The 61,840-nt window shown below is 37.4% G+C and overlaps 9 protein-coding genes across 14 annotated transcripts in view; 6 read left to right on the plus strand and 3 right to left on the minus strand.

The window, feature by feature from the left end:
• Positions 1-1,746, plus strand: part of LOC21390966 (ATP-dependent DNA helicase At3g02060, chloroplastic) — a 5,692-nt gene extending 3,946 nt beyond the window's left edge. Inside the window, 5 exon segments of the mRNA XM_024162042.1 lie at positions 1-154; positions 377-421; positions 532-888; positions 967-1,300; positions 1,398-1,746. The exon segment at positions 1-154 is cut by the window's left edge and continues 26 nt beyond it. Coding sequence (XP_024017810.1) covers positions 1-154; positions 377-421; positions 532-888; positions 967-1,068 — 658 coding nt within the window. The 3' untranslated portion in view covers positions 1,069-1,300; positions 1,398-1,746.
• A 4,343-nt stretch (positions 1,747-6,089) lies between these two features.
• Positions 6,090-10,450, plus strand: LOC21390967 (probable magnesium transporter NIPA8). Its single transcript, XM_010092635.2, has 14 exons — positions 6,090-6,548; positions 7,063-7,269; positions 7,391-7,481; positions 7,642-7,703; positions 7,809-7,894; positions 8,009-8,082; positions 8,447-8,549; positions 8,667-8,795; positions 8,891-8,990; positions 9,114-9,233; positions 9,521-9,611; positions 9,693-9,762; positions 9,862-9,958; positions 10,069-10,450. The coding sequence occupies exons 2-14, from the start codon at positions 7,165-7,167 to the stop codon at positions 10,300-10,302; spliced, it is 1,362 nt and encodes a 453-aa protein (XP_010090937.1). The 5' UTR covers positions 6,090-6,548; positions 7,063-7,164; the 3' UTR covers positions 10,303-10,450.
• Positions 10,451-11,803: 1,353 nt separating this feature from the next.
• LOC21390968 (transportin MOS14) lies at positions 11,804-21,343 on the plus strand. Of its 3 annotated transcripts, none has more exons than XM_024162037.1 (25): positions 11,804-12,209; positions 12,339-12,437; positions 12,581-12,820; positions 12,938-13,033; positions 13,251-13,334; positions 13,413-13,472; positions 13,691-13,819; positions 13,960-14,021; positions 14,507-14,563; positions 15,071-15,194; positions 15,623-15,757; positions 16,160-16,240; positions 16,707-16,820; positions 16,986-17,065; positions 17,207-17,342; positions 17,526-17,675; positions 18,174-18,256; positions 18,595-18,782; positions 18,940-19,032; positions 19,238-19,425; positions 19,551-19,662; positions 19,764-19,921; positions 20,534-20,650; positions 20,793-21,246; positions 21,327-21,343. In XM_024162037.1, exons 1-24 carry the CDS (start codon positions 12,006-12,008, stop codon positions 21,015-21,017), a joined length of 3,015 nt encoding a protein of 1,004 aa, XP_024017805.1. In that variant the 5' UTR covers positions 11,804-12,005; the 3' UTR covers positions 21,018-21,246; positions 21,327-21,343. The 3 variants fall into 3 exon arrangements, with proteins under 3 accessions (XP_024017805.1, XP_010090938.1, XP_024017806.1); XM_010092636.2 differs by having other exon boundaries at positions 20,793-21,242; positions 21,327-21,340; XM_024162038.1 differs by lacking the exon at positions 21,327-21,343 and having other exon boundaries at positions 19,764-19,774; positions 19,911-19,921; positions 20,793-20,873.
• A 4,043-nt stretch (positions 21,344-25,386) lies between these two features.
• LOC21390969 (eukaryotic peptide chain release factor subunit 1-3) lies at positions 25,387-28,078 on the plus strand. 2 transcript variants are annotated; one of them, XM_024162035.1, is made up of 2 exons: positions 25,387-25,556; positions 26,382-28,078. In XM_024162035.1, exon 2 carries the CDS (start codon positions 26,419-26,421, stop codon positions 27,730-27,732), a length of 1,314 nt encoding a protein of 437 aa, XP_024017803.1. In that variant the 5' UTR covers positions 25,387-25,556; positions 26,382-26,418; the 3' UTR covers positions 27,733-28,078. The 2 variants fall into 2 exon arrangements, with proteins under 2 accessions (XP_024017803.1, XP_010090939.1); XM_010092637.2 differs by having other exon boundaries at positions 26,404-28,078.
• A 1,177-nt stretch (positions 28,079-29,255) lies between these two features.
• Positions 29,256-36,853, minus strand: LOC21390971 (acetyl-coenzyme A synthetase, chloroplastic/glyoxysomal). Its single transcript, XM_024162036.1, has 18 exons — positions 36,411-36,853; positions 36,180-36,326; positions 35,825-36,103; positions 35,561-35,729; positions 34,806-34,888; positions 33,881-33,982; positions 33,688-33,776; positions 33,496-33,586; positions 32,930-33,043; positions 32,196-32,272; positions 32,003-32,081; positions 31,762-31,830; positions 31,485-31,660; positions 31,283-31,339; positions 30,986-31,076; positions 30,584-30,682; positions 29,818-30,022; positions 29,256-29,450 (listed from the first exon to the last, which is right to left on the minus strand). The coding sequence occupies exons 1-17, from the start codon at positions 36,807-36,809 to the stop codon at positions 29,837-29,839; spliced, it is 2,307 nt and encodes a 768-aa protein (XP_024017804.1). The 5' UTR covers positions 36,810-36,853; the 3' UTR covers positions 29,256-29,450; positions 29,818-29,836.
• A 5,682-nt stretch (positions 36,854-42,535) lies between these two features.
• On the minus strand, positions 42,536-46,104 carry LOC21390972 (pentatricopeptide repeat-containing protein At3g26630, chloroplastic). 3 transcript variants are annotated; one of them, XM_024162039.1, is made up of 3 exons: positions 44,578-46,104; positions 43,857-44,117; positions 42,536-43,707 (listed from the first exon to the last, which is right to left on the minus strand). In XM_024162039.1, the coding sequence occupies exon 1, from the start codon at positions 45,990-45,992 to the stop codon at positions 44,706-44,708; it is 1,287 nt and encodes a 428-aa protein (XP_024017807.1). In that variant the 5' UTR covers positions 45,993-46,104; the 3' UTR covers positions 42,536-43,707; positions 43,857-44,117; positions 44,578-44,705. The 3 variants fall into 3 exon arrangements, with proteins under 3 accessions (XP_024017807.1, XP_010090942.2, XP_010090943.1); XM_010092640.2 differs by having other exon boundaries at positions 44,578-44,707; XM_010092641.2 differs by having other exon boundaries at positions 42,536-44,117.
• A 622-nt stretch (positions 46,105-46,726) lies between these two features.
• Positions 46,727-48,181, plus strand: LOC21390974 (WD repeat-containing protein LWD1). Its single transcript, XM_010092642.2, has one exon. The coding sequence runs from the start codon at positions 46,810-46,812 to the stop codon at positions 47,917-47,919; it is 1,110 nt and encodes a 369-aa protein (XP_010090944.1). The 5' UTR covers positions 46,727-46,809; the 3' UTR covers positions 47,920-48,181.
• A 3,241-nt stretch (positions 48,182-51,422) lies between these two features.
• Positions 51,423-53,694, plus strand: LOC21390976 (glyceraldehyde-3-phosphate dehydrogenase A, chloroplastic). The gene is made up of 4 exons (XM_010092644.2): positions 51,423-51,692; positions 51,827-51,946; positions 52,262-52,566; positions 52,772-53,694. Exons 1-4 carry the CDS (start codon positions 51,651-51,653, stop codon positions 53,517-53,519), a joined length of 1,215 nt encoding a protein of 404 aa, XP_010090946.1. The 5' UTR covers positions 51,423-51,650; the 3' UTR covers positions 53,520-53,694.
• A 58-nt stretch (positions 53,695-53,752) lies between these two features.
• Positions 53,753-56,538, minus strand: LOC21390977 (OTU domain-containing protein DDB_G0284757). Its single transcript, XM_024162040.1, has 9 exons — positions 56,248-56,538; positions 55,808-56,014; positions 55,528-55,656; positions 55,352-55,426; positions 55,136-55,209; positions 54,974-55,022; positions 54,780-54,864; positions 54,225-54,281; positions 53,753-54,081 (listed from the first exon to the last, which is right to left on the minus strand). The coding sequence occupies exons 2-9, from the start codon at positions 55,997-55,999 to the stop codon at positions 54,035-54,037; spliced, it is 708 nt and encodes a 235-aa protein (XP_024017808.1). The 5' UTR covers positions 56,000-56,014; positions 56,248-56,538; the 3' UTR covers positions 53,753-54,034.
• Between the last annotated feature and the right edge of the window lie 5,302 nt (positions 56,539-61,840).

Below are 61,840 nucleotides of genomic sequence, written 5' to 3' on the forward strand. Positions count from 1 at the left end.
GGAATGCCGCGAACTTGGGCAAGGTTTTCAACTTGCAGAGAGAGATATGGGCATAAGAGGCTTTGGTACCATTTTCGGTGAGCAACAAACAGGAGATGTCGGAAATGTTGGTATTGATCTCTTTTTCGAGATGCTCTTTGAGAGCTTGTCTAAGGTATGCTTTGATACCAATTCTTGCCAACCAAAGTGCTTGATAAATTAATTATAAATTAATTAGTTTTTTTTTTGTGTGTTTCCCATATTAATACGTGCCCAACTGCATAACCATAAACACACCCGTGATCAGTTACTTGTAATATCTGTTTGTTAATTAGGATTGTCTACACCATTGGTTTCAACTGATGAGTCACATATTCTTTCTTCTCTCGATTACCAGGTTGATGAACTCCGTGTAATTTCTGTTCCATATCGGTCAGTACAGGTATGTATATCCTTGAAAAAGAGTTTTTTATGTTCGCCAGTTAAACATGCACTTGTACGAGTACAAACTCTAGTCAACTGAGTTGATGGGGGTGTTATAATATTGAACAGGTTGACATAAACATAAATCCTCATCTCCCCTCGGATTACATAAACTATCTGGAGAATCCACTGGAAATTATTAAGGAAGCAGAAAAGGCCGCTGAGAAAGACATCTGGAGTTTGATGCAATTTACAGAAAATCTGCGCCGCCAATACGGAAAAGAGCCATACTCAATGGAGATCATACTGAAGAAACTGTATGTAAGGAGAATGACAGCGGACCTTGGAATAAGCAAAATATATGCTTTGGGAAAAATGGTTGTTATGGAAACAAACATGAGCAGGAAGGTTTTCAAGCTGATCACAGACTCGATGGTTTCTGATGTGCGTCGAAACTCTTTGGTTTTCGAGGGAAATGAAATTAAGGTAAACTTTTATTCTTCCTTTGGAACGAAGATGTCCTATATATATATATATATTTGTGTAATATTTTCCTTCTTGCAGGCAGAACTTCTCTTAGAGCTTCCTAGAGAACAACTCTTGAATTGGATCTTCCAATGCTTGTCCGAACTGCATGCTTCCTTGCCAGCTCTTATAAAGTACTAGTTGTAATAATCCTCTTTCTGTTCTTCAATATGATACGTGGCTCACGGTGAAATAGAAGCCTGAGTGTATGTTTCGGTTGCGGGACTTATATCCCTATGATCTTTACGAAACAAAGATTTGGTCGCGTGAAGGCAGTTCGAAATCCAAACATATTGAGAGGCCTCGCAAGCAGTAGATGTCCTGTTGGGATTTGACCACCAAAGTACCAGACGTAGATGCAAATTAATCCGAGGTGAGTAGTTGGTGTTTAAGTTGACAGTTAAAATTTTTTAAGTTTGATGATAATATTTCTTTTAGTTGTTGTTGATGATAATATTTCTTTTAAGTAGATACCCCTCCTTTTTTCAAGACATAACTGGACTAGAGACGTGAAAACTAGAAGGCCGGAAGGTGACAATTTGGCTTCTCTCTGAAGGCAAGTTTGTAAAAATTTTGGAAGGAAAGGAACCATCTTTTATTAATAGCCAGAAGCGCTTTTGCCATTTCTTGCATCACCATGAAAAGACGTTGTATTTCTGGTCAAATAGTATTCTTTGTAATTTGCAGAAAATTTGTGGTCGTGTATTTCAGGATCACACTTCCATCCTGTAGGCATTACTTAGAAGTTGAGGATAATCTTTTTATACACACGCCAGTTACATTTGTAAAATATTTATTATAAGCATATTTAGGAATTTATCTATCTATCCACACGGAAAACTAAAAACGTAGCAAAACGACACAAAATCCTCCGAAAATCCCCTTTACAAAGTCACAAATTTAACAATCCTATTACAAGGTGGAAGATTCTTGTTTAGAAGATTATTTTTGTTTGGAAGATTCTTGTGCTTTGCATATGGTTTTATGTTAAGGTTGGTGGAAGACTCGTCAAATGCAAATGAATGACGGAGAAAGGAAAGGGCAAAGTTTTAGCTTTGTAAAGTAAAGAATGCAAATAAACGGTTGGCTCGTCATTACCAATGGCTGTTGAATAACGATCGATCAACTAAGAGAGCAAAATATAAAGCAATGAATTGGTAATGTTGGTTGGTATTGATTTTTGGGGGGTATTGTCTCTCTAGCCTTGGCTCTCAATCTAGAATATTATTATAAACAAGTTCGCTGTGCTGGGGAGTTAGGGTCTCATAATGAGTTTTGTACTCTTCCACTTCTTTTGGAGACATATCAATTAAGAATACACTTATTTTTCTCTTAAAAAAAAATTATAACTTATTTTTGAGGGGGGATAAAACTTATTTCACCGCATTTTTTCTGAAAATAGAAAATCACAAATTTAATAAGTAGAGTGTGTTTATAGATTTCGATTAGGACCATGCCAAAGGAGTTGGTCTGAAGGTCTGAAGTCTGACTCTTTGACCCGGGCCCAATCCTACAAGATCACTTAAATCTTTGAGTTCAGATCGAGCCAAGCCGAAGATTTAAACCCTTAAGGGGGCGTTTGGTATGCAGTAAACAATAAGAATCAAATACCTGAGAAAGTGATGGTGGGTAATATAATTCTCTGGAATCTTACATTATCATATTTAGTTATGCCTAGGAATCTTTTGTTAGATTCTCATAATTTTTTTTTACGGTGTTTGGTTGAGCATAGTAATGTAATCCTTCTTATAAAGTTAATAATTTAAAAAAATTTGAAACTAATTAAGTCCTATTATTTCCATTTTACTAACTTATAAGATTAATACTATTAGTGGATTTTTTAAATATTATGAAAAAATACAAAACTCAAAACTACTCCCTCTCACTCTCACCCCTCTCGATCTCCCTCTTGCTCTTCCAGATCCACACGGGATTGGACTTTGCCGGGCGTGGGCGGACGAAGGCGATTCGAGGTTGGTCACGAGGCTGCGCGATGATCACGGGGTGATGGTGCGATGGTCACAGGGCTGCGCAAATAGAGGCGATTCGAGGCTGGGCAGACGAAGGAGATTCGAGGCTAGGCAGATGGAGGCGATTCGGGGCTAGGCCGATGGAAGTGACTGTCACGGGGATGGTGGGACGGTCAAAGGGTTGGGCGGACGAGGAGATCGGCGACCATTGTTGGATATGAGGATTTAACAGTGGGGTAGAGCAGTAGTGGATTGGAAGGCGAATTTAACGGTGGTGGCGGCACATGAAAGTCCGACGACGGAAGGTGGCGGCGGCGGTGTCGATGGAAGAACAGTGGACAAGAGAGGCAGTTGGGTCTGGGAAAAAATAGGTGGGAGAAATGTGAGAAAGTAAATAACACCCAGTTTTTAACTTTCCCGTGATATTAACTTTATTGGGAAAGTAAATAACACCCTCCAAGATAGATTTAGGATTACCTCGAAACGTGATAATGTGAAACCCATGGGCTTCACTTATTGGGTTTTAAAAAAGTCTAATAATTGTACAAAACATGAGAATCTGAAAGATTTTCATTCCCACCCTTGAGATTACTCCATACTAAACACCCCCTAAGTGTAACTTTTTATTTTCATTTTTTATTTTTTATTTTTAAAAAAACAAAGCTAGCTTAATCCAAGCTTTTCGTGTCAAATTGGACCAGCCATATTTTGTAGCATGTCAGCTTGAATTCACCATTTGCGTTGTTGGGCATGGACTAGGTCCGACCGAGCAGTTTGAATTCACACCTCTAAAGGTGGTGAGTTGAAGAGAAAATCGGTCTCTGACTAATTATATATGTATTTTAATATTTCATTTTACAAGAATTTTTTAAATAAAGTATAAAAATAGATAGTGTTTTATGAAATAATTGCCTCAACTAGGTTGTCTCATGGATATGCCAAGTAAGGTGATTAGTGTCGACCCTAACAATGACCAATCAGCTCGTTAAGCTTAAGAGTGAGGATTTGAAATAATCACACATAAGGATATATTAGTAAAAAGATGCGCACTTTGCAATTGAAGCTAAAATTTATGATGATTATAGGTAAAAAAATATTTATATATGGATACATTTAAAAATAAATTAATTTAGCAGGATAATTAAAAAAATAATATTTTAAATATCCGTAAGAAAAGTATTTAAATGAGACATATTTAAAAATATATAAAAATTAAAGGTTAAAAGATCTAATAAAAAAGATAAGGGATAAAAAAGAATAAAGGAAAAACTAAAAAAAAAAAAGAAAAAAAAAGCTAAGAAAGTAAAAAATAAAAAAATTGTAACGATCTGTACCTCCACTTAGTATGATATTGTTTGTTTTAAGTATGAGTTTCTACGGTTTTGCTCTTGAACTTCACTCTAAAATGCCTCGTACTATTAGAATGTGGTGACATTTCTTATAAACCATCACTTATGTTCATTTGGCGACGTGAGATTGCGTGAATTATCTTTTTTTAATCTTTTCATCTCAAGAAATTAATGACTATCACAAAAATAGAGGGGCAACAAAATGAGGAGGCAACAACGAAAGTTACGAAATGCTCCCTAAAAACCCATTCTCACTTATAAATAGATAGATATGGATTTCTAATTTTTGGGGATTTTAAATCAGGAAGCTCCCCATTGTCTTGGAATTTGAGCAAACTAAAAGGGTTGACATGAGTGTTGTGTTGGGGTGAGAAGGAATTTTGAAAAGGAAAACAAGATAATTTCTAAGTACATTATTTATTGCAATTTATCACATTAAATGGCTAAATAGCGAATTAAAGATCTAATAAAAATCATAGTAAATAGCATATTTTTAAAATTAAATTAAATAAATAACATATTTTAAAACTGTTCAAAATATATAACAGTTTACCGTTTAAATATTTTATTTGTGACTGATAAAAAATAATTTACATGATAAAATATATTTATTTATACAGTAAAAATCTTTTTATCAGTCATAAAAAAATTTATGTAAAAAAATCTTTTTACTAATCGTAAATAAAATATTTATGTGATAAATAATTATTTATTTTAAATAATTTTAAATTTATTATTTATTAAATTTAATTTTATAAATCTGCTATTTACTGAATGTCCTAAATCCATTCTATTGGCAATTAGGCTATCTAAACTCTCAAGCATAGTAAAAATCTCCCCTTTTCAAAAACCGTAATGTACGTAGCCGTTAATTAAGGGTGAACTAATTTTTGTGTTTTTACTTGATTTTATTTATACACTTAATTCACTTTTAACTTTAGTGATTTTTTTTAATTATTAATCAGTGGAAGCTAAATCCGTATGAAGATAAGAGCTAATAAACTTTGGACACGAATCCAACCAAAACCTATTTGACGTACTCAAGTCACGAAGTGAGAAACTTTTTTAAGGGGTGTTGAGTTGACCGAAAATTTAAAATTACATTAACTTAAAAAATATAAGCCCTATGTATATTATAATTTTTTTCTGATACAATATATAATATTGCAATTCTTATTTATTTGACCCTTTTTTTTTGAGTAAAAATGAAGTAATAGTGTACAGTTAAAAGTAACAAATAAAGGTGTAAACGAAAATTTTTAAACATTTTATATCAAAATAGAAATTTAAAAAAAAAATTTGAGAGGGGCTTAGTAATAATAGAAGGGCAAAAATCATAATAACAAAAATATATTAACTAAGTAGCTCTCCATCTCTGGATGTATTAGAAAACCTTAAAAACTAACACGTGAGCTACAAAATTCATAGAATGAGAAATGTAACGAAAGATTTCTGTTATTTAAAAAAATAAAAGTAATAACACAATAATTAAAATTTAATACAAAAATAAAACTTATAAAATTACGTGTATAACATGTGAATTCAATTAGTATCTTTTATTTTTACAAATTGGTAGAATATATAAATTTAACGTTACATCATGAAATTATAATTTTATTTTTAATTTAAAAATGTGGGTAAAAAAAAAAAAGGCCTTAGCTGAGTCGTGAGCCGACACAATTGGGGTGGCGGCCCGGGGGCTACAATTACAAATAAAATTCTACGGCGACCAATCAAATCAACTTTAGTCTTCCAGTCTCGTTAACCCCCGCAATCACGACCACAAGCGCAACAACTTCTCCCTCTTTTCCTTTTTCACTTCCAAAATTAATTATAAAAAAAAAGAAGAAAAATAAAAAAAAAATTTTGAGACCTTTCTTTCTTTCATTCTCACGTCTCAGCAGCATGGTTACCCGACCGAGCCTTCTTCCTATTTAATTTTAATTTCCTTAAAAATAAAATAAAGAAGAAGAAAAAGAGAAACGCTTCATAAGTGACAATCTTTTCATATTGAATTGGATTGGATTTGATTTTTTTTTTTTTTGGAAGCCGAAGAAAGAAAATTTTCATTCTCCAACGAAAAACCAAAGGAAACAGTAGTAATTAACACACACACATATATATATATATATATATTTAGGAAAAAAAATAAAAATCATAGCTTGGTTGGACTTTGGAGTTGGGTCGTTCGGTACTTGGATCCGCAGCGAGCAAAAAGAGAAATTGATTTGATTCCTCTCCTCTTCTCAAAAATTAGAATCCAGAGAGAGCTCCGTTCCGATTGAACAAACGAGAGAAGCAGGTCAGGTCTTTCTTTTTTTTATTTCTATGTTGTTTTTTTTATTTTTAATTTAATTTTATTTTTGGTTTATGAATTTCAAGGAAAGCTGCATAGTGCATTGGGTTTAATATTAATTTGGTGATTTAGATCAACTTTCGTTCCAGAGCTCCTTTTAATAGAAGATCCAATTTTTGTGCATTCAGATGCTTTGTATTTCTTCTTCTGCTTCGTGTTTTTGTTGCTTCAATCAATGATCAATTGCTCCGGTTTCATCTTGTTTCTCTTTTAATAAAATACAAATTAAAGAGCGGAGATTTTGCAGGCTTAGGGGCTTTCAGTTTGATGATATAAATATAGTACATTATTTATGAATTTTAAGAGGATTGCAATTGTTTTAAGAGGTTTGCTTTGAATCTCTAAATTACTTTCCTGATCTTTATGCATCCAATCAAATCAAATAAAAAATGCTGTTGTTTGTGAATTGAATTGGAATTGAATGATGGAAATTATGATTGAGTTACTGGGCGCTGGGCAGGTTTAGGATGAGATGAGGATGAAGAGTTGATATTACTCTCCAACCAAAGGGCATCTCATTCTGTAAAGAAAGAAAAAAAAGAAATTAAATGCTGGCGGTGAGATGATGATGATGATGGGAGAGTGGGTGGTGGGAGCATTCATAAACCTGTTCGGAAGCATTGCCATCAACTTCGGCACTAACCTTCTCAAATTAGGTCACAACGAGGTTCGTTCGTTCGTTCGTTCGTAGCCTTTCCTTGCTGCTGCTGCATTCTCTCCTCTTCTCTCATTTTGGCTTCATTCTTCATCTTTTACTTTGTATAATTAATTACACTATTACTTTGCAGAGAGAGAGGCATGCCTCATTAGAAAGTGATGGCACTAGTAATGGAAAACACACTCTTAAGCCCATCATATACTTCCAGACTTGGAGAGTTGGTACTTTCTGTTTCCTTTCATCACTTCTCTTCGCTTCTCTTATTATCACATGCCATGATGTGTGCCAGACATTTCTCACTATTATAGTCTATTATTTATGTGTCTCTTTTCTTTTCTTTTCTTTTCTTTTCTTTTTAAAAATATAATATATTAAATGCAGGCATCGTTTTTTTCATTCTCGGAAATTGCCTTAATTTCATTTCCTTTGGATATGCTGCTCAGGTACCCTCTCTTTCTTTTCAAATTCATTGTTATGCTCTTTTGCTTTTGCATTTTCACTCTCTCTTCTCAATCCTTTTCTAATTTCATTCTCTCTTTCTTTTGCAGTCACTTCTTGCGGCCTTGGGATCTATTCAATTTGTGTCCAACATGGCATTTGCTTACTTTGTCTTGAACAAAAGGGTCACTGTTAAGTATGTTTACCAAAACAAAATATCTCAACCCCAGATACATTTTTTTTTTTAATCTACTTTGCTATTGCTCAAAAGCATCCCCAATAGCGACTAATGATTTGCTTCCTCACACAGCGTCATGGTCGCCACTGCTTTTATTGTTCTTGGAAATGTTTTTCTCGTCGCTTTTGGAAACCATCAGTCACCTGGTACCTCACTTTGCTCTCAACTTCTAAGTCGGTTAATCTAATCATTCTTTGTCATAGTTGTTTTTGCTCATTTTTTGATGAAAACTTTCCGAACCACCATTGTCTCTAGAACGTGTTATGGCAGCAAAACTGGGTATTATAACCCATTAATAGAAACAAGTACATATCTATCTCCATATCATGTGACAAAGCCTCTTGTTAAAAAGAAACGATTAAAAGAGACGAAATCTCCCATTTTATGAATGGGCTTGCATGAATTGCCTCGCTTACCAGTCATAGGGTCTCCATTTCCTGATAAAGAAAGATGCACCCATTATGAGGAACTCATGTGGGGAACTCATTATGTTATGTTTCTCCATTTCAGTATATACTCCAGAGCAATTGGCTGAGAAATACAGCAATGTTACGTTCCTTTTCTATTGCGTGATTTTGATCTTAGTAGTTGCCGTACATCACTCCATTTACAGGTGAGATCTGAGAGCCCAATGGTTCGTTCTTGTTGTGTGCCATCTTTTGTGAATATGTTTTGTAAATTATAAAAGCCTCCATCACAAGGTTTGCAAACAAAATTGCGGAGTATGCAGGAGAGGAGAACTTTTGCTTGCTGTTTCGGGACATGACCTTAGGCCCTACTGGCATATGCTACTTCCTTTCTCCTATGCCATAGTTTCAGGTGCTGTAGGATCATGCTCGGTGTTGTTTGCGAAGTCTCTGTAAGTTTTCCACCTAAATTTACTTCCCCTATGAGAGATGCACTTGTAAATAGTTCCGTTACATTTTGTTCCTGACTCGAGTTCATGTTTTGCAGCTCTAATCTGCTAAGGTTGGCCATGTCTAGTAGTTATCAGTTGCATAGCTGGTTCACGTATTCAATGCTCCTTTTGTTTCTTAGTACAGCTGGATTCTGGGTAATGCTTATGGGAGAGCTACTATTTTCGTTTGCCATGGTCTATGGATTATTTTGTCGCACAAAGTTTTGGTTGTTGCACTTTTTTTATTGGTTTCTCTTTCCACTTCGCCTATTTTTGCAGATGACTAGGTTGAATGAAGGATTGTCCTTGTTCGATGCGATTCTTATTGTACCTATGTTTCAGATTGCTTGGACATTTTTCTCCATTTGTACAGGATTTATATATTTTCAAGAATACCAGGTCTACCTTCCCTCCCTCCCTTACAGTTTGGATTGCAAAATAGACAACTCGTGCTATGGGCTGAGAAATTGAGGCAACTTAGGGCGTCTGTTCGAGTGTAGTTACCGATGCTGCAACTGCAACACTTGAGAGATAGTAATTTAAATATCAACAGATAAAAGGAAAAGAAAACAGAAAAAAAAAAAAAAAAAAAAAAAAAAAAAAAAAAATTGGGGTGGGGTAACCGCTTATGGATATGATGTCCATGTATTATTGCGGATCAAGCTAATTTGTTGTTCTGGAAACAGGTTTTTGATGCACTAAGGACGACAATGTTCATACTAGGCATGATGTCCGTGTTCATAGGAATCTCTCTGCTGGCACCTGATGAATCGAAAGGTATGTTGGCGGAGATATTACTAATTAATTGGTGTTACAGAGAGGATAGAAATAGCAACTTACTATGCAAGTCTTTTTCAGGATCTGAAGTTAAAGACAATACGTCTTTAGTCTCTGTGATGTCTTCGAGCATTCCAAAAGAAGTGGACAGGTTAAGTGCAATATAATAATATCTCATGGATAGGCATGTGCTTATGTCAGACACAGGTATTGATACGTGATTTTGACTGATTTTTGGTCACATATGTAGGTTGGTTGTGGGATCTGAAGATGCAATAAGTAGGGATAGTGGATCATTCATGCAAGGGTTGGTGATGAAGATGTCGGATATTGTTGTAAAGGCAAAGGTAAATTCAGGGGTCGATTTATAAACTTTATGAACTGTTAGGCAAGAGAAGAGAAATGGCAATAAGTGAACTAACTTCCGTTCAACATTGTGTTGACTTGAAAATGGCAGAACGCTTGTGCATTATCATTAGGTTTTGGAGAAGATTCGATTAATGCATCAGCAGTACTGGTGATGCCAATGGTGTCCTCAAAGATAACGGGGTTTAGAGGAGGAAGTGGGTTTGAAAGGGCCAAGCTTTTCAACATGAGAAATTCGGGTGGTTGGACTAAAATCCCTACTACTACTACTATGGATCAAGATGCTGCTGTGGAGATGTTAGACCACAGCCCTCAGAGCCCTTGAATTTGATTATTCACTGACGTCGTGGAGTACTAATAATATATATACATACATATATATATATATATATATTCATTTTGTCTAGAAACAGAAACGCCACAAACACGAGAGCTTTTTTTTTTTTAATTTTTTTTCCTTGCTTTGTATTTAATTGGTTCCCATTTATTTTACTTTTACTTGTTAATTTGAGGATTATCCTTTGTATTCTGAACCAAGTGTCATATAGATTACACAATTCTTGTATATTCTTTTGCTACATTATTATTATATTATTATTATTAAAATTTAGAAAATTTGTCTTAAAACGAAAAAGCACTATTTGATAATGCTTCGCGTCTGCTTAAACCTGTAACATAGTTGCATTCAACTCCACTTCTTTTACTTTTTGCCATCCCAAACTTGTAGAATTTTCTTTTTTTCTTTTATTAAAATTTTTTTTTCCTTTTTAGTTGCTATCATCAGTGAAGATGAATTACAGAGTTATCTTCAAATATTTTGTGGACGGTTTTTTAAATTAAGGATTATTATTATTGGTGCCTTTAAATTTTAGTTACATTCTCAATTTATCTGTTAAATTGTAAATTGTTCTCACTTAACATCTTCTATTGTAATTTTTGTTAAAATCAAATAAAAAAAAATAGAGATTTAAATGTGGTCATGTAATTTTTATTTGTTTGTTTTTAACATTTTTTTCTAACAGAAAGGTTAGGTGAGTGCATTACTATTTTTGTTTTATCTGTTTTTAACATAAATTACAACAAAAAGTATTAAGTGACAATTCAAAATTTAGAGGGTAAAGTAGGAGTTTTTAAAGTTTAGAGGGTAAACTGAAAATGATTTTAAAGTTTAAGGAGCACTCGTGATAATAATTTTTAATGAGACGTTTGGTTCATAGATTCAGAACCATGATTCATAATTCTGATTTTTAAAATTTAAATTTTTTATAAAAAAAAAAACACAATAAAAAACTAAGAACTATAATTCAGAATCGAGAACGACTCCTTAAAATAAATATCACATAAATAAATTAAAAACTCACGATCCGTTCACTTCGCTGATTCGAGTTTGTAATTCGAGTTGAGATGTGATTTTATGTGAGAGTTTTTTATTGTAATGAGAACTTTTTACTGTAGTAAAACTCAAATTCTAAACTCCAATAAGTGAAGTAAACGGAGAAGCAATTTCCATTTTTTCAGGAAATTTGGACAATATTGGGCAATACATTATTTTCTACTTTTTTAATTAATTAGGGTATTTGTTCGTAATGGGAGGTTGGTTGATCATATTGGTCTGAAATCTTGTAGCAGTAATTTATATTCAACTATAGATTTTTCTAATATATATATATATATTGAAAGGATAGATTTTTCTAATATATTGTATATTACTAATTAGTAATTAACGAAGATAAATACTTTTTTTTTTTTTTGAATTGCCAAGTCAAAAGTGTGCGTTGGTATATATCTGAACAAGAAAAAGAAGGAAAAAAAAAAAAGGGAAAAGAGTGGAGTGGATGTGGGAAGCCCTAAGAGCCGTCGGATGAGAATGGGGGGAACGGAAAGAGCAACAGGCGTCGTCGTCGTGTTGTCCGCTGATTACTGATTGATCGAGAGAGAGAGATCATCGTATCGTCCTGTTTGTTTCTCAGGAAAAAGGAAAAAGGAAAATAGATAGGAAAATAGAAAAATATTATAGGAAAGTAAGACATGGAGGAATTGAAAATGAAGGTGGCAGAGGCGGTGGCAGTGCTGAATCACGACAGAGAGTCGTGCAACAGAGTGGCGGCGAATCAGTGGCTGGTTCAGTTTCAGCAAACTCAGGCCGCTTGGGAAGTCGCCACCTCCATTCTCACCTCCGACCATCTCCATTTCGACCTTCACTTCTTCGCTGCTCAGATTCTCAAGCGCAAAGTAACCCGAGATTCTCTTTCACTCTCTCTTTCTGTTTCTGTTTCTGTTTCTTCTCATTCAACCACATTATCATCATCATCATCATCATCATCAATTAAATTGTATTCTTCATATGTAATAATACGGCAGATCCAAAACGAGAGCTATTATCTGCAGTTGGGAGCTAAAGATGCTCTCCTTAATGCTCTTCTTCTCGCTGCCAAACGTTTCACTTCTGGCCCTCCTCAGGTAATCTGTCTGCTATTCTAACTGCTATTACTATAAAAAAAACAAAAACAAAAAAATGTTATCAATCATTAATATGATACCATCAATCTATTCAATTCAATTCATTTCTGAGTTATAAATTAAGTTATTATTCTTTTCGACAGCTTTTAACACAAATCTGTTTGGCACTCTCGGCGCTTGTGCTTCGCGCCGTCGAGCATGGAAAACCCCCAATTGAGCAACTGTTTTACAGTCTCCAGAATCTGCAGAGCCAGGAGGATGTCAATGGCAACATTGCTGTTCTGGAGATGCTTACTGTTCTCCCTGAAGAAGTCGTTGACAATCAACGCCCTGATTTTGATTCCAAATTTAACTCTCCAAACAGGACTCACTATGCTCAAGAGGTTATTCCTTTTTTTTTTTCTTTTTTTTTTAAACACTATTCTTTTATTCCTTATCCTTTTCCTTCTTCCCTGCTCTCTCTCTCTCTCTCTCAACTCTTCCTTTTCTCTGTTCTTCAGCTTCTCATGCATACTCCTACGGTTCTTGAGTTCTTACTACAGCAATCCGAGAAAGGCTTTGACGGTCGGAAAATTCTACGTTGCTTACTCAGTTGGGTACGTTCGAATGTTGAATTCTGCCAAATACTCGTTTTCTTACATTTCTAAATGATCGCTACTGTAATTCACTATTGCATTATTGTTAAATCACTCACTAGTTTCACTTACAATGATTTCATCTATTTCCTCTTCTAATTTGTCATATTACCTACTACTATATATGTTTTGTTTGAGTCTCCGGTATTTCTTATTATAGTTGCATTCTTGCATTTAGGTTCGAGCTGGCTGCTTCTCAGAGATTCCTAATGGCTCGTTGCCAGCGCATCCGATTCTTAATTTTGTATTCAATTCTTTGCAGGTAGACTTTTTTAAGACTCATTAATTCATTTGATGTAGATTTTGATGGCCACATCACTCGTGTGTTAATTGGTTATAGGTGACTTCTTCTTTCGATTTGGCCGTTGAGGTTCTTGTTGAACTTGTGAGTCGATATGAGGTATGTTCGTGCTTGCGAGGCAACATGAGGATTTGTTAGTTTTTGTTTTTATCTTGGGAGGACCTCTGATCTTCTGTCTCCTATAAAGAAATTATCTTTGCTCTTACATTTCTTTTTTAAATATTTATCGTGAATTACACATATATTCACCTTTCTCTTCTTATGCATAAAGTTGGCGATTTGATCTACATTGAGTTTCTTTTCTGTGTCTTTCACAGGGGCTACCCCAGGTTTTGTTATGTAGGATTCATTTTCTTAAGGAAGGTCTTCTTCTCCCTGCTCTGAATAACGGGGATGAGAAAGTTATTGGTGGTCTTGCATGCTTATTGTCTGAGATCGGGCAAGCTGTAGGTGTCCAATATGAATTTTATTCTTTTTTTTTTTTTTACGAAGTTCGAAGTTGGATTATATTTGATGCTTGTTCATTTATTTATAACTATATTTCTCTTTATTTGGTTATTTATTTTGCTCAATTCATTTACATCAGGCACCATCTTTAATTGTAGAAGCAAGTGCTGAGGCGCTTGCGTTGGCAGATGCACTTTTGAGGTTAGAATCTTATCCTTAGAAATATTTAGTTTTAAGGATCTTTTGCATTATGTTGCCCTAGGCAGACGATTTATAAACAAAGGCATCTTAGAAGATGTCACGTAACATGATTTTGAGCAATGTGGTGTTCATACTTCTCTTTGTGCCGCGTACCGATTTGTGATTAATATGGTAATTTGTGAAAAATAAGAACAATCAATTATCTAAGGTGACAATTTCCAAACAAAAAAACGAACCTTCAAATGAAAGGAAGTAAATACCAAGCCTTTGTGATCTGAGTATGTGCATGTGGGTAGTTGGGAAATTCCCTTACAACCTGGTGTCTTGTTGGGTTTTTTCTTTTTTGTTTTTGTTTTTGTTTTTGTTTTTTGTTTTTTGTTTTTTGTTTTTTGTTTTTTTTTATTGTTTTTGGGTGGTGATTATTTCCCAATTTCATTTTCTTGCATTTTACATGCCCATGTCTAACTTGTTTATAATGTTGGCAGTTGTGTTGCATTTCCAAGTGAAGACTGGGAGATAGCGGATTCAACTCTGCAATTCTGGTACATAAAATTTGTCTGTAATTTGATGTATTTGATGCTAGGGTTCACATGTTGTCGATGAATGTTATGCATTCAAGATACGTAAATTTTCTCATATTTTAATGTTTGCAATGTAGCTAGTTTATTCTGCGTTTACTATGTATGTGATGGTTTCAGGATTATGCCATCACCACATTTAGATAAAAGTGTATACAAACTGATGAAGAACTAGATTAGGATATCCCAAATTTGAATTGTATAGTTATGTATCATGATATTTTTAATCTTTTGTATTCATTTTTTAATTTAACTTATGTTATAACTTCAAATTATTTGAAATTTAGTTAAGTTTTATTTTTTTTTTGTTAGTTTAGTTCTTTATGAATACTTTATTGTAATTTCAAGAGACTCATGGCAGTTTTTCTTTTCTTGTTTTCGAGCAATTATTAAATTAAACTATTATTTGAAAGTTATGTGTTGTTTGCTTCAGTTAAAATTATGATAACCCCTCGTAATTTGCATTTCCAGGTCTGGTCTTGCTAGCTATATTCTTGGCATTGATGATGACACTGGAGAGAAAAGGAAACATGCTGAAGGAGTGTTTTTTCCAGTGTATTCAACATTACTAGATGCACTCTTATTGCGTGCTCAGGTTCTTCCCCCGCTCGAGTTGCTCTTTATATACTGAAGTGGCTTAGTGATTGTGTTATGTCTGAATATAAAATCGACATTTGCAAAAGGCTAGTTTGGGTGCCGAGGCATTTTGCCTTAGTGAGGCAAGGTCTAAGCCTCAATTTAAACTAGAAAAACATAAAACGTTGAATTTTGCAATCAAAAGCCACAAGTCATGTCTTTGTAAGTTCATAACTGGTCACATTATCCCAAAATAAAACGTTAGACATGTGAAACAACAATAAATTGAAGAGAATAACACCTGTCTAGCATAAAACATTTTGTCAAAGAGTGAATCTACTAGTTTTATTATGGTCTGTCTGGTATAGATTTCACTTTTGTGTCTTTTGAAGTCATATGCTTATTTTCATGAGAAAAATGACTAACAAATGAAGTCGTGTTTGGCAGGTGGACGAAGCTACTTTTGATGATGAGAGAGGAGTGGCAGAACTGCCTGATAGTCTTGCCCAATTTAGATTGAATCTTGTTGAACTATTGGTGGATATTTGTCAGCTCTTAGGATCTTCTATATTCACGCAGAAGGTTCTTATACTACTTTTGAATATCTATTGCTATATGTATTTACACGTCTTTATTAGTCAAATGGTTTGCTGTGCCTATATGTGCTGCATTCCTTGTGGGGCGTGCTCATATTTTATTTTATTTCATGTTTTTATTCAAATTTCCTATTGCAAGCAATCCATTATTAGATGGTTGATTCTGTAATTGCGTTTTGAGTGTGTGTATGGAAGTATAACTATATTGTTATTCTATCAGAGTAGACATCTTTTGTGAGTTTGGTGGTGATACTTCTGATTTGAACAAATTTTCTTATCATCGATCGCACATATTCATTCTATTAGTCTTCTGTGTGTATCATTTAGTTATAGTCTTTCTGGTAAATTCCAGATGTTTTTTACAAAATGTTGTGAAATTCTATTGTAGCTTTTATTTGGTGGTTGGGTCTCCGTGAATGCACCAATTCCCTGGAAGGAAGTGGAAGCCAAATTGTTTGCTCTCAATGTGGTGAGAACAACTTGCTATTTGATTACTGTTATATTTTTGCCTATACTAGGATTTCATTATATTAGGAATAATTGAATTGCTGATGCTTGATTTTTACATGATCAATTGCCTCTTTTACTATCATCATCATTATTATATTAATATATAGTAAAAGAAGTAAGCAAGCTTCTTGTCTTATTGTTATTTTATTATGTTGTTATTCTAATTATTATTTGTCAATTGAAATTCGTGTCTTTGGAATTTGGATCATAAGGGTTTATTATTATTATTATTATTAAATTTTTTTTTTTTTTAAAAGCTAATGAAGAAGCCCTATCTTTGTGCACTTTGGTAAAAGCTACTTGGGTCACTTGGCCTTGTACTCTTGCAATTTCCATTAAGACTTTTGGCAGCAATTGATTGACTTAGATTGGAGCTTATTTGTATTGATGTTCTATATCTTTGATATACAAGGCTCCTATTCCAGGTTGCTGAGGTTGTCTTGCAGGAAGGACAAAGTTTTGATTTCTCTGTTGTAATGGAATTGGTGAATCTGTTGGCCACCAGGCCCTCTAATGAGCTTAAGGGCTTTTTGTGCATTGTACGTTAAACATTCATCCCTTTCTTATCATTTACAGTGGATATCAGTTTCTCAATCGTTGTTTGACTCAATCGTAGTTTTATCAAACATCTCATATGTTTCTTTATGGAAAATCCATTTTCAGTGTCATTTTCAACATATCTGACATGTTGATTTTCTCTCTAGGTTTGTAGATCTCTTGCAGACGTCGTCGGTTCCTATTCGAAATATATATCTGCTTTTCAAGCAAGCACCAGGCCCTTACTGTGAGTAGTCTCTTTTTATACTTCTTAATTGGTGAGGGAACTTGTGTTCTTATGGTGTATTGAGCTTTATTATTTTTGTTGTTGTAGGGTTGATTTTTTGTGGATTAACTATTCCCTTTTGTACTGATTTGCTACTTTCAGATTATTTCTTGCTACAGGGTTATCAGAACCTCTGTCCTGGAGCGCATGTGCTTGCGCCCTGCGCAAAGTATGTGAAGATGCTTCAGCGGTGATTTATGAACCTTCTAATTTGGAGATCTTGATGTGGATAGGAGAGGTAAATCATGTTTGTTCTTATGACGGACGTTTAATTAATTGTTTATTCCCGTATTGCAAGGTTCTATGAACGGTTTTAACATGCATATTTTGAAATGCATAAACCTCCTTCAAAAGGAAACTGGCCTGTATCATGTAACATGTTTGTCTTGTTTCTTTTAACTATGCGTGGTCTGCTTTTCAGGGTTTGGAAAAGAGACATTTACCTATGGATGATGAGGAGGAAATTGTCAGTGCCATTAGTCTGATCCTTGGTTCTATTGCTAATAAAGATCTAAAGACCAACATGTTGGCACAGTTGCTATCTTCTAGCTTTAAATCTATTGCAAAACTTGTAAGGTTTCTTTCCTCTGTTCTGCACAGTAGCTTTTGTCATCCTCTTTCGTTTAGGTTATTCTCCTATTTCAGTTTCTGGTCATTAGCATTATGAATTAAATTATTTATGAAATCGTTAATCTGTGCGGAAGAAAGAACTCAAGAAATGCTCGATTTTCTCATTTTTCAGCTGGATAACTAGAATGCTATCCAGTCGTCATATAAGATTGCTGAGCCTCCATAGAATAAACGAATCCAATTTCTTGTTTAACAAATATGGAGTCTATGGTCTGCATACAGGATGGACTCAGCACTTTTCAAAAACAGATACCAAGTTCCAACCTTATTGATCTTCCTTGCTCAATCTTATCTGATGTTTTTGTCAGTTTCAATTAATTTGGAATGCTCAATAAGTTCTTTTGAAACAGAAAAAAATTTCAATTAAATAAGTTCTTTCTGATGGTCCAAAAGACGCCAACCACACTGAAATTCAATTAAAAGCTTAGTGCTGTTTCAGGTTGATGAAGATAACCACTGTTTGAAACAGAATCCGGCAATTTATACACCTATTTTAAACTCCGCTGCCAGAGGGTTGCACAGGTATGCTATTAAAGACTTAGGGAGAATAGTTTTGCTTATATGTGTAGCTTGTAATCTTTAAGGAACTTTGTTCCTATTTATAAAGCATGAGATTTTGGGCCTTATTACTTATTAGTTACTGAAATTTAAGCTCTATCAATTTGTTCCTTGGACCACTATCTTTATAAAAAGTAGATATTGAACCCGCATATGAAAGAGTTATGAGGGAACTTTCATGCGAAACTCATTTGCTGTTTCCAATTCAAACTCTCTGTTTGAATACTTATCTCTCTTTGCTAGAATTATGTGTTTTAATGGTTTCTCATACAGCTTGAATTCTGGTTGTTTAATTTGTACAGAATGGGAACTGTGTTCAGCCATCTAGCTACGAGCCTGCCTGGTGGGCCGACTTCAGATGATCCTATAATTTCCCTACTGAGAGTTTTTTGGCCTATGTTGGAGAAGCTCTTCAGGTCTGAACACATGGAGAATGGTAACTTATCTGTAGCAGCTTGCCGTGCTCTTTCACAAGCAATTCAATCCTCAGGTATAGAGGGTCTTTATTGGTTTATTGATTTAAGACTAAATGCTTAGACTTTTTGATTGACCATGGTATTATTTGTATATGCTTGTCTCTATACTATGTCCTATATGATTTGTGTTATTGTACAATCATAAAATAATCGTATTTGATTGATGCGCAGGCCAGCACTTCGTAACTGTACTTCCCAAAGTACTAGATTACCTATCGACAAACTACATGTCATTCCAAAGTCATGAATGCTTTATCAGAACAGGTAAGCTGTTGATATGTAACAAAAAGCAAGTGGTGGGATCTAGTATTGGTCCATTGTCTTCTTACTTTCTTGGGTTTCTTCCTAACAAAAAGTTTTGTTAAAGTTTGTTTGGCTGGTACGTGGTTATATGTTTCTTGCCTTTTCTGTTTGGGTTCTTATGTATGCTGCTTGTTTGGGAAATGGGAATGCGTCCATATCCTTTCAGCTTCTGTTGTTGTTGAGGAATTTGGTCACCAAAAGGAGTATGGACCTTTGTTTGTGACTACATTTGAAAGATTTACGCATGCACCATCAGTAGTGGCTCTCAATTCTTCATATATATGCGATCAAGAACCTGATCTAGTGGAGGCATACACAAATTTTGCATCCACGATTATACACGGCTCTCATAAGGTTTTTCAATTTTCCCCCCTAGGCATATATGAAGTTTAGGAGGATTTCCATTAGATTTCTCTGTATATTTTAAGGGAAATTTTTTTTTCAAGTTTCAATGACTATTCGAGCTATAAATATCTCAGGAAGTATTGGCTGCATCTGGTTCTCTTCTTGAAATTTCCTTCCAAAAGGCAGCTATATGCTGCACGGCTATGCATCGCGGAGCGGCACTAGCGGCAATGTCATACTTGTCTTGTAAGTCTGGTGCATTCTTCTGTTTGTCTTTTCCTGCCAAAACACTCTTGTGTGTCTGTGTGTTTGTTGGTGAACTTATTTACGGTTCTTGTGCTATCTAGGTTTTTTGGAGGTGGGTCTGAGCTCTCTGTTAGATTCTGTGACATGTATGTCTGAAGGATCGTTTAGTGCCACGGTCGTTCAGGTTATCTCCCATTGTGGTGAGGGACTTGTATCTAATGTGGTGTATGCTTTACTTGGTGTATCAGCAATGTCACGGGTAAATACATCGTATCCTTATCTATCAATGTGTACAACTTTACTATTCTTTTCAAAGAAAAAATAAATCACAAGTGACTTTCAATCAATCAATAGTGGCAAATTCAGATCCCAGATTCTGTATTTCATTAGTCACTAGGGAATTGCTTCACTAATGCTATGAATAATGCTTTGGATCCCATAACTTGTCTCAACTTTTTAGCAGGAACTTTCATTGGAAAAAAAAAAAAAAGAGGAAAGACTCTTAATTTTAGCTGATATGGTATGTGAGCCGTCAAATTTTAATTGGTTAATGTGATTGAGGCATTTTTATCGGAAGTTGTACATAACAGGTTGAAGAATGACAATGTACTTGCTACATTAGTTAGTGTAAAAAGTTGGTACAAGAGTTGGGATCCTTTACATTATTCTTAAAAGGTCACATTATTCTTCACATTATAAAAGAGATTAGCATGTGTCAAGAGACTATAAATGCACAAACTAGAATGGGAAATGCAACCAAGGGCTATGCTGTTAAATTGTTTGGTTCGAACCCATATTCTATCCTTGCTTTTACATCCATATTGGAGTAGTGTTGCAGCTAAGGAAAGTAATTGTGGCTTCCTTTTAATAGGTTCACAAATGTGCAACAATCTTTCAACAATTGGCAGCAATATGCAGTTTAAGCGAGAGAACATCGTGGAAGCTTGTTCTTTGTTGGGAATCATTGCATGGATGGCTACACTTGGCAGTCTGTCTCCATCTCTCTCTCTCTCTTTTAGTCATGCACACACACAGTTGTATCCTTTTCTTACTTTTTTTTTTTTAAATAATTTATTTAGTGGTTATATTGTGTCGTCCATGGTTATGTAACTAGTTTAGCGTTAGAGCAGGTACGGGCTCTTCCTGTTGAATACTTAAAGCAAGGGGAAGCTGAAACCTTAGTGCCAGTTTGGTCTAAGGCCCTCGCTTGTGCGGCCTCAGATTACCTGGAGAGCAAGAGCTGTGATGGGGTGCAGACTGATTATGGTCATATGCAAGGCAAAGGGGGAAGAATTCTGAAAAGAGTCATTCGTGAATTTGCCGATAATCACCGCAACGTTCCGAATCTGACTTGATTGCAGCAGGCCAACAAATACAATTCGAGTAAGCGTAGATAGTGGAATTGGATGCGCAAGTATGAAGGGCTAGAGGGTTTGTTTTGCAGCATCAAGATAACGATATAAGGAGACGGCTCGCTTTTAGGGCTCGTGCAAACCTTACATGACAGATGATATGAGCACTTTTCCAATACACAACCATACTGATTGATACTTGTTCATCCGCGCCAGAAGTCCTGTACAGTGAGTAAGATTATTTAGTGCTTTGTTATGATGTTGGATTGTATTTAGTTCACATCACAAAGCTCAGGTTTGTTTTTTGTGCAGGAGCGGCTAGAGAATAACAAAAGGCAGCTAAAGGAAGCCCAACGAAAGAAATATTTTTGTTTTCATTCATATTTATTGGCTCATAAGTCGCATCATATTATTTCCTTTTCCTTTTTATGGGGGGGTCAACATATTATTGTTGTATTTACTTTACTAACCTGTAAAGTTTTCACAAACGTGGTATAAGTTTGTGCTTCATTAGGTTATATATTTTGGTTCCACACCTTTGACAACATCGTTTATTTAATAATTAATAGCTTTCTTTCAAGGGGGGAAAAAGAAAAAATAAATAAATTTCGGGGGCTGCTAAATGAGACTTCTCATCCAGTAGTGTGTAGTAAGCAGTCAAAGAGAAGCCTACTTGCTCTCTAGTTTTTTCCCCCTCCAAAATGCACCCTTATTACACATTCTTTCTAGTAGAAAACGTGTTCGTGCCCAAAATTTATAATGCTATATATGCTCAAAAACCTGTGCATATTTATTCTCAAAAAAAAAAAAAAATGCATATTCGTTTTGTAATTTCAACGACCAAAAAAAAAAAAAAGGAAAGAAGGAAAAAGAGGAGAAAAAAAAAACTTTTGTAGACCTAATTACTCCACCGATTAAACGAAACCAAAACAGAGAATGATATGAACAAATGAAAAGTAAAAATAAATAAAATAAATAAATGAGGAGGAAAATGGGCACTTTGTATAAATAGACTAAGTAAAAAGTGTTTTTAAATAAGTAAACTACAAAAAAAAAATTGGGTAAATAACCCAACTTCCACATCAGCATTCCACGTCATCAATTATGCTTTTAGGGTTTTTTTTCTCCTCCTCCTCTTCCATTTCGCGCCATTTTCTTCTCCCAGCCGTCTTCAATTTCTTCTCTCTTCTTCTCAAGTCATCGTCGTCGCATAACCTCATTAACATTATTATCTTGCCCATTCAGCATTTTTTTCTCGTCCAAAACGAAGTTTGAAGAAGAGCTACTAAGTAAGTCTTTCATTTTCTATATCTCTCATGGTGTTTTTCGTTGTTGTTCATATGTTTTTAAGATGAGAATGTAGTTAAAAATGTTAAAAATCCATTAAAATAGTAATTTTACATGTTAAAAGACCAGTTTACATTGTTTGATATGATGAAGATTTGTTGGGTTTAGAAAAAAAAAGGTCTGTTCTTGGTCGGTTTGTGGTCTGTTCTTGGTCTGTTTTATACATGGTTGGTTCTTGGTCTGTTCTTATACATGGTCGGTTCGTGGTCTGTTCTTGGTTTGTTTTTGGTCTGTTCTTATAACATGGTCGGTTCGTAGTCTGTTCTTGGTCTGTTCTTATAACATGGTCGGTTCATGGTCTGTTCTTGGTCTGTTCTTATTGCACGGTCGGTTCTTAGTCTGTTCATGGTCTGTTCTTGGTTTGTTCTTATTGCACGGTCAGTTTTTAGTCTGTTCTTATTGCACAGTCGGTTCTTAGTCTGTTCTTGGTCTGTTCTTGGGTTGTTCTTATTATATGGTCTGTTCTCATTATATGGTATGTTCTTAGTCTGTTCGTGGGATATTTGGTTTGGTTTAATGACATATTATTATCTTGATTAAATTTTTACAGTTTTAAAATTTAAATAATGGCTCAGTGGAGGATTTTTTTTGACATTGGAGGAAAATGGGATGAGACTGAAAGTTGTTGGGTGTGGCATACAGATTGTAATTTAATTGGCATATATATGGATGAGAAGGATACTCTCGAAACCTTCGTTGATAAGATTTGTAGAAAATGTAGAATTGATGGACAAAAACATTCTTTGTAGCTATCGTGGGTACCGAATTTGAAACAGAAATCGTTGCCCGTTGTAATAAAAGACAATGATGATTTGTTATTCTTCAAGGATATAGCCCACGAGGTACCGCTACACGTGATAGTGGATGGGAAGTTTATGAATCCAGAAGAACATATTGATGGAGTCAAAATTAGGAGAAATCCTTTGCATGAGGTCGTCTATCTGTCCAACCTCGACCAATGAAACCTGACGTGCCTCCCATTTGAGGATTCTAGGAAGACGTCCATCAACCATATTTGCAAACGTGGCGCCGATGGTTGGAAAAGTTTCGAATGCCCAAACTTGCGTTAAAAATTATGCCATGGTTGGAAAACTATGTATTATTTACTATAAGGCCATGATTAAAAATTATGCATATAACTGTACGACATACCTGGAAGGCCCAAGGAAACCCGCATATTGAGTAGGTTTCCTTGATGCTCTTATGACCTCCATTCCGAACCCATTTCTGAAATTTCTCTTTTAGGTTCTTCCTCAACGACTGCAGAGTGCATTCAAAAGACACCCTGCCCCATGGATAGCTGTTAAAGAAATCTAAATCTTTGACGTACGACAGCCATTCCAGTGGGACGGTCTTCTTCAGTCCCCAAATAGTAATACTTGTGCTAAAAGGTAAATAGTAGTGATCTTTGCTTTATCGCTACCTTTTATCTTATTTTCTGTGAGCAATTTCTTTAAATCAGCAACAAGTACTATTTGGGTCTTAAAATGCTCCAACAATCTTAGATTCTTTGAAGCTTTCAACAACACGTCCGGCTCTGGGAATTCCCCGCAGTTCAATCCTGTGATTAAGGCAAATTTCCTCATTCCGAACCGAGTTGGCTTTCCATTAGCCATGAACCACAACTCATATTTCTTTTCTGCTTCTATCTGCCTCAGAAGCAGATAGTGTGTCAACACTCCAAAATAGATCATACTTTTAGACATCGAAATCAAATGTCCCAAGGTAGATTCCTTGAAAATTGGCATTTCAGTTTCAGGGTCTAAATTCTGCCGTATTACCTCCAGGGCCTCGATCTTTGACTTCATAGTGACTTTCACTGGGAAGTACTCCTGTATAGGATCCATGATCATCCTTAGCTGTCCAATCCCAGGAAGTTCATATGTGTTGTACTTCGGGAGGTAATACTGAAAAAAAAGAAAAAACAGACATCGGTCAGAACCGACCAAAACGACATAGAACTGACAAAAAGACACAGAACCGGGGCACTGGTGTGTGCACGCGGTGGGGCACTAGTGCGTGGGGGTGGGGGGGGGCACGGGCGCGGTGGCAAGGGTGCGCGCGCAGGGGGTACGGGCGTGCGCGGGGTGGCAAGAGTGCGCGCGCGAGACCGACCAAGAATCGACCTAGAACCGACCCAACCTAGAACCGACCCGAACCGACAGAAAGACACATAACTGCCCTAAGAACCGACCCAACCTAGAACCGACCCGACCCGAACCGACTAGCCTAAAACTAAAACTAACCAAAACCGACCTAGAACCGACTACGAACAGACCACAGCAGAACCAAAACCGACTAAGATACGAACAGACCACACACTAATGTATGCAATTCTTGTTTTCTTATATTAAGTTTTTGTTCTTGCAAAAATGTAGAAAAAAAAACCTTAATTTTACCTGAGCAGATTCCGTTGCCTCGTCGATGGGGGTTCGGGAAATGGCCGTCTTTGTTGAGGAAGAATAGTTGTTTTGTGATGCCATTTCAGTCGTGGAAGTCGCCTGTTTTTGGTCAGTTTTTAGTGAGGGAGGTGGTCGGTTTTGTTGAAGAGGGTCAATTTTTGGGTGGTCGGTCCTCGGTGAGAGAGGGTCAGTTTAGTCGGGAGAGTGAGGAGTGTGGTCGGTCCTCGGCGAGGAACGGTCGGTTTCGTCGGGGAAGTGAGGAGTGTGGTCGGTCCTCGGCGAGAAGGGTCGGTTTTGTCGGGGAGAGTTAGAAGTGTGGTCGGTTCTCGGCGAGAAGGGTTGGTTTTGTCGGGGAGAGATGGTCAGTTTTGTCGGGCTATGAGAGAAACTCGGCGAGAGAGAAACCGGTGAGAGGTTGTGAGGGAGTCGGTCGTGTGGTCGGTTTGTGAGAGAGAAAGGGTCAGTTTTTGAGGTTTGGTGAGAGTTTTTTAAAATGACCCAAATACATAAACTAGATAGGACCTATTTTTTGACACGTAAGATACACGTCATAATTTTTTTGTTATAAAAAAAAAGTGGTATAGATCCTCAATTTCTGTTTGATTGTAGTCTCTTTTATCAAATTTTCTCGAGGAAAATGGAAATGTGGGTCCCACGTGAATACAATTGGTCGAATCCAGACGAGAGAAGTTGAAAGAAAGAAACCCTAGCCCCTAAGAAAGGAAAAGCAACAAGGAGTAGAGAGAAATTCCTGCGCTTGGCCGGCCGTCTCTCCGTCTTCTCAGATTTTGAGGTTTGAATTTTGATTAGTTTTCTGCTGAAATTTTTCTCTGTATTTCTTCTTCTGATGATGATGATGATCTATACTAATAATAATATTAGTATTCATCAGTTATGCAATGGGATTATTCTGTTTATAAATGATTATGATTAAGCGCGGATCTTATCATCTTCTTTTGCTTTTGGCTTTGTTTTAAGCTTTAGCTTTAGGGTTTGCTCCTTTTGACCTATAATACAATATAATTCCCAAAAACAAACTCGCATTTCATTACTCAATTCAACTCATTAGCTTGATCTTATTATTATTATTTTTTTTTTTCATCTAGTTGAATTTCTTGTCTCAATACCGAACAGAAAATTGACTTGTAACTTGTAACCACCCAGATTATAATACTAATCGCAGGATCTGTGTATTTTTGAGATTTGCTGATTGTTGACCAAATAACAACTCCCAAGTCAACACCTTGAAGTGATTATTTGAAATCAGTTGTCTACTGCAGCTACCGAGCAAAAAAGAAAAAAAAAAAAAAAGCAATTTTCCTACCGTGGTTAATGGTTATTTGAAGTTTCATTCATTTTCGGAATTGTCCATGTTCCTCTTCTCTGTTTCTAGCTCTTTGTCGGTGTGTGTTTTGTTTTGCTGGATTATTTTGTCTGTCGGTTGTCCAAACCGCGCATCCTAATTTCTTGCAAGAGAATGTTTAGTATGTGCTATTCATTATTGCGAAATTTAGATTGTCAGCCATCAGAGTTAATATACTAAAGTTTGGTGCTTTCCTGGTTTGTCTCTTTGGAATTTGTCGTCTCTGTTAACCATGAAACGTATTGACATGGGCAGGCTAATATATTCCTGTTTTCAGTCTATTTAAGTGGCGATGGCTGATGGTCATGAATCTGACAAGAACATCGAGATATGGAAGATCAAGAAATTGATCAAGGCGTTGGAATCTGCGAGAGGCAACGGTACCAGCATGATATCACTTATAATGCCTCCACGAGATCAAATTTCTCGGGTTACTAAGATGTTGGGTGATGAATTCGGAACTGCTTCCAACATCAAAAGCAGGGTCAACCGCCAGTCAGTGCTGGGTGCCATTACTTCTGCACAACAAAGACTGAAGCTTTATAACAAGGTTCCTCCTAATGGGCTGGTGCTTTACACCGGGACGATTGTTACTGAAGACGGCAAGGAAAAGAAGGTTACCATTGACTTTGAACCTTTCAAGCCAATAAATGCCTCGTTGTATCTCTGTGACAACAAGTTTCACACTGAAGCTTTGAATGAACTTTTGGAATCTGATGATAAGTTTGGCTTTATTGTAATGGATGGAAATGGTACGCTATTTGGGACATTAAGTGGAAACACAAGAGAGGTGCTACATAAATTCACAGTTGATCTACCAAAGAAGCATGGAAGAGGAGGTCAGTCAGCATTGCGGTTTGCCCGTCTTCGGATGGAAAAGCGGCATAACTATGTCAGAAAGACTGCTGAGCTTGCCACGCAATTCTTCATCAATCCTGCTACCAGTCAGCCAAATGTTGCTGGTCTAATACTTGCTGGTTCAGCAGATTTCAAGACTGAACTAAGCCAGTCAGATATGTTTGATCCTCGTTTGCAGGCAAAGATATTAAACGTGGTCGATGTTTCTTATGGGGGTGAAAATGGTTTCAATCAAGCTATCGAGCTATCTGCAGAAATTCTTTCTAATGTGAAGTTCATACAAGAGAAACGCTTGATTGGAAAGTACTTTGAGGAGATCAGTCAGGACACCGGTAAATATGTCTTTGGTGTGGATGACACACTCAAGGCTCTGGAAATGGGCGCTGTAGAAATCCTAATTGTGTGGGAAAATCTGGATATCAATAGGTATGTGCTGAAAAACAGTGCTACTGGCGAGATTATCATAAAGCATCTGAACAAGGACCAAGAAGCTGACCAGAGCAATTTCCGTGATGCAGCTACTTCTTCGGAGCTCGAAGTTCAGGAGAAGATGCCATTACTTGAGTGGTTCGCCAACGAGTACAAGCGGTTTGGTTGTACGCTTGAATTTGTCACGAACAAATCCCAGGAGGGGTCACAATTTTGCAGAGGATTCGGTGGGATTGGAGGTATCCTTCGTTACCAGCTTGACATCAGATCATTTGATGAGGTATCAGATGATGGGGAAGCGTACGAGGATTCCGATTAAGAGCCAATGAATTGTTGCTTGGCGAAGTGCGTTTCTGTAGCAGGTTGCTTCTGCTTGGTAATCTAGCATCTCTGTGCTCCACAATCTTCAAATTTCGGTGCTTATTGGCCGCATATGCATTCGTTTTTTGCAAGTGTCTTTTTCTTTGCTACCTTTGCCCCCTTCAAAGCTGTTTGGACCTTTTTGCTTTGTAATGAATGAAAGAGTATGGTGATTTCTTGAAGATTTTTCATATAGAACACGGAGGGAGGTTTGTTTTGGAAGGTGAAAGTACCATTCACGTGCTCTTTAAATCTTAATCTGATGTCGGTTTTTTATGTACATTGGGCTATTTCTTGTTTTCTTATTATTAGTGTTTGTTTTGTATTCCTTATGAATCATTTCTGGTTCAAAACCAAAAGTCAGGACTATAATCTCTGGAGCAATTTAGAGCTATATATCTAGTGGAAGCCTGAATGCAATACCTGAACCAGACGAAGATATATACCATCCGCGAACATTTCTCTAGTCTTATGATTAAACTGATAAAACAGAATGAAAAACTCAAATGGAATTTGAACTAAATGCTCTAGAGCTGTAAAAGATTGCTCCTATAGTGCAATGATTTGAGTGAACAAAGACTAATTATGATGATTGGTGCAATATGTGTATTACATTGCACCAGAGATTGTTCTCGTATTCAAATTCCGAGTAATCTACTTATTTTACTTTTTGCTGATATTAATTATGATTTTCAATTATCGTTTGATTTAGTTTCTGTTGATTCTGTTCCTAAGGTGTTAAGTCCCTATGTTCTTTATGACATTTCAAAGTTGAAACAAAATGTGCTTTAAAAAAAGAAAAAGAAAAAGAAAAAAGGGCCGTGCCTGACTGGTGTGATACTATAAGGTAACGCACATCAGAATATCTAGCATCATGTGGGCAAAGCCGGTGCAACGACCAACGAGCCAACATCACAATTGCCTCGACCTCACATCCGTGGTGACCGGATTCGTTTGTTTCATCATTGATTGATTCCAGTCACTTCCTCAATCACCTCGCCAACATGATTGTCAATGCAATGATTGATTTCGATGATTGACTTTGGAAGCTCTTCAGCACTCAAGACTTGAGATTGCCAATGCGAGGTCACCATCTCAGCCACACTGCCGGTGCCAACAAGTGAGAGCAGAGATGGATAGAGAAACGAGAGGAGAGAAGAGGGGTCAACTGAAAACATACTTAACCGATGTAAATCTCGTGTAAATAAAGTTGTATACTACTTATTTAAGTTTGATTGTTTATCTGTATCACTTTGATGTCAAATTAAGGCGCAAGTTATTCAAAAGTAGTTTATTTAAATTCCAATTCACTACAACTGGTATTCCTCTAAATCACCCCGAAATCAAAAAGCCTTTTACGCAAATTGACGTTTCAATAATTGAATCCAATAGTTGACAGCCATGCAGGAACAAACGCTCAATTGGACATTTGGAATAAAAATCAAATTGATATTTCAAACAGTCTTCTACAAGCAATACTACTTCGCTTTAATCACTTTATTCAAAACTTGATCTTATTCTTCACAGCAAAAACAATGCCCAATCCTTACATGTATGGAAATAAATATGATCTGTTTTTTTTTTTTTCTTTCTTGCTAGAGAGAGACATGTAAAATTGATCTTACAAAAGGAGTATGTGAATGCACTCCTTTCCCCTCGTATACCTTACAGCTGATCCTGCACCGGAATTTAGAATCTCGAATTAGGTTAATAATGCTCAGCTTATTTGTCTCGCATATATATTTCTAAATAAAGGGGATGGAGAGATGATATTGAAGCTTTTTCAATCTAGTCTTGCATATTGGTTTTCTGAAGAACATAAAAGGCCATTGTGGACCTCTAGTAGTAGTCTCGGTTGGTTTAGGCATTTGGCCAGAAAACCAGTTGAGACGCTATGCTTGGTAGACACATCCGACTTGAAATCACGGCATGAAGGATTTCCGGAACAAAAGCAAAATGGATATGTTCATGAACTACCCAAGTGTTTCCTTATTTACTATATTTGATCACCGCATAACAACTGGAGAAGGTCAGATAGTTTTACCTTCCATGCACAAATGCCTTCAGCAATCAGCGAGTGCAATAAGCTGATCTACTATATTTGGCTCCGCTAGTGTGCTAGTGTCTCCAAGCTCATTCAACTGTCTGGAAGCAATTTTTCTCAAAATCCTCCTCATTATCTTTCCACTCCTAGTCTTTGGAAGGCCAGGCGCCCAGTGGATTTTGTCGGGTGCAGCAAATGCTCCTATCTGAAATGTCAAACATTTTTCAAGTGTCAGATCACAGCTTATAAATTTCTACATCCGCTTGTGAAAATCCAAAGATACTACGAGATATATGCTAAGTTTATTTCTTATTGTTCAAGCTCATCTAGACGTCATTGGAGAACAAATGCTCATACTCAATTAGATAACCAATCCCTCAAGGATGCGCAAATTATGAAGCCTTAGAAGTTAGAAGAAAGGTAAATGGGGGGTACACCGACCAGGCTAGATTTTTAGAGAACTAAATCTGAAAAAGACTGAACAGCTTTCCACCATAAAACTTGTCATCTTCTAGTTTAACTGCATTGGATTTCATTCAAACAAGGTAGTTCAACACTTTAACGAGACCCATAAATTATTTGGGATTAGGCATTACAGAGTAAGAGCACAAAAATATCTCTTCATCAAATTTAATGAAGAGAGATAAAGGGGGAACACGTTTAGCTATAAACCTGGCATATGAACCCTCTAGAGAATCAAGAAGAGTGATTGCAACAATATATTTTTGAATTGTTCGGTCGTCAAGTCATTAGGTAGGAGGCGTACCTGCTTTCTAACAGTGAGTATGAGGCTCTTCCGTAGGTCTTCAGTGTAAGGAACACCTTCTACAAGAGTAACAAATGCGTATATAGCCTGCCCTTTAACCTACACAGTGAAAATGCTTTTGCTGAGAAACTGGCGGCAAGCATTTTCTCTCTCTATCTCTTTTCATATTTTTCTCACGATTTATGATGTATAAATTTGTACTCTGCCCTTCGCCTAGAGCTGCAAAAGTATCATGGTCTCATCCTCTCATCCCTTTTCCATGAGCAATATTGTTTAGATACCCTCTTTGTGCACTTAGAGCGGCCAATTATCATCGGTTAAGGCATTCCTACGACAAGTACCTTTGATACCCTCTCTCTCTCTCTCATAAACATGTGAACACACACCTGAAAGTAGACATACCTCATGCTCAACACCAACGACAGCAGCTTCCGCACACTGGGGATGTGAAACCAGAGCAGATTCTACTTCAGCTGTACCAATACGGTGTCCACTGCATGAATTATGAACAGCATTAACCACCACCAACGCACTATAAAAGCGTACATTTTTTTGTTATTACCATTAACAATAAACGGCACACAGGTGATAGACAAACGTGAGGGAGGATAACGACATGGTTTTTCTAGAATACATGAATCTTTGAAACTCAAATACAATTTTCTCTATAAGGATAGAAACTTATTAAACATCAAATACCTGACATTGATAACATCGTCAACTCTTCCCGTAAGCCAGTAATACCCATCCTTGTCCCTGAAACATTAATTTTTGAACCTTAGCAAGTCTGGCATCCAATATGGAAGATTAAAAAAATGAAAAGGAAAGGGAAGTTATTGTCCTATAAACGCGCATTGGGAGATTAAACGAGTTAAAGTGACAGTTTGGTATTGTCACTTACCTTCTGCAGCCATCTCCGGTGAAATAATAACCAGGGAATGGCTTAAAGTAAGTGGTTTCATATCTTTCATGGTCACCATAGAGCGTACGGAATGCTCCAGGCCAAGAGCTTTTCACACAAAGATATCCGCTGCACTCCCCTTCAATCTCGACACCTTTTTCATCTACTATAACAGGCTGCATTCATGCAAGTAGAAGACAACAAAGCTCTGAACTCTACATTTGCAAGGAAAAAATAAATAAATAGTGCTCTAAACGATAAAACAAGCAAAAATTACCTGAACTCCAAAAAAAGGAAAAGTGGCGGAACCAGGCTTTTGAGGCCAGGCACCTGGTAAAGGAGTTATCTGCCATATGAACAAATGAAGAATTATGTACATATTAAGTGACAGAGAGAAGCCGAGAAGGAACTATATGCACTTACGTGCATGTATTCAATCAATTGAAAAAATATCCAAGAAATCCCATGCCTAATGCTCCTATATGAGTTCCATCAGAATATAACAGAGCAAAAATTACCATGAAGCCACCGGTTTCTGTTTGCCACCAAGTGTCAGAAATAGGACACCTCGAATCTCCAACTACATTATAGAACCACCTGCGCCAATACCAAATAGGCTTTAATTAAAGAAGCTACTTGATATATAACATATATGTACACACACACACACACACACATATATATACACTTTTCCTTATTGAATCTGGCTACCTCCAGGCACTAGGATTGATAGGCTCACCAACGCTTCCTAGGATCCTTAAGGATTTCCTTGAGTAGCGAGTAACATACTGCAGTATGAACAATTGTTGATCAATTAACCAATTAAGAAACTGAATTACATGCACACCAAGGATATGGAGTTGATCAATATATGTAATAACTAATAGAACAGACTTCTGCTCTTCTAATCAGACAACTAGACGGACCAATAAAAATATGGATATCAAAATAACATGAGCAAGTTCATCAGTAGATATTTTATTCAACAATGAATTTTATTCAAACAAAGAGAACAATTGACAGCAGAAGAGAATACCCCATAGAAGAGAATAGATTTTTGGACGATTTGGTTGGAAAGAAATTCCAGGATATTTGAGGAAAAGGAGATGGATTTCAACTGATCTTTTTGAGAAGCCAAAGTTTCTGCTTCGTTATGCACATCTACAAATTAAGCGTTCAAGGGTTTTCCATTTTCATTTATTATTTCTAAGTGTAATGGGGAATTAGTGGTGATTTATACTTCCATATGTTGTTTTATGCTTGCCTTGCCTTTCAGTCGTGACCATGAATGTAAAATAAACAAAATGACGTGGGTTCATACTAAGCAACATCACAAGGTGGGAACATGCGCCATTGAACTGATCATAATAAGGATATTTGTTGCAGTGTTTTATCATATTGATATCCACATAAACTAGAGTTTATAAGTCACAGATATAACTTGCCTCATCACCATCACGCATTAGGGACCGCACCAATGTGGGAGCAGTGTAAAATATTGTAACCTTGTACTTATCAACAATGTCCCAACAGCGACCGGAATCAGGATAATTTGGAGACTGCATGTTGAACGTAAATACATTCGGATTAGAGGACTACACTGATAGTAGAATGTACTAGATTTTCCTAATTTACCATTTGTGATTGATATGTGAATTTAATATGTTAAGCTGGTAGTGGCATTTTGCAAATGGCCTTTTGCCTTGATAGTTACCTAGAAAATCTCCACAAGCAAATACTACTGCCATAGGAGGATAGTTCTTTTGTTCATATATTCCACTTCCAGTGTAAATGCGCCATAAATACATAAAACTCAATTCTCACTCTACAATCTGCAGGTTTGGAACTACAAAGTGCAAACTCTTGTCTGTAGCTTTCAAATAGGATTCCATAAAATTGTAAAACCAAAAGTGCGATTATTGTATGGTTTATTTGCACACATAAATCTAGGTCTAGGTTAGTTATCCTCTATGATTTATGAATGACTAGTCTGCTTTGCAAGTAAATTTACCCCTTCAAAAACGACGACACTAGCTCCATTGAGCAAGGGTCCATAAGTGACGTAGCTGTGCCCAGTAATCCAACCACAATCAGCCGTACACCTAAAATAAAGGGAGAAAAAAGTCGGTATGTTGAGCAGCAAAACAATCTAATATTCATGTACTTTAATTATGAAGTCTCAAAGAAGATAGGGTAATCTGACCAATAAATATCAGTAGGTTTATAATCAAACGCATATTTGAATGTTATTGCAGTATACACCATATACCCTCCAGTTGTATGGAGAACACCCTTCAAAAAGGAAAAAGAAAATATTTACCTACTGGGAAAAACATTTTCCTTTTTCCATGAGAGAAAAAAGATAATATAAGAAGCACATCCTTGATGATGCATACCTTAGGCTTTCCAGTGCTTCCACTTGTGTAGAGCAGAAACAATGGATCCTCAGCGTCCACCCATTCCACCTCGCAATGCGTTGGATATTCAGGAATCACATCCTAGAAGATAGTAACAATTTATCACCAATGAGTAAAACAATTATGCAACAACACTATGATCTTATGAGCTGATAGAAGTATGCACCAGAAATATCCGGGACTCATCTAACAACATTGTACGAGATTTTACTGACTTTTGATTTCAAAGTTGGAAGGCAAAAGAAATGCTATTATGTTATAGAGGTTTTCCAACTATATTAGAGCATCCCCAATATAATACAAAGTTTTTGTCAAATGCCAAATTTTAGCACTTGAGTGGAAAAATCACTCTCTAGTATAGCATATGTCAACTTTGACATTTGATTGCTAGTGGTTGATATATTAACTTTTGTATGACAGTTATCAATCCCTTGAGGCAAAAGGTTAAGACTGTGCTAGTTGTACAGCCCTACATTGTTTGAGAAATTTGATATGTAACTGTTTATAAGTAATTACACATATCCCAATGATATGAGGCCTTCTGGGTAAAACCCAAATGCAAAACCGTGCGTGTTTAGGCCCAAAACTGACAATATCATACCAAGTAGAGATGAAAGCCGTTACAACTTTTTTATTCAATCATTACGACGTTATTGTTTTTAAAATTTTAATATTAAAAATTTACTTTTACAAGTTTCAAAGCTTAATAATTATGACAAAAAATAGATATAACATTTGAAATAACATCATGCATTAGAGCACAAAATAAAATAGCAGATCAAATATAACGTTGGCACCAACATTTGTATTAGAGATGGTTTTAATACACTATGCACATAATAGATATGATAAACCTTCTTTTCATTAGAATCATAGTTTTTGAAAGGACCGGTTGCACACTGACCTGCCACCATATATCTCTTCCTTCTTGCCATTTAGTAGGTTCCCTCTTCATAGCTGCTTCATTTTCAAAGACTAGGCATCTATCTGCTTAAAAATAAATAAATAAATAAACAGACAAATAAACTTACAACTTTAAATATAGAAGAGTGATTTTATATATCTGTTAAGAGTATCTCCAATTCAGTACTGCAAGTGATGTTTCAATTGCAAATTTGGCATTTGAGTGTAAAAACACTCTTCAATGCAGCGTCATTTGGTTGTGCCAAATTTACAATATGCGATACTTTGTGGTAAATTTACCACCAGGTATAGCATATGGTAAATTTGGCATTTGATCGATATTCATTGGCATGTCACGTTGTCTTCTAATATCATTGCAATATTTACATTTTCAAATTGTTATAGAGTTAAGAGTTTGTTTCTACAACTTCCAAAGCTTAATGATTATGGTAAAAAATAGATTTAGTATTTGAAATAGCATTATGCATTAGAGCAAGAATAGAAACAACAAGTGAGATATATCATTATCATACTTATTGGTGCCAAATATACAATTGGCATCAACATTTGCATTGGACATGGTCTTAGAGCGATAATAAGGGAAGCAAAATGATAATATAAAAAGCATCTGGCAAAAAGCGCTCGATGAAGATTTTGAGAACGTACAAGTCGCGTTGCAGTCTACAATACTAAAGTGTTGTTGAAGGTTAAAAAGTGGAGATGATTGTAGAAAAGCGTTTAAGAGTCGTAACGGACCTACGGAAACGTTGGTTTGGGCGGATAGGAGGAGGGCCGCATCAACTATGTCTTTGAGGTGGATGATCTTAGAACCCCTCTTGACAGCATTGCAAGTGATGACAAGTTTTGGTTTGCAGTCGATGATTCGCTGAGCAAGAGATTCTGCAGAAAATCCTGCAAAAACAACCTGAAAAGACAAGGAATTATGAAGGCGGATGCGGATGGTTGAAAAGAAGAGAAGATGGAAATGAAAGTAATGAAAAAGAGAAGCAAGGGAAATACGGAATGAACGGCGCCGATGCGGGCGCAGGCGAGCATTGTGATGGGAAGTTCCATGAGCATGGGCAAGTAAACAACGACGGCATCGCCCTTTTTGACGCCAATGTCTTTCAAGTAGTTTGAAAGCTGGCAAACTCTGGAGAGGAGCTGTTTGTAAGTCAAAGAGGCATCAGAGCCGGGATCGTTGGCTTCCCAGAAAAGAGCGATTTTGTCGCCGCCACCGGATTCCACGATTCTGTCCAAGCAATTGTAGGAAATGTTGGTGATGCCGCCCTTGAACCACTGCAATGCAAAAAGATATTATTAAAGGAAGAAAAAAAAAAAAAAAAAAACAGAGAAAAGAGAGAATAAAAATAACCTGAATGTGGACTTGGGATTTCGTGACGTCGAGATTGTGAGAGAAGACGTGATCCGGATCCCATTTGCGTTCCCAGTGGAATTGGGAGGCAATCTCCGACCAGAATCGGCCTGGATCCTGGATGGAGGCTTTGTACATCTCCAGGTACTGTTAAGCACTTACACAGATCATCAGACACGAGAGAGATAGAGAGAGAGAGAGAGAGATAGAGTTGGTCAATGAGATACGTACGTCGCGGAGGGAGGGAACGAGAGCTTGTTGGGACAAGTGGTCGGAGGGTACGACGACGGCTTCATCTTGGTCTTCGGCGAGGAGGGGGTCTCCCAAACTGACGGCTTTTACCATTTTCCTCGTCCTCGTCCTCGTATTAACCGAATAACTACTGTTGGCGATTGAGTTTGAGATTGAGGAATCTAACAAGTGCCTTGTCCTTGTTCTGTTATCAAAGTTTTTGTTGATATTGATAGTACAGGTACAGGTAGAGGTAGAGGTAGAGGTAGAGGAGATTGAGATGGGGATGACCGCGGATACTAATGTGCCTGCACCTCTCCCCTGTCCCTCCTTCCATCTTTTATACGACGACTGTACCTGCGTTTGCGGGTGAGGGGCCAATTCCAATTTCAATGCCATTTTCTCTCTCTCTCTCTCTCTCCCCTCCGTCAACGCTCTCTCTCTCTCTCTCTCTCTCTCTCTCTCTTAAATTTATTTATTTATTTATTACATTTATTAGGATTGTTTATCTCTCTATCTGTACGCTGTATCTTCTTTACATATATGTGTACTTTAATTAACACATTCTTTTCCCATTTCTTATAATTTTCTCATGAAACCAATAATCAAAAAAACAAAAATTTTGAGTTTGATGATGCGATGGGAGATCCGATCCGAATCGATAGGCGAGAATCCCGTTCTGTTCTTATGCCCCTCTACTAATCACTCCTGCTCCTCTATCCGCTCGGATCATCAATCAATTTTTAAATTTATATGTATTCTACCCAAAAAATGTGATAATCCTCCAAAAAAAAAAAAAAAAAACAATAATAATAAAATAATCATTTTTAATTTTTTTAATTTAATATAATTTTCATCAGATTTAATGATAAAAAATTAAAATTATAAATAAAAGTGTACGGTTAGAAAAACTCCTATAAAAAACCAATTTAAATTTACTGTTTTATTATTATTGCATTATTATTTTATTATACATTTAGTGTCACGGCCACCTCAACATATAATATAAATCATTTATTGCCCTCAGAAAAAAAAAATAGTTATAATTGTTTTACTTCAAAACCAATACAATATTACAACACATATGTTGTGTGAGAAAATATGCGCTGTCACGTCAGTATAAGAGGGCGGAGATTCAAGGGGCATCCAAACAGCTGACCCCTTAAAAGGGGAGAGGCCTCCAAAAGGCCGACCCCTCCAAGGAGGAGAGGCCTCCGAACGGCCGACCCTTTCAAAGAGGAAATGCCTCCATTAAGCAGGTTCTTAAATTTGCTAGGAGCCCCAAGGGGCATCCGAACGGCCAACCCCTCGAAGGAGGAGAGGCCTTTGAAAGGCCGACCCCTCCAAGGAGGAGAAGCCTCCATGAAGCAGGTTCTTAAGGTTGACCCTTTGTACCGTTGACCCTCTGTACAACCGATTGCACAAACATGGGTCCACGTCCCCAGGCCCCTGAGTGGACAAGGGAGTTGCGTCTTGGTTTGAAGAATGTCAGTAATACATGCATTAATTACAAGCCCCTAAACCGCCCTTTAACGGACTGTGGAGGATTAAAGGGGAATCTGCAGAGCTGTAATAGGAGACAAACTGGATGAATGAACAATCAAAAAGCTGTTAGCAAGCTATGGGTCTAGGCCCATAGGGTAGTAGGCACTCAAGTGGGTAGGCCTACAGAGAAAAACCACTCCTGATGTAAACTTTGACTATAAAATGGGGGAAAGCCCCGAACAGAAGGGGCCCTCTCTTCCTCACTCTATATGTAATTAAAAAAAGGAAATATATATGCAAAAACACAGTGGATGTAGCTCTTTATTAACAGAGTGAATCACTATAAACTTCGTGTGTCCTTTCATTTAGGCATTACATTCATATTTCCTTCACCACATAGTTTACACGAATTGTTCATAAACATTATTTTCAAATATACACCAATATCAGCCCAGTAATCCTACGAGATACCAAGGAGTGACCCAACGCAATCCTGTTGATGAAATTTCACCGTTAACAATATATATATATATATATATGTATATATATATATTTTTTTTTCTAAGTAACAATGGTTACAACATTATAGTTTATTACTACTTTAATCAACACATTCTTTTCCCATAATTGCCCAAGAAATATATAATTAAGAAGTTTGTAATCTTAAGGGCTCGTTTAGCATTGCTTATAGATGTTGTTTTTAGCTTTTTTAAGAAGTTAGAGCAAGTCAAGATATTTAGTAAAATTTATTTTTACTTAGCAGCTTCTAAAAACTACTCCCCCACAATAAAGTTTGAGAAGAATATTAAAGTTGCTTTTTCACAGCAGCTTCTGTTGTTATTGTCTAAATTTACTAAAATGACTCTAATAATATCAACTTATTTTATTTATTTTAAATCAAATTAAAGAATATATTTATTTAAATGTTTATATGAAAATTAAGAATCTTTAATAAATATCTTATGCTAAATTTTATTTTAATAAATATCTTATGAAAAATTTGAATAGATTTTAATAATATCTTTAATAATATATTATGCTAAGTCTTTCATATATTTTAATAATATCTTTATAGATATATAATTTATCTCATTGAATAAAACTAATTTATATTTTAGAGATATTTTAATTAATTAAATAAAAATTATATTTTTTTAGTATTTTGGTGTATAAATATTATGAATTTTGTTGTTTCTGTTATTCACAATAATTTAAAAAAAAAAAAATTCCCAAACACCTATATATTTTTAATCACAACAACTTCTGATTAACAATATAAAAATAACAAAATTTTTTTAACAGTACAAAAATGTCAAGTCAAATTGGTCCTAAATTTATCAGGAAACAAAAAAGAAAACAAACAAATTTGCTATACTGCTAATCAAAACACCTAACGTAATCAGATTTACACAGATACAATATAATATACTACTGATATTTGATGATGGGAGATCCGATTCCGTTCTGATGCCTCTCTCTCTCTCTCTCTCTCTCCCACTAGTCGCTACTGCTCCTCTACCTGCTCTGATTATCAATCAATTTTTAATCTATTCTATCAAAAACAAAAACCAAATTTAATTTATTGTTTTATTATTATTATTATTAGTTACATATGTAGTGCCACAGCCACTCCAACATATAATAGAAATCATTTATTACATCATAATAAAAAAAATTCAAAGTTAATAATCGGCCTGCCTGAGAGAGAATGTGCTGGGAAAGTTGACCCAACTAACAAGGACAACATTTTTCATAAAATTATAAAGTATATATATCATATTATATTACCCATAACATCGTTGCTTATGTTATCTAATGGAAGAAAAAGAAGCCCAATAAACAAAAGAAGAAGAAAGGTTGTGCCTTTGCCTTTGCCAAGCGGTTGAAATTCGATTTTGATTATGCCAATTGAATAACAATAATAATAATAATAATACAAAATTCAACAAGAAAAAAGGGGAAAAAAAAGGTTGAAGAAAACGGAAGGGTAAAGAAAGATAGGCCAAAAAGTCGTGATTTTGACTAATACAAAATTTAACAAGAAAAAAGGGGGAAAAAAAAGGTTGAAGAAAACGGCAGGATGAACTTACATTGGAGAAAGTGTTTAGCCGGCCGGCGGCTCGTAGTGAACTGATGGTAGTAAATTTGGATTTGGATTTGGATTTGGATTTGAATGTGGTGACGGTATCAAAGTCAGAAATTGGACTTCTTTCTCAAGAGAGTTACACCCGGACCCTTGCCTTGTGTGAGAAATTTCAATTTCCCCAAAAACATACTTCTCTTGCTTTGATTCTTGAATGTTATTAAAACAGACAACGAAAATGATAACAAAACTAGTGAGCAAACGTTGCTTTCCCCTTTCTGCTTTGCTTTGAATTGTTTGGCAATTATTTGAATTGCCAATTCCTTAAGACCTCCTAGTGGCATTAAGAGATTTGAATGGGGATTACACAGTATTGTATAAAAAAATATTAATTACAGAGTTATTCAATTATATATGCGCCCCCTATTATATTAAGAAAACTATAGCATGCTACTTTTATTATTTTTCACTTTTCAAACTCCACTGTTACGACGTGTGTATTTATTTTAAGAATTCTACATTGTATAAATTATGATATTTAGTTCTGTTATAATATTTTTTTTTATATAGCTAAGCGAGCAGTTGATAAGGCTCGTTCTACTTACTTAGATGAGGTATATAGGAAACTTTGGACTAGAGAATGAGAGAAGGATATATATAAATTAGCTAAGATAAGAGAAAGGAAGTGTCAGGACCTAAATCAAGTGAGGTGTGTTAAGGATGATACGGATCAAGTTCTAACAAGAGATAAAGACATTAGGAAAAAGTTGAGGAGCTACTTTGAGAAGCTTTATAATGATGATCATGCAATAGAGTTTGGCAATCTTAGGTCACAAGGAGAACCTAATGTGATGTATACAAGAGGAATCAGAGTCTTGGAAGTTAAAACTGCACTATGGAAGATGAAAAAGGGGAAGGCATGTGGGCCAGATGATATTCCAATAGAGGTTTGGATGGCGTTAAGAGATGTTGGAATTGTGTGGCTCACTAAGCTTTTTAATGAGATACTAAAGAAGAAGCATATGCCTGATGCATGGAGGAGAAGTATTCTTGTTCCCATCTTCAAGAATAAAGGAAATGTGATGAATTGTAACAATTATAGGGGCATAAAGTTAATAAGCTACACTATGAAACTTTGGGAGAGAGTTATCGAAAGGAGATTAAGGGCCACAACTACCATCTCAGGTAACCAATTTGGCTTCATGCCAACAGATCAACCACATAAGCCATTTTTCTTCTTAGGATGCTGATGGAAAGGTACATAGAAGCCAAGACGGACCTACATATGGTCTTTCTAAATTTAAAAAAGGCATATGATAGGGTGTTGATGGAAGTTTTATGGTGGGTGTTAGAAAAGAGAGGAGTGCATGTGAGGTATATTAAGGTAATTAAGTACATGCACGATGGGGTGGTCACGAGTGTGAGGACTGCTGGAGGCTACACGACAGAGTTCTCTATTCGGATCGGCCTTCATCAAGGATCTGCTCTTAGTCTTTATCTTTTTACCATCGTGATGGATGAGCTGACAAGAGAAATTCAAGATAGAGTTCCTTGGTGTATGCTTTTTGCGGATGATATAGTTTTAGTTGATGAACATAGGGAATGAGTTAACCGTAAGTTAGAACTGTGGAGACAGACTCTCGAGACGAAGGGATTTAAGTTAAGGAGGACTAAAATTGAATACATGCATTGTAGGTTTAGTAACTCAAGTAATTAGAGTGATGAAATTTCTTTAGATGATGTGGAGATTGAGACTTCTAGGAAGTTTAGGTACCTTGGGTCTATAGTGCAGTACGAAGGAGATATAGAAGATGATATTTAACATAGGATTAATGCAGGGTGGGTTAAGTGGAAGAATGCTACGAGAGTTTTATGTGATGACAAAATGCCTATTAAGTTGAAAGGAAAGTTCTATAGGACTGTAATCTGCCCAACTATGTTATATGGTAGTGAGTGTTGGGCCATTAAAAGACAACATATATCTAAGATGAGTGTGGCAGAAATGCATATGTTAAGATGGATGAGTGACCATACGAAATGGATCGCATAAGGAATGAAGTTATTCGTAGTAAAGTAGGTGTAGCACCAATAGAAGATAAAGTGCGCGAAGGCCGCTTGAGGTGGTTCGGGCATGTCCAACGTAAACCGCTAGAAGCACCAGTTCGTGCTTGGGAGGACATTCTTATACCTAATACTAGGAGAGGGAGGGGTAGACTAATAATTACGTGGACCGAAATCGTTAGGAAATACATTTTAGATCTAGGCCTTCAGAAAAATATAATTTCAAACAGAGCCGTGTGAAAAAGTGAAATCCATATAGCCAACCCTAATTAAATTAAAATTAAGACTTGTTGTTGTTGTATAATATTCTTTTTTTTAAAATATTTAAATTTTAAAAATCAAAATAATGAATTATAATTTGAACTCATACGCTTAATTCTTATCTTATCTGTCTTTGTGTTTGTCGATAATTAGTTGCTTATCTCACGTCAACTCAAATAAATAATTTTAACCCGAAAAAAAGAAAAGAAAAAAAAAACAGTGTAGATGCCATGTACAATAACATAAAGTAAAAAAGGTACAACATCTCTTATAACTTGTTTCAAACTTGAGGCTACGCCTAGAAGATCTCTGCCAATGTGAAACATCTTTAACTCTTGTCCTTTCATTTGGAGATCCCCGTCATCTTTACTACTAGTAGCCTAAGCCACCGCACCATGTCTTTCGCCGCGGCCGTCGGCGCTTGCCCTGAAATCTAGTGCATCACTGCTGCAAACAACAGGAACAATCAAGCAGCAGTGGAAATTGCTCTTGGGGAACGCGTATCTACAAATCTCCTTGAGAGTTTGAGTCCTTAGATTATAAGAAACCACCACCCCAGGTAGCCTTAAGTAGATCGTGCAAGTGTTGTCAACGTAAGCCACAGGAGACGCAAATGATAGCCCCGAGTGCCAAAACCTAGGGCTAATCTGCGCGACTAGAGTTTGATGCAGGATGGTGTGAGCATGCTTCCACCGAAGATTGTAGTGGTAGGAGCAATAGTCTTGAACCTCTAAATCCTTGAGGAGGAACCAGGTGTGAATCCCTTCGAAATCAGAGTAGCAGAAGTGGACGCGCCCTTCCGACTCCCACAAGCACTGCCCGTATGTTAGGCAGCGTGGCGACCATTTGTCTAAATCCACATGGTTCGGTAGTGGGATGAGCTTGCACTCACCATGGAGGATGCAGTACACGAGCAAGTGGCCCCCCAACTCCCAGTGGATGGCTCCATTCGAGAAGAGAGGGGCGGTGTTGAGCTTGGGAAGATCAGGTGGGAGGTGAATCAAGGGACGCTCGAGTCTCCACACACCCTTCTGCGACGAGTAAATCTCCAGCTCCAATAGACTGCCCCCGTTGTTATTGACGCCGAAAATGCGTACGATTTGGTAGTGTTGACCGTCGACAGCGAGACCGGTTCTAATACTAGGTCCGCGGATTTGAGGTTGAGGAGGAGCGAAGTCTTGCTTGGTGACTAAGTTAAAAACACTGTAATGGGTGAGGCTAATATCAGTTTCATTAGGGCATGAAAACAGAAGCCAGCCATTGCAAGAAGCGCATACGTGCGCACTTGTTCTGCTGAAGAAACTGAGAAATGGATTGACAACAGCACCAGGTTGTTGGTCATCTACGTCAAGAAGCACATATTCAGCAGAGCCGTTACCAAATAGATAGTGGCAGAAAAGCCTTGTCCTGTAAATGTGATTTCCGCGTGAACTTTTCTCCATCAAATAGATCTCTCTCTCTCAGTTACTGGAAAAACTAAATTAATAGGAAAAATGGAAAGCGACAACAGATAGATAGAAAGTAATCAAAATGAATAATTAGCTATAAAATTTTACCCCCACCAAAGGATTAAGGCATGATGATTGATGAACATCAGAATTCGACTTTTACGTTCTAATGGTTTGTCTTCCAAAGCACTTTTCTTTATAGGTAGAAAGTAGAAACACAGACCCTCCAGGCAAATAAGACACCAGCCAGCCAAGTCGATATTCTCGACAATAAATAAGTGTTGGATTATTGTATTGTAAATTTGTAATCCTTTGGTAATGCCGCCCTCATATTTTGGCTTTTTTGTTGTCATTTTCCCTCAAACAAAACTGCAAACAAACGCTTATACCATTATATCTATATCTGTATCTGTATATATACACCCACATAGGACATCAAACAAGGAGAATCACTGTTTGCCGTCGTATAAAATCCACGCTACAATTAAATTACTGTGTATTCAGAGTATAATAAGTTCATCAAGTTGTAATATAAAAAGGACAGTATAAAACTTGAACTAAGCCACTCGTAATTTGATTCGCATTTCAACTAGTTTCAACCACTTTATTTGGTTCATAAATGCCTATGAAAAAAAAATTAAATTAATTATGTATATATACACACATGAAACGCAGAGATATCCCATTGTTTTTCTTGTATTGGCGCGGTCTACTCAACTATATGCATAACCATTAAAATATATCAAATTTGAACAAAACCTTTTGAAGCACATAAAATAACACATGTCCCAGCATTGTTTTTCTTGTATTGAGAGAGAGAGAGAGGTACTTTGTCTAGCAGAAAATCAACCCACATCCCTTTCGAAGCACCGAGTCCTAGGTTGATCAGGAGTAAAGCATTCACCACCTCCTAACCGATTCAAGTCCTCAACGTGTCCGAAACCAAATTCGCATATATTAGCAATACCATTGGCATAACTGCCCCCTCCATACTGGCATCGCATTGACTAATCGGACGACCTCATCCAACATACCGGCACGGCTATACAGTTCAATCATGCAAATATAATGTTCCTTAATCGGTAGTATACGGTAGCGTTTATTCATATACTCAAAGTACTTGCGACAGTCACTGACGCTGTTTTTCTGCAAGCAGGCGGATAAAATCCCCACAAACGTAATTTCATCCGGCCTTACATTCTGCCTCTCCATCTCCGCGAAAAGTGCGAGCGCTTCCTCTCCAAACCCGTGAACGCCCAAGCTCGTAATCATCGAATTCCAAGTAGCTATGCTCTTGGCTTGCATTTTGTCAAACACCCTCCTCGCGTCCTCTAAACTACCGCATTTGCTGTACGTGTCAATCAGAGCCGTGCCGAAGAAAACATCCAACTCAAATCCGTTCTTAAGAGCGAAATCGTGAACCCATCTTCCCAGTTTCAAGCTCCCCAGCTCCGTACAAGCTTTCAGCAAGCTTACGAGCGTGAACTCGTTGGGACTAACATTGTCAAGCTGCATTCTTCTGAACAGCTTGAACGCCTCCTCAGGTTGGCGATCCTCAACATAGCCGTCAATCATTATCGTCCAGGACACAACATTTTTAGCCGGCATTTGCTCGAAGATCGCTCGGGCAGCGCGTAAGTCGCCGCTACCGACCAAGCCCGTAACCATGGTCGTCCAAGAAACCAGATTGCGAACGCGCATTTTGTCAAACACCTTGCGTCCACTATGCGCGTCTCCGCACTTGAAGTAAAAATCCATCAACGTGTTCTGCACGAAGATATCTCCGGAAAAACGGGCTTTGATGGCCAGCCCGTGGACGGCGTCCCCAGGACGGAACGCGGAAGAAGCTGTGCAGGCTTTGATGACAAAGGGAAAGGTGAACTTATCAGGAGGGAAACCGCGGGACGTCATGAGTGTGAAGAGGAGGAGGGCTTGTCGAGGGGAGGCGTTTAAGGTGTAAGCTCGGATCATGAGATTCCAAGTAAAAGTGAGAGGATAGGGGATTTGGTGGCGGAACACGAGAGCGGCGTAGTCCATGTTGCCGGAGGTGGAGCAAAACTGAAGCATTTTCCGGAGGAGGAGTTGATCGTGGGAAAGACCAGAGCGGATAATCTTGGCGTGGATTTGCTTGAGTTGCCTGAAACTGGTGCAGTTTTGGAGGAAGGTGAAGGCTTCCTCGGAACCGAACTTTGTTTTTGATGTCGGAGTGGACGAAAAGGGATGAATTTGGGACACGGAAAACATTTGGCACAAGGATTGTGTTATTTTTGTACAAAACCAAATGAGCAGACTCCGACTGAAAGAATAAATAAGTGGTCGTCATTGCCCATCCCGGAGACTCTTATCCTAATGCTAAAATGAGAGCCAGCAAAGCAAAAGAACAAATAAATGAATGAAGTAGATATATACATACATATACATATCGGGTACCTATATAGCTCGGAAAATGTAATTTTTTATTTTTCATATTGGTGTGTTTTTATACGTGGAACATTTAATTTATTTAAGTATAATACTTAATATTACATAAATTAAATTATATTTTTTTTAATGTTATAATTAAATAAATTGAGTATCACACATAAAGAATGAACGAGAAAAGTAACGTTTATCAGACTAGATAATTCCTATATATATATATATATATATTATACACACTTTATGTCCTTGTAGCTTTTTTTCCCTTAAAGAGAGTTTGGGGTTCTTAGTGTTAAAATTCTTAAATTGGGATTCAAGTGTCAAAGAACACAGAATTTAGGGAGTCAAATTGCAAAAAGTCCCAAATGGTACTTCTCTATAGTATAGGGACGTTTTCTGGAAAAGCAAGCGCATTTTTTTTTTTTTTTCCTGAGAGGGGGAAAACCCCACCCCAACATATCCTCAAACGCCCAAATCAATCTCTCTTATTCATTTCGACTTGTTTTGGATTTGAGTGATTGAAGCAATCAATCAATCTTTTGCCTGCGGTGGGGTTGGGATTTGGCTGAATCAAATAAAGCAAACACAGAGAATCAGAGAGAGATATATATATATATATATATACACATATTAATCTTGGAATATGGGGACAGGGAGTGGAAGCGAGGTGAAGCAGGAAGGGTCGGACGAGCAGCAGAAGAGGTCGGAGATCTACACATACGAGGCCCCGTGGCACATCTACGCCATGAACTGGAGCGTCCGACGAGACAAGAAGTACCGCCTCGCCATTGCCAGCCTTCTCGAGCAGCTGCCCAACCGCCTCGAGATTGTTCAGCTCGACGATTCCACCGGCGAGATTCGCTCCGACCCCGCCCTCTCCTTCGAGCACCCTTACCCTCCCACTAAGACCATCTTCATTCCCGACAAGGAGTGCCAGAAGCCCGACCTCCTCGCCACTTCCAGCGACTTCTTGAGGCTCTGGAGGATTCACGATGACGATTCTGATGCGCACCTCGGGAATGGGAATGGAGACGAATACAACACCAACACCAACAGCGGCGGCTCCCGCGTCCGCCTCCTCTCCCTCCTCAACGGCAACAAGAACAGCGAGTTCTGCGGGCCCCTCACCTCCTTCGACTGGAACGAGGCGGAGCCGAGGCGCATCGGCACCTCCAGCATCGACACCACCTGCACCATCTGGGACATCGAGAGGGAGGCCGTCGACACTCAGCTCATCGCCCACGACAAGGAGGTCTACGACATTGCCTGGGGCGGCGTCGGCGTCTTCGCCTCCGTCTCCGCCGACGGCTCCGTCAGGGTCTTCGACCTCCGAGACAAGGAGCACTCCACCATCATCTACGAGAGCTCCGACCCCGACACCCCACTCGTTCGCCTCGGCTGGAACAAGCAGGACCCCCGCTACATGGCCACCATCATCATGGACACCGCCAAGGTCGTCGTCCTCGACATCCGCTTCCCCACGCTCCCGGTGGTCGAGCTGCAGCGCCACCAGGCCTCCGTCAACGCCATCGCCTGGGCCCCACATAGCTCCTGCCACATCTGCACCGCCGGAGACGACTCCCAGGCGCTCATCTGGGACCTCTCCTCCATGGGCCAGCCCCTCGACGGCGGCCTCGACCCCATCCTCGCCTACACCGCCGGCGCCGAGATCGAGCAGCTCCAGTGGTCCTCCTCCCAGCCCGACTGGGTCGCCATCGCCTTCTCCTCCAAGCTCCAGATACTCAGGGTATGACAGGCCACCTCTTCCCTCTCTTTGAACAGCACTAGCAGCAACCAATTTGCCAATGCCAGGGACTCTCAATTCTTCAATGTCTATCAGCTATGCATTTCGCTGTCCTTTTGCTTTCTTTACCATGTCTTTAACTTTTTAACTTTTAGGATGTTCCACTGTTGACTCTCTTCTCTTGGTATAATGCAAGTGCTTGAGTTCTTGTAGTGATGATGATGGCTAGTGAATGGATATCTTCGGTTCTTAAAATCTAGGCTCTTTTTTTTTGTTCAACCAGCAAATAATCAGCAACACTAACCGATCGATCATTTTAAGCCTGCCACATTCATTAATTGGCTTTTGTAGCCATTTACATTGAGAGTTTGCACAAGAAAATCTCCTAAAACAAGCACCCTCTTTGAAATTTCATGTTGCTTTCATGCTGATTGCTGATCAAACTAAATGAAATAAGATGCTTTGATTTCGATTTGTATTTGCTTCAATTACACTCTAGTGAAAAACTTTGAGCCTAGGAAAGAGCCTATTGTAGGAAGATATAATTTGTAGCTTGTGAGGCAAGATGCAGCAAGAAGAGTTAAATCTGCAAAAATGATGCTTCAAAATGCTCCTCAAGGAAAACAAGAGCCAAACGAACACCTTAATATGACAACAGTCTTTCACATGATATGACATCCCATGGTGTTATCGTCGCTGAAATAGTCCCCGACTCGTGTTGTTGGAGGTGCTAGTGTCTGGAATGATAAAGGAAACACTGCCCTTTCGTATGGGTAGTTTTGCAGCATGCCGTTGCACGTAGGTGTGGGTGTGACTAGTATCGGAGCCGTCACAGATGAAGCAGGTATGGCATAGTAGGGATAGGTCACGGCCGTGGCAGTGCTGTAAGGGTCAACGAAGTAACACTGTGGGTTGCAATTCCTTAATTGGTTGATTGTTTCAACGGGCCGCGTCTTCTGATGAACGGACCAATTCACGACGGGATTTGTAGTGGGAACAACATTAATCTGGTCAGCAGTCTCACTTCCATTCTTAGTAATTGAACTCTGATCCTTGACTAGGTTTGAAGCTTTTGTAGTTTTTTCCCCCGTCTCCTTTGTTATAGTAGTTTTATCAGGCGTAGCAACGCATGGGAACTCTTGGTACTTGGTTTTCTCATCCTCATTTTCAAGATTCCTTTTCTCCTCTCCTTCTCTCTTTGCATGTCCGGCACTCTCATTCCCAAGTTGGCTCCAAACCTCTGCTTGTTTTCCAGCCTTGGAAAGCTTCTTTATCAGAATTTGAGGATCCACATTCCCCACGACTGTCACTTTTGGCTGCAGAGGATCGATTTCCATCCTATATACACCTAGCAATTTATGTTTTTTTTGTTTTTGTTTTTTTCAAAACAAGTTAAATTAGCAAACCAGAAGTTGGTATTGAAGGGCAAGAAATATAATAACACACGGTTTTGGATAAAGTTTGAAGAAAAAGGTTCCGCATATGTATGTTGTTACTTACCGTCAACATTCCGAAGAACCTTCTTAATTTTTCTTTTGCAGCCATCACAGCAGTTGATGAAAACCTTCAATTCAACCTTCTGGAATAGAGAGAAATGCAGCTTTTGTTTTAGAGGTAAGAGTTCTCTAATATGAAAAAGAAAGGGCAATGAATAAAAAAACCAAAGAGGACTGACTATACGTAATAGATATAAGACTTCCAAACCTTCAAGTCTGCTTCCTTTGCCATGCTTCCGAGTTCCGAGTTTTGTGTGTGTTGGTGTTTGAGAGTTGAGAGAGAGAGATGTTTTTGCAGCTGTCTGGTGCCATGTTCAGGCTCAATTTATATGCCATTCAAAAGGTGGGTGGGGTGGGGGTCACTTTGGGCTTATGGTCCAAGATTTAGTGGGAGTTGGCCTCTTTTTTAACGTCCAAATCAAAAGCATTCGCCATTCAGAGGGACAGCTTTCTCCGCAAGCAAACCTATGCAAACTAGTCTCTCTGCTGAGCAAGTGCCCTCTTCAAGTCAAAAACTGCATTGTTCAGATTCTCCTTTGTTCTTACTGGTCCTATACATGTATCTCTCTCCTTTGATTTGGCTATGTTCAAGTTGAATAAAACATTATTTATTTATTTATTTGAACTCGAGGGTGGACGATTTGAACGCGACACTTGAAAATGGAGTCAGTTGTAGATTTACGGCGGTTGCTCGCTCAAAGTGAACTAGACCCCTAACCTAAACAATAAAAATATTAACCCAAGAGAGGAGATCTTTTCTTTGTGGCTTGGGGAGCCTACCTTCTCCTTCCTATTTGCTAGCTTTGTTAATATTCTTGTTGATTGCCAGTAAATACTGACAGCAAAGCAAAGGATCGAGTGGGAGTTGCTCTGTAGCCTCTATTTTGTTAATTTAGTAGTTGATAATAATCAATCAAAACGTCTTCCTTACAGGAGAGGGAGATTAGTGTTATATTCCAATCTTTATTTTAATTAGTGGTTAGAGAATGAGAGCCGTACACGTGGACCAATTCTTCATCTGTAAGTGTAACAACTAAAAAAAAAAAAAAAAAAAAGAGAGAAAAAAGAAAGAGGAATAGATGCAGTCAGTCCAATTGATCAACAGTTTGATTAATCATCATGATGATGATGATTCATATAAAAAGCCTTCAATTTAATGCTGCTTTGGATGGTTGTAGTCAAAACTCAAAAATTCTTCCACTTTTAATCTTTTTGGTTTTGGGTTAATAAAATTAGATCCTAAGACTTGGTGCTTAGAATATGGGGGAATGGAAGGCCACGACTCATAAGAATCATGACTGCGGCCCAAAAGTCTCCAAGTCCATGTTACCATTTTTACCCGTAAATTTTTAACCAGTAAAAATCTAAATCTATACACTTTTAAAAATAAATACAACAATTTTTTTTAAATATATTTTAAATTCTTTCTGTAGCAGCGCTATATTCGATTGTCAACTCTCTAAAATGTGAGTTCCTCTAATTCATCCCAATGCCTAGCTAGCAAAATGTGCATAAAAACTCTTGTCTGGTGAAAAAAAAAATGCAGCAAAAAATTATCATTTTCATTTTTATATCGATTTTAAAAACAAAAAACTTTCAACATGAGTTGTTAATAGTGTATAAAGTTATCACCCTTTTAAGATTAAACACAATTTTCTTTTTACGCAGAAGTAAAAGAATGCGTTGAACATAAGCGTGAAACAGATTAGTAGAAAGAGTATACAAGCATAGAGTTCAGTAGACTAGTGGTAGTAGAAATGGATGAGTAATATAATTGTGAATAATAATAATAATAATAATAATAATAATAGTAATAATTAATAATAATGAGAAAGAGTAGGAAAAGAGTGGAAGGAATTAGAAGTATAGAAGCAAAAGACAAAGCGGCAACGAGAGCCATACGTTAAATGAGAGGCTATCCACAATCTCATCCTCTCTTGCTTTCATTTCAGTCACTGATCACTCATCCCTCTTCCTTCTTCTTCTTTGGCTCTTGCCTCTACACACACATTAACAAATAAAAAAAAAAGTAGTGATGAACTAAGTGGTATATATTTATTTATAAAAAAAAAAAAAAGAAAGAAAGAAAAGAAAAAGAAGAAGCTGCTAATTTTTCTGTCTTTGGCTTCGCTACTTCAACAGTTGGTTCCAATTAGAGACTGGAGCAGAGCTCTCTCTCTCTCTCTCTCTCTCTCTCTCTGTCAACTAGTTATTAGGAGGTGCTAGCTGTTGGTAGCGCCCGCCATGGCTTCCGCTATTCTTTCTGTCGCCAAACCATCTCTTCAGGTACCCATCTCTTTTCTTACTTTTCTACTTGTAATTCAACACAACATTCTTACTAGTTCCTTGTATGTAATATGCATGCTTTACCATATCATGTCATATCATGTCATGTTCATGTTCATGCTTTAATATTTCAGGCTAGCGGGAAGGGGTTTTCGGAATTCTCTGGACTCCGAAGCTCAACCGCTTCCCTTCCATTCGCCAGGAAGGCTTCCTCCGACGACTTTCTCTCTGTCATTGCCTTCCAGACATCTGCAGTCAGTATTCTACTTTTTTCTTTTCTTTTCTGTCTCTATTGGTGATGCAATAATCATTACAAATATGACGATGCACTGGAACTACGACGTTATTACCCTCTGACCTTTCTGTTTTATTTTCACACACACATCTGATGGAATATCAGCACCGGATGCTTTCGTACATTTGATTTGGTTGGTCATCACATTATAATGTTTGCTATGTGTGTGTGTGTGTGTATATATATGTGTGTGTGTAGTAGTTAACATGATGAGTTGTTAGTTATTGGTGATATGATGTTTTAAACAAACAAACGAATGCATGAATGAATGAAGGTGGGAAGCAGCGGGGGATACAAGAAAGGCGTAGTGGAGGCAAAGCTAAAGGTTGCCATAAATGGATTCGGAAGAATCGGAAGGAACTTCTTGAGGTGCTGGCACGGCCGTAAGGACTCCCCTCTTGATGTCATCGCCATCAACGACACCGGAGGCATCAAGCAGGCCTCCCACCTCCTCAAGTACGACTCCACCCTCGGCATCTTCAACGCCGACGTCAAGCCTGTTGGCACTGACGGCATCTCTGTTGACGGCAAGGTCATCAAGGTTGTCTCTAATAGGAACCCCGTCAATCTTCCATGGAAGTAAGTTATAATGACAACATATATATATATATATATTAAAAAAAATATATATATATATATATATATATATATATATATATATATTACTCTATTAGTAGAATAATTTTCTCACGTACATTACATAATCTTCCATTCCCAATATAATGGTGATAAATTGCAGTGAGTATTCCACATATATAATTGACTACTAGTGTTATAATTGCAGGGACTTGGGAATCGACCTAGTAATTGAAGGCACCGGAGTGTTCGTGGACAGGGAGGGTGCAGGAAAGCACATTCAGGCAGGAGCCAAGAAGGTGCTGATCACTGCCCCAGGGAAGGGCGACATCCCGACCTACGTCGTGGGCGTGAACGCCGATGCCTACAACCCCGACGAGCCTATTATCAGCAATGCCTCTTGCACCACCAACTGCCTTGCGCCCTTCGTCAAGGTGCTCGACCAGAAGTTCAGCATCATAAAGGGAACCATGACCACCACCCACTCCTACACCGGTGACCAGAGGCTGCTTGACGCCAGCCACCGTGACCTGCGCCGTGCTCGCGCTGCTGCTCTCAACATTGTCCCCACTTCAACCGGTGCAGCCAAGGCTGTGGCCCTTGTCCTCCCCACTCTCAAAGGCAAACTCAATGGCATTGCCTTACGTGTCCCCACCCCCAACGTCTCTGTCGTCGACCTTGTTGTCCAGGTCTCCAAGAAGACCTTCGCCGAGGAGGTCAACGCTGCTTTCCGAGAAAGTGCCGAGAAGGAGCTCAACGGCATTCTCTCCGTCTGCGATGAACCTCTCGTTTCCGTCGATTTTAGATGCACTGACGTCTCTTCCACTGTCGACGCTTCTTTGACAATGGTTATGGGAGATGACATGGTCAAGGTCATTGCCTGGTACGACAACGAGTGGGGTTACTCCCAGAGGGTCGTTGACTTGGCTGACATTGTCGCCAACAATTGGAAATGAAGTGACCATCATCCGCCTCCTTAATCTCTCTCTGTCTCTCTCTCTCTCTCTTTTGATTTTCATGCCTACCTATTTTTTTTCTTCCTCCGTCTAAAGAATTTGTAATGAGAAGAACCTTGGAAAAACCCGATTTCTCTCGTTTGTCATTACGCAATAACAGTTTTTATATTGATGACGTTTCAACACTCTTTTCTCAAGAGGAAGAACCAAATAATTCCACTCAACCAATAATATACACATACAACATACGAATAATCATTCGATCCTTACGTTACAAAGAATAAACAATCAAATCGTAAAATATATCGTGTGTGTGTATAAATAAGGACGCCTAAAATTTACAGCTGGACAGGCCAAAAATGAAATATTTATCCATATATGTTTTGTAAACTAAATCAAGAAATAAGAACCTTCTATAAGGAATCAGAAACATGTACGGAACAAGCACAACATATGCACCACGCTATTCTCAGAGCAACCTGAGTGAGTGATTTCGACAAATCTGCTTAAACAAACTAGAACAGCCAATGTTTCCTCCTCGGCTTCTGCTGAACAGGGGCATCTGCAAAAGAACAATTTAGGTAATACATGTTTGAAATGCTGTTTTCTCTTTGACTTCAGGTAAGAAAAGAAAAGAACAAAAAAGAAAAGTAACGTTTGAAGCTCTAATTGATAATACAAACGAATTTCAAACCCCAAACAAACCTTGAATTTCATACAATGAATTGTAGTGAACCTCAGACCAGAAACTCAACCACAACTCTGCATGATTCAAAAGAGCAAGATCAATGTCAATATTTTGGTATTTTGTTTTGTTCAGAGTATCCGGACATTCTTTGTTTATGTTGTTTGCTTTCACACCACTAGGTTGTTTTGTTTTGTTTTGCATTGCTTTGCTTGGCTTTGTTCGTCCCTTTTTTTTTTTTTTTTTGCTTTGCTTTGCTTGGTTTTTTTCGCCCCTTTTTTTTTTTTTTTTTCACACCATTAGGTAATATTACATTCTGAGTTATGAGGCTCTGTAAAAGTTGTTCTAATTAGTAAGGTATCGTTCAGGGATCTCATCTTCCTCTTCTTAAACAGCATTTTTGTAATATAAGCCTCGATAAAGTAAAGCTCGAAGGACCATATTACTTCATCTGAATCTCTCATGGAGATGAAGGAGCAAGGGTATGTATGCATGCATGTATGCATGCAAGCAAGCATGTATGTATGCATGTCTGTATGCATGTATGTATGTACGCATGCGTGCTACTAACTTACCACGTTTAGGTGCCTGATGTCGAGGCATAATTTCAACAAAACAAGTGTCTCTGAATGAGGTCAAAAGGCATATCTTTGCTTCAAACTGCATCATAACGCAAATAAAAGCTTAATAATCATATATAATACGCTACAAAACTATAATATTTACCTTTTTTTTTTTTTTTTTTTGAAGCATATATAGGAGACCAGACCTTATCAGCTGCTGCTTGTAAAGTAACATGGTCGCCCCATTCGCCAAGTCTGCATATAAAGATAATGTGGTAAATTACTGAGCTCTTCTTAGCTAAGCTAAGTAGATGTACGACCAACCAAGTCAAAATACATACAAAAGTATGACAAAATGACAGACATACTTGGCCATTTTCTTGTAGTAACGTTTGTATTTCATCGGAACATAGCCTTGGTACAAGGAGCGGAAGTCTTTGAGCTGCAAAGAAAATTTTCAGTGAGGAATACATTATTAGCAACCGAAATACATAGCCACTGGCTTTAAGAGTAAAGAAAAAGGAGTGTAGTTGTAATTAAGTCAAAGCTAGTAGTTCATCTGAAAAGAAAATACAGGTACATACCTGTTTGACAATCTCTTTGCGCACATGTTTGTGATATTCGGGGGAACGATACATCTGGTCTGAAAGTGCACGAAACTGCAACGCAGAACATCAAGAAAGGAATGAATGCCGAGAATGCCAATATTGAATGAACGAGCGAACGAATTATGAAAGGAATGAATGCAAAGAAAGGAAACCTGGCAATTTCCATCGCCGGAGACCTTAACTTCAAGTAAACCATACACATTTAACCTCTGGAGAAGGCGTTGGTGATCCAAACTCGCATCACTCAAGGTCGGGATGTACGAGTTTATCCGAGGAACGTGCTGAAGTCAATCCATACTATGAGATGATAATTTATAGTTTAACGGATCAAGTTGAAATCAAAAGGCAATATATTTAATCTACATAAAACCAATCAAACAATGATTATAATACAACTAATAAATAATTTAGAAGAGTAAAAGTAGTACAGACAGGGAGAGGAGCCAGATTAGGAAGGCGAGCAGTATTAGAATTAGCGGCGTCGAGGTTGGTATATTCTTCGGATAGCACTACAGCTATCATCCCGTCGTCCTCCGTATCATTGTTATCATTAATCGCAGAGCTGCTCCTGCTGCCGCTGCTTGGAACGTTCCCATTCCCATTCCCAGTCATCGCCGCCATCATCACCACCACCTAATTCTGATCACACAATTCATTCAACTTGTTTCATTCAATACCAAACCAAATCAAACCAAACATTATGTATTCATTGCTTTCATCATTAACCATAATAATAATAATAATATAATCGGTTTACTCTAATCGATTATCGATATCTATTTATATGTACTAGAATTAGGAAAGCAAAAACACAAATTTAAGTCGGATTTGTAATATTGTAAGGAAAAAAGGAATGGTTTCAGAACACAAACCAGCAAAAAGAATTGGGCTTCGAAATCTTTTCTCCTAATTCTTGCTTGTAAATGCGTCAATGGAGAATCGCCGATCTGGATGCGGATGTATGGATGTATGTATGCGAGTCCGAGCAGCAGCAACAACAACAAGAAGTCAAGAACAACAAGAACACCAATGTTTTCCGACATAAAAATAAGATCAAGATTCATAATCATATGAAGGCCTTTAAGGGGCCCCGCCCCATAATCCGACCCGATTAATACGTCATTCTTCTCTTCTCGCCGCTCATAAGTCGCCCGGTTGTTGGCTGGTTCTATTATTGGTAGAAAATACAAAGAAACATTAATAATGATAAAAAGAGATTCCCAATTATTAATAATAAAGAAAACAACCTTAAAAGTTAAAACACCCCTTCAAAAATGTGCGTGTTTTTTAGGATCCGTTGTATATTATGAATTATATATACAGGCATGAATCAAGAAACTTTTGAATTACCCAAAATTCTAAACTAAAATTAGGAGTGTAATACACATTAAACATTTTGAATGTTTAAATTTGAATCAAGTTTGTGACAAAAAAAAAAAGGGGGCAAAATAATAAAAAAGGGCAAGAATAGTAAATATATATTTTTTAAATTAAATGGAACTTGCTCAAGTACTAATATATGTTATTCTCATGCACTTAAAGCATTACTAGCCAAAAAAAAAAAAAAAAAACACTTAAAAACATCTCCAATGCATTTCTATTATTCTAATAGTAAAAAATGAAAGATGCAGATTTGATTGATTTTTCATATTTATTTCTTCAAATTTGGGTTTTTGGTGGAGAAAAAGTAAGATTTTATTTTATTTTATTTTTTTTGGCCACTAGAGAAAAAGTAGATTTGATATGGGATTATGGGTTTATGATGTAGGAGGAAGAACATGTTTGAATATTTATTTATTTATTTATTTATTTATTTTTTTCTAATCAAGCATATTTGACGTTTGATTATTGTTTTTAAGCTTTTTTTTTTCATTTTACCTTTTTTTCATTTTAATTTTTAAAAATTTTATGAAATTTTCATTATCATTTTTTAAGAATTATTTTCATAAATACCCTCTGAATTATGTTCCTTATTTCAAAGTATTTTTTAATTTGTTAAAATAATTCACAACACCTTTTGATGTACACAAAATAGATCAAATTGCCTTTTCTTTTTAATTCTGTCTATAAAGTCAACAGATTTATGATGGGGCACTTTTTTTTTTTTTTTTTTTTAAAACATTAAGACTAAATTAAGCTAACAAAAGAGATTCATTATTATCTAGCAAAAAAAAAAAGAAAAGATTAATTATTAAAAATTACCAAACAAATTTAGATCAAATTTATTATTAAAAAATATTTGCGTTCATCTTACTGAAACCAAACAATCAGATATTCTCAAAAAAAAAAAAAATAAAAAAAAAAATAAAAGCCAAACAATCAGATGAAGAAAATCCAAATTTGCGACAAGAACTACATAATCCATGGCCAGTGACGGAATTAGGACTTTTTGGTAGGAGGGGTCAAATTTTTTTTTATCATGATTATACTAACATCTACATATGTAACGACTTCTGTTTATTAAATTCATAACATATCAACATATGAAAATATCAATATTACATGTAAAAATGAAAAGAATATTTTATACACTTGTAAGTAACATTTTTTTCTCAATAAAAGAACAACAATCATGTTAAATTCACATACCTCAAAATTTCAATTTAAGACAAAGCAATAAAAGATTCACCACCCACGCAATAGAAACTAATAGAAATTCTAGAGCCTTTATGAAGGCAGTCCAATTCGCTCTAACTAAACCCAGTTCAATCCCTTAATCAACAATAAGAACAAAGGGGTGCTAAAACGACAAATTTTAAACAGATTGCCATGCTATGTATCCTAAATGAAAAAGGATCACAAAATCTTCCCTAAATGAATTGAAAACTAAACCCTAAATGAAAAAAATATTTTCAAAGAGAATGAATGAAATTCGATTGGAGTTTGTACTTCTTATCTCTAATAATCCGAGAAAGAATAAAAGATTTGAGAAATTTTTCAAAGAGAAATCTAGTTGGAGAGTCTGCATTTTCTCACGAGCCAAACAGAGGGCGAGAGAGAGTGAAGAAACGAGAAAGGTTTAAGAGGAGAAGTATGAAATAAGATTTTTTTTTTTTTGAGTATATAGATCTTTTAAAAACATGTTTTTTTTTTTTTTTAATTTTTCATTTTTGACAACAATTTAAAAAAAAAAAAAACCAAAATAATAAATATGGTTATCATGTTATTTTTTTTTAATTTTAAAAAATAAAAAACGATTTAATTAAACAATACACAAACAACTCTAGTATATTAAAAAAAAATTTAGCGTTTAGTCAGGGGGACCATGAACACCCACGACCCTCCTAAGCCTTCCGTCATTGTCCATAGTAGCACCCAAAGTACAGTTCAAATACACAGATGTGAGAAGGAGAAGGGAAGTGAAAGGGCAATGTTGGACAACGGCGGCGACCCAAAGTGGTAGTGGCAGAACTAGTTGCGAATTTAGGTGATGAGACAAGAAGCGGATCTGGGCGGCTTCATGAGAAAGAGCGGTGGAGGAGATGTACGCGCCTGGGCTAGGATGTGGGTTGGGCGGCGGACGATACGTGCCGATCTCAGCAGTAGTGTGATGTCTAGATCTGGGTGGCTTTGTGTGGGTTGTACTCAAAGAGCAAATTTTGCTCTGGTGATGGGATCCAAAATGAATTTTGTTTGCGGAAGAGGATTCTTCATGGAAACGTAGCATTGTATCTGGCTTTGTGTCGATTGTACTCACAGAGCATCAATTTTATTTTGGTGATGGAATTTATTGACGGTGGAATTTCGTCAACAAGACCTTATCGGATTACCTCTCGGTAGCCCGTTGGGTTACCAGTTTGGAACTTATGATTTCACTGAATATGTTGGAATTTATAGTAGGGTTTGTGCTAGGTTGTGAAGTAAATGAGATTACGCTCATGAAAGTAAGAACACACAGAAATTTTATAGTAGTCAACTCTGTTAATCAAGAGCTACATCCACTGTATTGCATTTCTCTAATTTTTGTTATTACAAGTTACATATGCGTAAGGAAAGAATTCATCATCCCTCCCTCTCTCGGTGGCTCTTTTCTTTTATAGTGGATATTGCATGAGTCTTTGCCCAATGGTAGGCAGTTTGGACCATTGGACCGTGTCCCTCATGGGGCCTTCCCACTCGAGTGGCCTATGGCTTATTTTGTGCAGACCGTAGCCTGCCATTACTTTTTGGACTGTTCACTCATCCAATTTGTCCCCCCCATTATGGCTCTGTAGATCCCTGTAATAGCTAGTGATCCGTCTAGGCAGTTTTAGGGGCTTGTAATCATTTTTTATGCAACTGACCTTCTCCAAATCCAGACGCAACCTTGGGATATTCGGCTGATCTTCTCAGGGGTCTTCTTTGAGACGTGGATCCAGTTGCTTGTGCTCTGCCACCTGCGCTGATTAACACCCAAAAGTGATGTTCACAAGCAGTCAATCGTAGTACAGAAGGGCAGTCGTATCCACAGAGAGATAATAAAATAACAAGAAATATTAAAGAAAAAAAAGAGTTTTTGAGATTTTCGTTGCAAATAAAAAGGAGAGAAGATTTGTGTGGAAGAAATTTAATAAAAAAAATGGTAAGGTGTCGAGAATCCCTAATGTTTCGTTCACCAATTCAAGTTTTGATTCACAAAATAAAAGATTCGAATAAATTAAATCACTATGTTGCTCCGGAAATATTATTATTACAAGTTATCTAAAATCGACAATATATCAATTTGACAATATTGCAGTAAAAGACAATTTGTAAAATAATTTGAATAACAAAACAATGCATGACAAAAATACATAAGAAAAGCGTGACTGAACTTATATAAAAATTGGCACACAATATTTTGAAAAGTAAATGAAAAATAGATGAGATTTAATTCATTTAGATATTGAACTTTACCGCACAAGGAATCAAAACCCCGAATTGGGTCAATCAACAGAAGTTCATCTCTAACCTCACCAAGAAAACTCTAGCCTAGCTTGCAAAACATTCTCACAAGTTCTAGAGAGAAAATATGAGAGTGACAGCAAGACGACTAAAAATTGAATATTAAAAGCTTCCAAAAACTTTAGGCTAACCCCTCTATTTATAGTGTTCAGAGGCTGCCTGTCAAATAAGGAAACAAATAATAAAAATAGAAAATTACAAAAGAAAAGGAAAAAAAAAAAATTACACATAAATTAGGAGAAATTTGATATATGATTTGAGAAAGAAATCTGGCAACTGGCGGAGAAGAAATCCGGATTCAGCACAAGAGGGACACGTGTTGAAGCTTGGTTGGAGGAAAGGAATAGAATTGCCACGTGTCACACGCGGAGTGGAGGAAGTGTGCTGGCGGTGAACAGTAGTACAGACAGCTGTTGCGCATTCATTGGGAAGTTCGGCTGGCATCGCAGGTGGGGGACCCGCGCTAGACAGGTGGCGCGTGCGGAGTGGGCAGCAGTCGTGCGGGACCCACGCGAAATCTGGGTTGGAATGCGCTGGAGATCGCGCGTGCATGGGACGCGCTCCCTCTGGGTTTGCATGTAGGTGACGTGCGAGGCGCGAGATGGCGCGAGAGGAAGGCACGGGAGAGTGGCTGGGCAGGCCTGGGACCCACGTGAGATTCAGCTTGTGGCTTTGACTCGGTTCACGCGGCTCGGCTTGGCTGACTTAGGGTGGCTGAAAATATGGCTTTCATGGCTTCTTTTTGTGTGGCTTTTTACACCGCTTTCATCTGTAAATAATTGAGCAAAAACTAGACAAATTCCAATTAAAAAAATATTATGAATAAAAATAATGAAATTGTTTAATTAAAGCTTAAATATTTTAATATTTTATAAATCAAAAGCAGTATTTAAGGTGAATTTTAAAGCACTTATCATGCGCCTATGCTGACCTCTGCCGAGGGTATCTTCTCTCACGGCTGACTTTATTGCGTCATTTGATCCGGATTGGTCTCACAGACCTCGACTATGTATAGGGTCAACGGTCTCGGTCTCCTTATACATTCGGCTCTCCTGCCATACAGGAGAGACCAATGAGGCTCGGGTGTCGAGGGCTAAATGACGTGGCAGGCATGGGGCCACATGTGGCCTGATCATTGTCTGACATGTCGATGTGAATTTTCCCACACAACAGCTGCCCCCCAGGTCGAGGCTTTTCTACGGACTGCCTCGAGCTAGGTCTGGGGTTTGCTCTGGTTCTCCTTTCATTTGCTTCGGGCATAGGAGCCTAACTCCGAACCTTTTTCGCAATGATGGCCCTGGTGCTTCGAAACCCCTTGAGAAGCGCAAATGTCGTGTCTGTTCAATCGCCATGCTGACGTGGCCTCTCATTTGAATGGATGAACCCGGTGTTAGCGTTTATGCCCTTGGGAATAAATGTAACAATATTCTTTGAGATATTTTGACTATTAATAAAGATTTATTTATTTTATATATCTATGAATTGTCCTCTTTATGTTCATAATAGTTGAATGTATGATAATCAAACTGAAAGTCTGAGACT

The sequence above is a fragment of the Morus notabilis genome, unplaced genomic scaffold (genome assembly GCF_000414095.1).
Source record: "Morus notabilis unplaced genomic scaffold, ASM41409v2 Scaffold362, whole genome shotgun sequence".
NCBI classification, from domain to species: Eukaryota; Viridiplantae; Streptophyta; class Magnoliopsida; order Rosales; family Moraceae; genus Morus; species Morus notabilis.

Excerpts from the sequence above, each read along its gene's own strand:
- LOC21390976 (XM_010092644.2), top strand. The coding sequence starts at position 51,651 with ATGGCTTCCGCTATTCTTTCTGTCGCCAAACCATCTCTTCAG. Across the intron at positions 51,693-51,826 it reads TCGCCAAACCATCTCTTCAG|GCTAGCGGGAAGGGGTTTTC; the intron begins GTACCCATCTCT and ends TTAATATTTCAG. Across the intron at positions 52,567-52,771 it reads CCCGTCAATCTTCCATGGAA|GGACTTGGGAATCGACCTAG; the intron begins GTAAGTTATAAT and ends TTATAATTGCAG.
- LOC21390971 (XM_024162036.1), bottom strand. The coding sequence starts at position 36,809 with ATGGCATTGAAATTGGAATTGGCCCCTCACCCGCAAACGCAGGTACAG. Across the intron at positions 35,730-35,824 it reads GCATCGGCGCCGTTCATTCC|GTTGTTTTTGCAGGATTTTC; the intron begins GTATTTCCCTTG and ends TTGTCTTTTCAG. Across the intron at positions 33,983-34,805 it reads GAAGAGATATATGGTGGCAG|GATGTGATTCCTGAATATCC; the intron begins GTCAGTGTGCAA and ends ACTATCTTCTAG.
- LOC21390974 (XM_010092642.2), top strand. The coding sequence starts at position 46,810 with ATGGGGACAGGGAGTGGAAGCGAGGTGAAGCAGGAAGGGTCGGACGAG.
- LOC21390967 (XM_010092635.2), top strand. The coding sequence starts at position 7,165 with ATGATGATGATGATGGGAGAGTGGGTGGTGGGAGCATTCATAAACCTG. Across the intron at positions 9,234-9,520 it reads TATATTTTCAAGAATACCAG|GTTTTTGATGCACTAAGGAC; the intron begins GTCTACCTTCCC and ends TTCTGGAAACAG. Across the intron at positions 9,959-10,068 it reads ATATTGTTGTAAAGGCAAAG|AACGCTTGTGCATTATCATT; the intron begins GTAAATTCAGGG and ends TGAAAATGGCAG.
- LOC21390977 (XM_024162040.1), bottom strand. The coding sequence starts at position 55,999 with ATGATGGCGGCGATGACTGGGAATGGGAATGGGAACGTTCCAAGCAGC. Across the intron at positions 55,023-55,135 it reads TACTACAAGAAAATGGCCAA|ACTTGGCGAATGGGGCGACC; the intron begins GTATGTCTGTCA and ends CTTTATATGCAG. Across the intron at positions 54,082-54,224 it reads TTCATTGTATGAAATTCAAG|ATGCCCCTGTTCAGCAGAAG; the intron begins GTTTGTTTGGGG and ends GTTCTTTTGCAG.
- LOC21390968 (XM_024162037.1), top strand. The coding sequence starts at position 12,006 with ATGGAGGAATTGAAAATGAAGGTGGCAGAGGCGGTGGCAGTGCTGAAT. Across the intron at positions 17,676-18,173 it reads TTAAATCTATTGCAAAACTT|GTTGATGAAGATAACCACTG; the intron begins GTAAGGTTTCTT and ends GTGCTGTTTCAG. Across the intron at positions 18,257-18,594 it reads GCTGCCAGAGGGTTGCACAG|AATGGGAACTGTGTTCAGCC; the intron begins GTATGCTATTAA and ends TAATTTGTACAG.
- LOC21390972 (XM_024162039.1), bottom strand. The coding sequence starts at position 45,992 with ATGTTTTCCGTGTCCCAAATTCATCCCTTTTCGTCCACTCCGACATCA.
- LOC21390969 (XM_024162035.1), top strand. The coding sequence starts at position 26,419 with ATGGCTGATGGTCATGAATCTGACAAGAACATCGAGATATGGAAGATC.